Genomic DNA, 72,089 nt, shown 5'->3' with positions numbered 1-72,089 from the left:
CAAAGTAAACTTCCACAAAAGGCAAAGAAAAACGAGTACAGTGTTTACAGAGGTTCAAACTTAACCTAATTTCGTGAAACTCTTCTATTTATACAAGTCTAAAAATCTCGGACAAAAATGCCCCTCGGGAGATTCTGCGGCCGCACAATTCCATGTGTGGTCCGCAGACTTCTTCATCCGGTCGGAGCTGGGATTTTGCGGCCGCACAATTCAGAACTGCGGCTGTGAGGCAATATTTTTGCGATCCGCAGATTTAGAACTGCAGCCGCAAGTCACTCTTCTACGGTACGCAATAGTAGGATTGTAGCCGCACAAATCTTGTGCGGTCCGCAAGTCACTGAAGCTTTGGACTTGGTATCTCTCTTCTCTTGAGCCTTAGCCCATCTTTTGCGGCCGCACAATTCATATGTGGTCCGTAATTTGCACAAATTTCTGCTGAGTTTTCCTTCTTTGTTTGTGGTCGCCGGTGGAATTCTGTGGTTCGCAATTTCTTCTACGGCCACAGAGTTCCTTCTGCGGACCGCACATTGTGTTCTTCTGTGCCCTTTGTTGCCTTGTGCTTGGACTGTTCCTCTTTGAGTTGAATTTTATCTCGGAAGCCCAACTTCTCGCATTCCTGTAATTTTGCACAATTTCATTAGTTTCAGGAACACAATTCAATACTTTTAGGCTAAAACAAAAGCTAAAAGGCGTTAATAAGAAGTCAAAATTCCGACTTATAAGTGCTCGTTCACCATCGATCATCTATTCCGCTTATACAGTTCCCAAACCCTCTGGGTGGGGGGCTGATAAAGCTAGTATGTCGGGCCAACAAACCGTTCTCGAGCACCGACGAGGACCGTAATCAGGGTTGGCAAGGACATTTTTTTCGAATGAGGAACGTCAACTTGGTACATGCCGAGTGGAGGCCGTTCCCCGAAAGGTGGAACGCATCACGTAAGTTTCCCTTTAAGTGTCGATTTTATGACTTATCTTCCCTTTTCTTATTTGTGTTTGTTATGTTGTAGCCCTTGCTCGTGTTCGGAATCCTATCCCTTGACTCAAGGAGTAGGTCGAGGGCATTGTGTCACAGATGCCTACTCTGAGCGTTCATGGCGCAAACTTTCAAAAGGCCGTTCCCATGGTATGGTTCTTTTCCCGAACAAGTCGTAGTGAACTTTTTCTTCTAACATCGCTTCCTTATATCCTTTATTTTCCTTTGCATGTTTGCCAAAGAATGTCGAGCTTAGGCCTTTGGTTGGGGATGAGGACTTGCCTGTTGAGTCTCCTACTCCGGGGCAAGCCGGAGAGAGGAGGAGGAGAAGGGCTCCTAGTTCCTCGAGCTCGGAGAAAAAGAAAAAAAGGAGAAGGCTCGTGCGCAAGAGAAAGGAAAACACCAGCTCCCGAGTTCCAACTTCGGACTTGCTCTATCGGCTTAGGGACGAGCCCGAGGAGGAAGAGCCTATTGTTTTTGTGGCCCGTTAGCCGTCACCCCTTGAAGAGTAGGGGGCCATCGAAACAGAGACCCGTGAGGCCGATCTGCCTCAAGTCAGGGAGGTCGATGAGGAGCCCGGGGTTGAGGCTTCCCGGGATGCGGCCAGTGCCCCGAAGGAGGAACTTGGTGTGATAGACATCACTGAGTCACCCTAGTTTACCGAGTCGATGTACAACGAGGCCCAAAATGTGAAATGACTGACCCAACGAGGGGGCCCACGGAGTAGACGATCCCCTCCGCTACTTTTTTGATGGCAAGGATTCCACCACCATGGAGGACGTCACCAGGTTAGGTGACTTAGAGGTACCGAGGAAAATTCCGTCCTCGGGGGTAGGTGGGTCTAACTCGAGCCCGAGACTCGTCATACCTGTTCAACGAAGCACAACAGGCGCTGAACTGGGTAACTCTTGATAATCCCAAATGATAGGGAGCGCATTACGCTTCTTACTGGGTTTTCTTTTAGGCTGGTATTTTCCAAAATTAAAACCCCCCTCAAGAATACCTCCAGCCTGTAGTGCTATTTGGGTTAAATCTTCTTAATTCATAGGATAAAATTTATATCTAGTTTGGTTGGAGATATAAATTTATTCTGGGATAAATTTATTATACCGCCAATCAAACAAGGTATAAATTTAATTCTAAACTTAATTCGGGATATCCATCATATCCCACATTATCCCACCAAATATGAAATTATTTTATCTCATCTCTCTTGTGATATAAATTTATACCGGAAATATAAATACACGATTATAATATCTGGATAATTTAGTCCGTGTATAAAATGACAAGTCTAGTGATTGGGTCACAAGGCCCAAATATTTTTATGTTTGTTTCAAAGATATTTTTACTTCGTTTTTTCTTTTCCTTTCTTCATTTTCCTTTCATTAGAAATGTCCTTTTATCTGGGGCCATTTCCACTACCATTTGTCCCTCCCTCTTTCTCAGCCTTAATTATGATTCCATCGTCTCACCCATCCCCATCCCCAAATTCAAACTTACGAGAACAGACAAACTTTCTTCTAACATTAACTACAGCTCGATCTAAATCAGTAAATTAAGAGTATCTCCTATCACCCTCTGTCATCATAAGAGCAGATTCAGTGTAAAAATTGTTACAATATTACTGTAATTATCGATTGTAATAAATTACTTATCATACTTTGTATGTTACTATTCCATACTTGTTACACCAAAAGTTATATAAGATTGATATCAGAGACGTATTCAGGATTTCAAGAGTATGAAAGCTATCATGAGCACCAAAAACCCGAGTTTTTGAGAAGGTGGCTAAGAGATGTATTTTTGATTTATAAGTTAAAACTAAGACTAAAGAAAGAAAAGGAAAAAAAGAAAAAGAAAACGTGAAACCACTAAAAAGGGGAAAAAACAAAAGAAGTATGTTTAATTAGAAAAAGAGGCAAGGGCATGGGGATTTAGCCCTATTTATTAATAGAAATATGATTTAAAAGATCAAGAAGATGCACTTCCTTATCAGTGTACTAAATTGCTCACTTAAGCTTGGATTCACCCATGTTAATTTAAGTATTTGAGTTGAATTTTACTGATATTATACATGATCTAGGAAGAGGAGAATGGGTTCAAGTAAACCCACCCCTCCCATGTGCATACGCCTCTGATTAAAGTGAAAAAGTGATTTGATCGTGTACATGTTTTTACTCCATGATTGTATAAAAGTTAAAGTGTACATAGAAAACTGGAGTTAAAAATGTATATACTTCACATGTTATACACAATATATATATATACTAGTATCTATGAACGTACGTTAATAATGGCACGTAATGATTTAAACATTTATTTATATGAAGGAACACTAAAATTTAATTAATGAGAGAAATTTTATGAATAATATACAACAATCATCTAAATGTCGAAAAATATTATTACATCAGCGTAATACATGAATTTTAAATAAAAGGACATCAAAACTTACACAAATGATCAATTTTGTCATATTAGTTAGATAATTACGTATTATGGTTTAAAAGTATTTAATGTGATGGTATCTTAACGAACACTTCTTTGTAGACAATATTTTTTTGTGTTTGTTTCCTCCTAATGCTTTGGTTGCTCTGCCTTAACCAAAACTCTTGTTGTCGATCTTGATATCCCTCTTGAAAGTGCAACATGCAGTTGTTCGTGTAAGAAAATATATTTCGGTAAATATAGTCCAATATTTAGGATATTTGTCCTTGTACTTTATTTGTTATATCTGCAAAACATAAACATACTAAAAATTATTTTCACACAAATTTAAAAGGATATACCTTAGTTTCGGAAGACGAAAATTGAATTCAGGGATAAGATTATACTTAGAAGCACATTGACCAGTATCATAATTTTTGCATATATGACGTTATTGTCAAAACTTCTATATACCATTTGTGTGCTATTACATAAGCTATTCGGCGTATCTAAGTTTTTCAGTAGCATGAGACGTATATATATTTTTTTCAAAATTAACCTATATACAATGGAAGATCAATTTTAACTTAGTCTATTATTTATACGGTGACACTAACATACGTAAGAAATAATAAACTTGACAACAAATATGTATGATAGAAGGCCATTTGGTAGTAAAGTATTTAAGTATTCTTCTTGGTAGTAATCATTGGTATCATTTTCTGCTGAGTCAAAAACTGAAAAATATTTTATTTTTACTATAAAATTTTGCAATCAACCTTTTATTTAGTTGATCAATATATTCATTTTTGTTAGCTAAGATATCTTTTTAATTCTATCATGCAATTTGCATAAATTGCGTTTTAATCTAATGATAGAAATATTTCTCTTATTAAATGCATTACTATTACTATTGGGATTGATAACCAAGTGTTCAGGAAAAAATAAATCATCTTTTATTAGATGCTCTTATTCGTTTCCGACACGAAGCAAGAAGATACTGAATACTGGATTCGTTCTACTTTATATTTCTTGTCAGTTTAATCCTTTTCATTTGAGGCTAGAAGTATAACTTTGGCAAGCTAGCTTTTAGAGTCTCTATTTTTGTCGACTTTGGAACTACTGGTAGTACTTGACAGAAATCACCTCCCATGTCACGACCCAAAATCACACCACAGGCGTCGTGATGACACCTAGTCTCTAAGACTAGGTAAGCTGATTTCTTTTATATTTTGAAGCCATTTTTTTTAAAATTAAAATCTAACAGCAGAAATAATTACAATACACAACCTCCCAAGACTGGTAGTATTGAGTCACGAACTCTAACTGAATACATGGAATGATCACGAGGACCGAATATATAATACTATTTGATTACAAATTAACAGTACAATAAAATAAAAAGACTCCAAGGGACTGCGACGGCCAAGCAGCTCTACATTGAATCCTTATGATTGCGCTTTAACTCTGCTCAAGTCCGATATCTTCAATACCTAGCTCTGCACAAAAATGTGCAGAAGTGTAGTATGAGTACGCCACGATCGGTACCCAGTAAGTATCAAGACTAACCTCAATGGAGTAGAGACGAGGTACAGTCAAGACACTCACTAGTCTAATAACCCGTGCAATATAATATACAAAATAATATGAAACAAATAATAATAGGACAATATGGAAAAACCAGTGATATGCATAGCAGACAACAAGAATACCATTAATATCACTCAACAATTAATAAACACAAGTACACCCAATTAAATCAAGTCATTCAAATAAATGTCTTTCACATATAATTCTTCCAGATAACTCTCTTTCAAATATAATTTTCTCAAATAATTATTTTTCAAATATAATTCTTTCAATAAATCTTTTCAAATATAATTTCCTCAAATAAATATCTTTCAAATAAAATTCTTTCATATAATACTTTCTAAGTAAAAATCCTTCCAAATAAATATTTTGAATATAATTCTTTCAATTAAAAAGTCACCATGTGACACCTCATTTCATAATCATAAAAATACGGGTCTCAGGCCATTTTCATAATTTTCGTAAACACGGGTCTCAACCCATTTTTATATTTCCACGGCACCTCGTGCCCATAATTAAATCATCATATTTTTCCGGCACCTCGTGCCCTCATTTCATATCACAACTGCACGGACAATTCACGTGCCAATTATCATTATCATTTCATCACAGTACCTCGTGCCCACATTTCATATCACAACTGCACGGATAATTCACGTGCCAAATATTCTCATTATTTACTCACGGTACCTCGTGCCCACATTTCATTTTTTTATAATCCACCTGGCAATAGCCACATGCTCTCAATTTCAACATAAATCAGATTGTTATCAATTTACCAACAACAAGACAAGTTGCACAAGGTATAGAAATAAACACAAGAAAATCACAACATCACATGAAAATTATCAACACCACAACCCCACATCATCACATATCATCCCTGACAATAGCCACCCTTATCGCTCTTATTGCCACCCTTATCACTCCTATAGCCACCCTTATCGCTCTACCCAGACAATATCAATAGCCACCCTTATCGCTCCTATTGCCACCTTTATCGCTCCTATAGCCACCTTTATCGCTCCTATAACCAGACAATATTCCAACAAACACAACAACAGTGAAATACCACCCTTATACCCACATAATATCAACGGTGAAATGTCACCCTTATCTCCCCAAAATAGTAACTCACACAACACAACAATTTACACGGAAAATTAACACGACAATATAGTAAAATCAATTCATATCATAATTTTTCCAATGGCCACAACCAAATTTTAAAGATATAACAAAATCAATTAATTTCACAACAAATAGCTCAAGGCTCCACACAATGTATATAACACCCAAAAACAATCAATTGAGATAGAAATTACTCAGCATAAAGCAAAACCTTCATTAATGCAAATTTAGATAATTATATTAACACTTATTCTTAAGCTCGCTTAAATTAATTATTTGCATAAGAAGATTCATATTGGAATTAATTTCCAAGAAATATTAAACCAACAATACTCACGAAATTTCATAAATATTTCAAGTAACAATCACATCAAATTATCATATAAAAACAAATTCAACAATAAGGATTTAGGCATGGCAAACAGATGATTTAATAATTTTCCACAATTTCTCAATTTACTACGCAATAATGCCTAAGACTTTATTTCAATGAATTTTGCACGTATAAGCCCGAGTACGTACTTGTCACTTCGCGTACATGGCTTTTCACAATTCACAAATGGAACATAAGACTCAATGCCTAAGGGGTAATTCCCCCACTAGGTTAAGCAAGACACTTACCTTTTTGAAGTTAGGCCGATATTCCAAAATAGCCTTCTTGCTTGAATTGGCCTCCGGACAGCTCAAATCTATCCAAATTAATTGTATAACTTCATTAAAATCCATCGGAAACAATTCCGGATAATAATACGTGGACTTAAAACTTTATTCCAAAAAGTCAACAAAAGTCAACACGGGGCCCGCCCCTCGGAACCCGAAATAATTTTCATGAAATCCGAACACCCATTCCGATACGAGTTCAACCATACCAATTTTATTGAATTCCAATAACAACTCGACCTCTAAATCTTAAATTTTTATTTTTGGAAGATTTTGTATAAATCTTGATTTCTTCCATTTAAATCCGAATTAAATGATGAATATAATCATAGATTCATGAAATATAATCACTTTAGGATATAGAACACTTACCCAGTCGAAATCGTGAAGAAATCCTCAAAATCACCCAAAAACCGAGCTTCAAAAATCCCAATATAAAATGAAGAAATGACAGATTTTCAATCTTTAAGTTTCTGCCTAGATTCGTATTTGCGGACAAAAACTTCACATTTGCGAATGAACAGTACCTCACATGAACAGTGTTTTCGCAATTTCCATAAATGGTTCTCAATTGCGAATGAAAAGTGTTTTCGCAATTGCGAATGAACAGTGTTTCACCAGAAACCAGCAAACTCAAACTTCTCCAAAATGATCTGAAACCACCCTGAAACTCATCCGGAACCTTCCGGACACAAACCATATATAAATTTCAATCATAAAACATGCTACAGACTTTCTTGCACACTCAAAACACTAAAAGGAGGTCGTCTTGACCCGATATTGACCATGGTCAAACTCCCAAATTTCTTAACTATACTAGTCTTTCAACCAATGATCCAAAAATACACCTAAGCCCCTCGGGACCTGTCAAATCATACCAACAAGTCCTAAAATATCATACGAACTTAGTCGAAACTTCAAATTACATCGAACAATGCTAGAACCACGAATCATACCCCAATTCAAGCTTAATGAAACTAAGAAATTTCACCTTCTACATTTAATGCCGAAACCTATCAAATCACGTCCGATTGACCTCAAATTTTGCACACAAGTCATAAATGACATAACAGACCTATACAAATTTTCAGAACTGGATTCCGACCCCGATATTAAAAAGTCAACTCCCCGGTCATACTTCCCAAAAAATCTATTTTTACCATTTCAAGCCAAATTCCACTACGGACTTCCAAATAATTTTCTGGACATGTTCCTATGTCAAAAGTCATCATACAGAGCTATTGGAACCATGAAAATTTGAATCCGAGATCGTTTACTCAAAATTCAACTCTCCGGTCAACTCTTTTCATTTATACTTCTAAATAAGGATTGTTCTTTTAATTTAATTCTGAATCTTCAGTAAATCAAACTTGACCACACCCGTGGGTCATAATACATATTGCGAAGCTGCACGAGACCTTAAGTCACTGAACGAGGCGTTAATTCTTAAAACGACAAGTCAGGTCGTTACATCCTAAACCATTAATTTTTCACCAAACGGTTCATTAATATCCAATATATCTCTAGAACTCCGTTTGACACTTAGCCATAAAGTGCTTCATTTCATATTATCAATTTTTTTCCTTATAAATTTAGCATCATTTCTCTGCTTTGATATATTTGTGATGGTTATTTAAGTTGTTTGAAGAGGTATATCAAATTTAAAGTGAGTGGCCTCACAATAAAATTATTGTTGGTACACCACTTACTATTATTGCTAATGGTGGCATGCCTCTTGATATGATATTTGCAAGTAATGCATGACATAAAAATATTATTTCGATTCCATCGGAGGCATCTACAAAGAATAATTCCGTTATAGCAGAGTCAACTCTTTATAATATAGTCTTGAAAGTTTATTCTTGTTTTGGATATAGTCTTAATAATATATTAACCTTTTTACCTTTATTCTAACGCTCTTTAATGGAATATGTTTATGTACCCTAAGGTTTTTTTTAACTTGAATAAGAATTTTACTCATATAATTAATTTTAAAAATAATTTAATTGGATTCTCTTGCCAAATAATTAATTAAAAGATTTAATTATTTGAATTTAACATAAAAATAATTTACTCTATGTTGATTCACATCTTAATATTAGTTCATCTCTTATTTTGAATATTTAATCTTAAAATTAATTTTATCCACCATAAATTTTATTTTCAAAGAGTAAAAGATTGATATGACATTTTATTTTTTTGATCCTTATGTTTGTAGAATTATTAGTGGTATTGACTCTTACCAGCAATTTTTTCTCTTTCTCACACATTTATATTCTTAAATATCTTTTAGTTGTTGTTTAATAATTGGGTATTTTTTTAATATTACATGAAAAATTGATAAAAAAATATTATTTGAGTAGGAAAATAGTTCAAATATAATATAAAAATATATTATCATGGGGGTATTTCTTTCTCAATTTTAACTCTTTATGCAGTTCATTTAATATTACTTTTAATCTTTTTGGTATTGGACATTCTGGAGTGATAATGTATTGCCAATATAGAGGATTCTGATAAAATTGATTTTATTAATTTTTTTTATATATTTTTAATAAGAATTTAATAGATAAATTTTATTAATTTTAAAATATTAAATATTAAAAATTAGCATAGATGGTATTGTAGTCCAAAAAATAAGTTATTGCAGTTATGCTCTTTACCTATGAGTTCTTCTGTTTAATATTTTAGGGCTATTTTGATATATTAATATTATATCTATGCTTTTATAATAATATAGGCTCTCATTTTTCTAAATGAATTTTGACAATATAATACATTCTCAAATTAAATTAGTAAGATGACATTATAATACGTTTTCGAATTAAATTAGTAATAAAATTTTTTAAGAATTATATTCTAAAAGTAATAGGATTACATGACTAAAGATATTTATTTGTACAATTTTATATGAATTAGATAGCGCGAAAGTAATTATACTAATAGAATTTCTAAAGATAATCATGTAGGATTCTTAATAACCTCTGTAATTTTATGTAGGTTTCGATACAATGTTTTAGTTCTATACAAAGTTTGAATCAGTATAATCAATTCCATTCTGAAAACAAATTAACACGAAGATATACTAAGAAGTAAGAGATCAGACAAAAATATATAAAGATGATACAGGACAAAGCAAAAGTTCTATTGGCAGAAAAATGGGATTGGATTTGGAGGAACTTTCTGCTTTCTCTTCAATCAATAACAAAAGTAGAGAATCATATTCGAAAGAAGACCACACACACAAAAAAAAAAGTCAAATACACCAAAGAGTCGCTGATACAAAAACATACCAAATTAAATGAGGCACGCAATTTCGTGGAGTCTCTCTCAAAAAGATCAGATGAAGATATACTTCACACAGACACACACACTCTCCCATTTACTCTTTTAAAATAGAAACAAGTGACAGTTTAGTTAAGTTTAAACATATTATAAATTATGGGGTGACATATAGTAGGACCTTTTGTTCAGCTTGATTTATTTATTTATCTTTTTAACAAGAGAACTGATTTATGCATGATATTAACTCTAAAATTTGATCAAATTTACCCTTGACATGCAAAAAACGAAAAGAGAAAGTAGAAAAAGGAGAATTATTTTGGATAATACATTTTTACACTACCCGTTGTAAGTGAAATGTTTATATAAATACTTTTAAAATTGTCAAATACATGTAACTTAAATTCTTGTTCATGATTGTGTCCGGTAAAAAGGAGTGAATTTCATGGGTATAGATGAAATTTCATGGGTATAGATGAAACATCAAAACAATCTTGTGAAACTTGTGTGTTTTTTCTATTAGTTTTATATGATGTACATGTGAGTAAACTTGCTTATCTCACCACTCATGAGCTATTCAACAGCCACAACTTTTTTATCTCTACGTGGCATGATGAAACTGAAGGGCCTTTTTTGTTTTTTCCCCTTTTTTCTCTCCATCTGTTAAGTATCATGAACTCTCTCTTTCTAATATTACTCACAAAAAGCCTTTGAATGGAATCCTTGAAAATGTAGTTTTCACTTCTTTTTTTCTTTCGGCTTCTTTTTAATATTAAGATTTTACATTAGAAATAACAAAGCTACTAATCTATAACATAACAGAGCTTAATCTAAATAGGGCGTGTTATTATTTTAAATCCTAAAAGACTAATATCTATATTTGGTGTTAATAGTTGGAATCACTTTTTGTGGTATTACCTGTTGCCAAAGCTTATATATCCAATTAATAGATTGTATTATTACTAATAAAACATGGTATTTTAAAAACAATTAAGCAATGTTTTAGACCAAGAAAATCATGATATTTTTTTAAAAAGAGAAGAATTATACTCTAATGCTTAAAAAATCACGTCAGCAGTTGTAAATAGCGTTTAAAATGTATATATTACTATGTTAAGAAAAACAATATTTAAAGTCATAAAAGTTAAAAAAATATTTAAAGTCATAAAAGTTAACTGTGTGTAGTTAGCTTGTCAATAACTACTATCGAATAGTTTCAAATATTAAAAATAAAGTTGCCGCATTTGACTCTTGAAACAAATCTCTCATATCTAATTGGCTTTTTTAGGAAATTTATATAACTCTACAATTTTACTGTAAAACAGCATATCGCAATGACATTTATTTGAGCTCCCTAATGGTCGTAAACTAACATTTGATTAAATTTGTTAATCATACCTAAACCTTGTTGAGGTTTTTATTTTAAGATGAATATTCTTAAAATGAGGGTGAATGGGAAATGGAGGGAAAATGAAATTTTGAGTAAAATTTTAAGTTTTCCCTCTTAACAATGAGACATTGTCCCATATTGGAAGTGGAAGACATTTTTGGTGGGTATATATATAATTGCTCTTCTTGTAGCTCTTAAAGAGTTAAGAAGAAAGCAAGCCTCGCGCCGTCGTCGTCGTCGCTCGGCTCGGCTTCGGCTACGGTTTCGGCTTCGGCTTCGGCTTCGGCTTCGGCTTCGGCCAAAGCATATCACAATTGGATTATGCTCGTGTATTGGGATGCTTAATGTATATCATGAATTGTACACGACCAGATATAGCTTGTGCTATAAGTAAACTGAGTCGATATACGAGCAATCCAAGCCAATCTCATTGGATGGCAATGAAACGAGTTTTGGGATATTTAGAACATACCCAAAACTTTGAATTGCACTACAGTAATTTCCCTGCGGTGATTGAGGGATACTGTGATGCAAATTGGATCACCGGTTCAACTGATTCTAAGTCCACTAGTGGATATGTATTCACTATTGGTGGAGGAGCGGTATCTTGGAAGTCGTCCAAACAAACATGTATTGCCCGCTCTACAATGGAGGCTGAATTCATAGCCTTAGATAAAGCCGGTGAAGAAGCTGAATGGCTCCGGAATTTCTTGGAAGACATTCCATTTTGGCCCAAACCGTTGGCACCAATATGCATACATTGTGATAGTCAAGCGGCAATTGGAAGGGCTGGGAGCGTTATGTATAACGGTAAATCTCGTCATATACGACGAAGACATAAAACCGTTAGGCAATTACTCTCTAGAGGAATTATCACGATTGACTATGTAAAGTCAAGTGATAATGTGTCGGATCCACTTACAAAAGGCCTAACTAGAGAGGTAGTTGAGAAATCATCAAAGGGAATGGGGCTATGGCCGAGAACAAGTCATTGTGGCGGTAACTCTACCTAGAAGACTGGAGATCCCAAGATCTAGGTTCAAGGAGATCAAACAAAGTCATTAATGACGGTTCAACATTGTCAAATAAAATTTTAGTCCATTCTCGTGATGAGACAATGTTCAGTATCAAGGATAAAGCATTAAGGCTTTTTAATGATTTCTAAATTTGATACGGGGTATATCAAATAGTGTATCTACAGGATGACACGTTTAGGAATCACCTATGTAAGTGTGAAGTGTTAGCCGCTTCAAGGAGAACTTTGTAAGGCCAGTTCTCTACGCACTTATGAAACCAGGCGGTGTTCATGGCTGAAACGAACACAACAATGAGAACCAAAGACGGTTAAGGGTTGATTGTGTGACTTATGGTTGTCTAGGTATACACCAAAGATCGACGGTTCAAAGATATCAAATCTACCGATTGACCGAGTATATCCGACATAAGTTTACTACGGAAAGTTCAAAGGGAAACCTACTTATCCAGATGCGATTAATCCTTGCTTGTAAATCACACAGTTTTTCCATGCATACTTTCCGTGATATAGCCATTCCCCATTCATGTGGGGGATTGTTGAGGTTTTTATTTTAAGATGAATATTCTTAAAATGAGGGTGAATGGGAAATGGAGGGAAAATGAAATTTTGAGTAAAATTTTAAGTTTCCCCCTCTTAACAATGAGACATTGTCCCATATTGGAAGTGGAAGACATTTTTGGTGGGTATATATATAATTGCTCTTCTTGTAGCTCTTAAAGAGTTAAGAAGAAAGCAAGCCTCGCGCCGTCGTCGTCGCTCGCTCGCTCGGCTCGGCTTCGGCTTCGGCTACGGCTACGGCTTCGGCTCGCTCGGCTACGGCTTCGGCTTCGGCTTCGGCTTCGGATTCGGATTTGGATTTGGTCAAATGATTGATTGATTAATTTTTTGGACCAAATTTATTTGTTAATAGTAAATATTAACGTAAGATTATCCGTATTTATAACGGATATTTTCCAATCCGTGTATTTGATCATTGGCAGCCGGATAATGGTCTTCCCACCATGAAGTGCTTGCTCCACCATGAAGTGCTTGCTCCACCATGAAGTTAATGCTTGCTCCAACAAGAAGGGTGGACGTTTTGGTCTTGCACTCCCTCTTGGCTGCTATAAATATGAGCAGCAAGTGTTGAAGAAATTGCTCAGAACTCAACATACAATTCGCTCAACAAATTGGCTATACATTGCACTCCTTCCTCTCAGAACTTCCATACGTTTTTCTGAGTATATACTCCTTCGTTCTGCATTGTTTTTAACTTCAAACAAAGCAACTGTAAGTGTGATTTGCTACCGAACTTTGTGTTCGCTGAAACACTGGGGTTTGAAGTACCGCTACACCAGTGTGTAATTCGTTCTATCCTGGGAGGAAATAATCCATTACCTTGGGTACTAGGAGGGGATTAAATTCCTTAAGGAAACACTGTGAATTCAGTGGGCTCGAATTTATTATTATTGTTTCATTACGTTAATTTATATTTTGCAGAATTAGAATTATTATTTACAAATACAGCATTATTAACGGGGAATAACAAACCTTTAATGAACTTGATTTATATTAATTTTTTCATATGAGCTTGGGCCCGTGCTGTTTTTTTTACTTATCTTTTTATTATTTAAGTCATTATAAATTGGCTCTTCAAGAAAAAATTGCATAGGTCAGAGATTTTTGAATTGCCAATCTTCACTTATAATTGAGGTAAAAATAAAGTATTTAATAAACGTATAATCTTAATTGATATACTGAACTGAGAGATTATTGATATACAAAAGTATTTAAAATATAGTCATAACTTGAAAATGAGTACAGATGTAACCACTTCCTGGTTTGGCAAAGACCCACTTGATCTGCATTTTTTCCTGGAGGTGTTAAACCTCCAAAGAAAGCTCATAGGTTGATATGGTCACTTCCTTCAGGTCGACTGAAGCTTAACACGGATTGGAGTAGTACTGTTATGGACATAGTAGCTGTATTGAGGTATTATTAGGGATAGCAGTGGAAAGCTTGTCATGACATATGCCAAAACTTTTCATTTTTGCACTAACAACATAGCTGAAACATAAACTACACTTTTTGAAATGGAGTGAATTGCCTTCAATTGGATTCATAATGTATTTCTAGAAATGAACTCTTTATTATCTAACTAAATTTTGAACACTGATATCGAAGAATTCACAATTTAGAGTTTCATGTACGAGACAAAATGCAAAAGATCTAATATATTTGTACAGTACAATTTCATTTTTTAATAAAATGTAAGGGAATAGGACCTAGAAATTTGGAAACCGTATAAACTCAGATTTAAGTACTTTCCAGTTTTTCCGCTATGGTTTAGCTTATGGCTCTAGTAATAGCCAATGTGGCGTAAAGTTTAAGATGTAACATCAAAGTTAAATTTAAGATTTGAAAAAATTGAAAGCTTTCATTCGTAAAGTTGTGTATAGAGAATGATCATCAATTAATGAAAATTCCATATATGCACATTTGAAAATATGAATAAATATTATTTGAAATTTGAGTCAATTATCCGCTCGGATCTGAATTAGTTCAATCTCTTTAATGCAACTCCAGAAATCAAATCTGACGTTCTTCTATCTTTTAGATGCAACTTCAGAAATTCGAATCTTAAGTAGTTCAATCTATTGAATGCAACTTAATATTTCGAATTTTAAATTCTAAAACATAAACTTGTTTTTCGATTCCAACAATCCAATACACGATTCAATGCCCAAATCTATTTTAAATGAGCTCAAATTTGAAATATAACTTTCAAATATCATAAATAATAAATTTCGATCATCAAATTATCGAAACAACAATAAATTTAACAAACCCATTTTGCAACTAAAAAGAAGAAGAAGAAGAAGCTAAGTACAAAGAAGAAGAAAACAACATTAAAGAAGAAGAGAAAAATGTATATATTTGAAGTTATCTAACAACTGGGTATTAGTTAATTTTTTTTTAAAAAGTGAGTATAAATTTAACGATGACGCAAAATTGAGCGCCACACAAATTTTTTGCCTACTAATGTTGTTGGGTCTGGGGCACAACCCAGGCTAATAGTAACTAGTCAAAGAGAGAAGGGAATAAAAACAGAGTTGTGCCACGAAAAAGAAGTACTAACCATATTCCATACTCTCTTTGTGTTATTCGATATTCGACAGAGAACAATGTATATTTCGATTTTGTTCGAGGAAACAGCTGGCCTTCTTGGCTTGTATATCAAATTAAATAGTGGCACATTCAAAATTTTGTTTGAAAACTATTTATAATCTTAATATTTTTATTTTACTCTTAGTGATACGATTTGTTTGACACCTTCACCACTTTATATTTAAAAAAAAGATACCGGTGAAACTTTCACCACCACTAATTTAACAGGAAACTATTGGTGCTTCACATTTATTTGACTTATATATCTAAAATTATGCTTAATGTTGTAAGTGGTGGTGGCAAAATGATTTTAAAAAAACAGTTAACCTCTTATATTATTTACTAATTAAAAAATAGGTTGGACAATGAATTTTTTAAAAACGAGTCAAATATGAAAAGAATCATATTATTCATTTAGAAAATGGATAATCAATTGATAACTAATGAGTTTAATTTTTATATTTGTAAAGCCTCAAATTTGGGGATCCTCAAGTTTGGGAGACTAGGAATTCTCCCAAAAGTGATCTTATTCAAGAAGTCATGGATAATATGGCCGCCGGCTAACTCATTTTTTATCCGTATTAAATATGGATCGAATTGAATAATTTATACTATTTTTCATTACCCGTTTTTGACCCGTTCCATATCCGATGTGACTTGCAAATATTTTCCCATAGGAACAAATAGAGCATCAAGTAACAGCGAGAAGGTCAGCACTCAGCAGTAGCAGCAGCTTTATAAACCATTGGGCTTTATCAGTGATTAACTGAAGCTTGCAACTTGCAAGGCTCTTTTTATTTTTTATTTTTTTTTGTGTTGCTTTAGATATATTTGCTTGAGCACTAACAAAAATTGAAAATGCTAAAAATAGTTGATAAGCGTGGCTGCAATTATAAATGCAGATATTGACGTGGGGAAATTTCCGAAATAGGATACTACAAGATGGTGGGATCCTAACCTGTCTGCATTTTCTGAATTCCCAAGTTTATGATTAAATGTTCTGAAGATTGAAGTGAATAGGTTTATTGATTGTACTCACGTGTGTCACACATATTATATAAAAGAAAAAGAAACTATACTCACAAATATTATTTGTTTTGTCATGTTTTATTATGGATTTATGGTGATTCAAAAAGGCATATATGTTCCAAGAAAATGGGACCTGTAGCCCAGGATCGATGACCCACTCCATCCAAGAATCATGTGAATGTCCTTACTCTTTCTTCTGTAACCTAGTATCAGGTAAAACAATTATCCTGTGGCTCCTTGTCGGTTAAAGAGTAAAGACAGATTCAAGATTTGAATTTTCTGCATTTGAGTTCAAAAACATTTCTGCAGCTCATTTAATTTACTGGTTTTAAAATCAATTATTATCTGTACTTATTTAATGAATTTTTCTAACAGATATGCAGGATTCGATCCAAAGGTATTAGATTCGAATGAACCTATACCTTACTCTCTATATTCAATGGGATTTGTTTAGCTGATTAAGTTGCCCTACTTCTGGTTTTGCTTTTGTTGATGAATTAATTTTCCTTGGCAGGAGTTAGTCTACGAATAGGTGAAAGGTAAAAAAGAAGAAACTCTCCGTCATCTTGCCATTAGAATATTTCTTTTTCCTGAAATATTAAGATTTAAAGCAAAACAATATTACAACTAAGTTTGAGTTCAGTAGGTGGAATTTTAGTGCAAAAACCTCTACAATGCTACTTGACTAGTTCCTTCATATATCCCAAAAGATGCTTAATTACGGTTAATCCGATAGTTGGATCAGCAACTTAAAAGTTTACCTGAAAATAGGCATGTCAAGAAATGTCAGTACTATATTCACTAGTAGAAGTTTTAATTAAATCATTGGTTCTGCTAATAAATAATAATCTTTATTAAATTACCACCTTTACTAATTAAACTTTGCTTATATATTACGACTTACCCAGAGAGAAAAAAAAATTATATATCAGAAATGAGGGCACAGCAGAGCAGATAAGCATAGCATGTGAAGCCTCTGCAAGAAGAAAGAAGTTTAGTGCAGAAAGCCAGAAGTGAGGGAACAAAAGCATTAAATTGATTGAGTCCAAATAAAACCATTAATGTATGATTTAAAGAAAAAGGAAGAAGTCGACGATGTGTCCTTCCACCTTAAAGATCATTAAAAAGAAATATAGTGAGCCAACTGCGACAACTACGTACGTACACTGCAGAGACTGTCTCAATTCCCATTACCACTACTTTCTGTTCAAATCGTTATCACTTGCTAGCTAAATTTTGGCTTCATCTGTATCCAACTCCTCTGCTCCTTCGAAGATAAGATCATTCGAAATGTGAGACTCTGCTTATTCTACAGTTTCTGTTCCTAAATCGTTTAGCAAATGGTTCTCGCGTAGGACCACACACACTCTGAATTCTGCTTCATTTACTTGATTTCCTTATTATGTGGCCGGTGAACACCTTTCCTTCACTGTGTTTAAAGGTGTTTAAGTTTTAACAAAGTAAACTTGAGCAAAGTTTAAGGGGTCAGGTATATTACTAGTACATATAATAATCTTATTTTTCATCATATCTCGGTCCTCATAAACTAATTAATAACTAAATTCTAATATAAGTTTTGTTGGTGTGTGCATAATTCTATTTCATAACCCAAATATAACATTAGTTATGAGTGTTTTATATCGAAAATCAAACCTTTTATCGGTCGTAATGCAAAAAGTCTATTAGTAATACATAATTTTGTATTGCAAATTAAACGTTGTGTTAGTTATGCAAAATTTTATATCCGAATTAATTTTGCTTATGCAGTCAACAAAATGACCCCTCAGTGTATAAAATTAAACTTTACTTGATTCAATCTCCAAAGACTAAATGCAATCCCTTGCATCAACCACAGCGTGGACCTCAAGGCGAAGTTTTCCACCTAATTAAGGAGTAACTACTTTTGTTTGAAAGTGTACTAAGTAATAAATATCCATCTTAACCTTCATATTCCAAGTTGCTTATTTTATGCATGCACGTGAGGACATTCGTCGCAAATACCATGGCCCATGGGCTATGGAGTAGTTAATTTAGTTAATTTAATAAGAGTGCAACACCTAATTAAATTTAGATATTAAAATATTTTGCTGAACTAACGGAGATTTAGCTCAACGTCGATAACTGGTAAACAACTTATGAATAAGAGACAACAGTTTACATTAAAAATTGTGTAACAATTAAACTTATATTGTGGTTTTAAGGATATGTGATTTAAACCAGCACCAATTGATAAACAACAAATTAAATAGATAACTTGGACAATAAAATAAATTAAACTGGTCCGCAAACAATACCTCGACCTCGATTCGAGATAGTCTTGAGGTTAGTTAATAAGAACAATGGAGGATGGAAAAAACGGCGATGAACAGTAAGCAAAGCAAAGAAAGTAGTGTATATGTATATTCTTCTCAGTGAATCCTGTCTACAAATGATTGGACCTCCTCTTTATATAGTAGAGAGACCTAATTATGGTATGTCTCTCATTACAGAAGGAAACCGTATAAACAACTAGTTATCCGCTTCTGATTTGGTCCGTTCCGAGATTCATGCCATGATCCTCGATCGATCACGGATATCCGTTCCGAGATTCACACCGTGATCTTCGACCTGTTACTGATATCTCGCCATTCCATTATTATGCTTCCCTCGAAGTCGGTCATACTTGATCTCGATTGTTGCTGGCCTCGATCTCAACGTAAACTCCGATTTATTACGAGGCTACCCCTGATGCAACTCCCTTGTCTCGATCAAACTGCCCGATTTTGACCGTATACACATAGTCCCCTCGTTTCTTGAAGTGTAACGAGAAAAAACGAATTTGAGACTTCGATTTAATGACGTCAACATATTGACGTAAGCGACTGGAGCGTCGCGTCTGCACAGTTCCCAAAGTCATTAATTAACGCCAGTTGATGGTCGTCCACTAGTGCTTTCAAACCGTCAAAATGGCTATTATAAATAGACCACCTTCATAATCTTCTCAAGCTTTAGTTTCAAACTTCTTCTAATCTTCAAAAGCTCTTCTATCTTCTTCAAGTTTATCAATTTTGCCAGTTTCCGTTTATCAATCTCTTATTAAAACACAAATTCCGTCTTCTTCTTCCTTAAACCTCATATAGCAATGGCAAAAATATCAAAGACCGTTCTTCAAAGAGAAAAAGCCTCCTCATCGTGGCTTGCCAGTGACAAAACGCAGGTGGAGCCACGTATCGAAGAGTGCATCCCCGGGCCATGTGAACTTACTTCCGACTTTAAAGTCGAAAAACCCTCTTCGGTTCCCGGCCGATGCGAGCCCATGTCTAGATACATCCGTTCGATATCCGAAGGCGATCTCGAGCAGGTGAAAAAGGACTGCCACTGGGAGAATAAATAGGTGGCGATTCCTACCCCTGAAGAGGACATCACCACTCATATGATCTTAAGTGTGTATACTTACCCTTTCATACTGGGCTCCGTCGATCCTGTCATAATCGTCTTCTGCCGCCAATACCGGGTAACCCTAGGCCAGTCTACCCCTCTTTTTTGTGCAATGTCATTTTGCTCAGATTCTTCTCTAGCAAGATCGAGGGGATGTCTTTTAAACTCGATCATCTCATTAGGCTATACAGCCTTCGTCTTTATCGAGGTCGACTGATAAGGCTTCAGTGCCGAGCCACGAAGGTTCTATTCTCGAGCATAGATGAGGACTAGGACCGAGGATGGATGTGACGGTTTGTCCGAGTCAGGACCTCCAATATAATCCCCACCGAGAAGATGCCATTCCTCGAAGAATGGAACATGAAGCGTAAGTAAAACTTCACCGATAACGTTTGATTACTTGTTATCTTTCCTTTACCTCTTCTTATCTATATTCTTCTTTATGGTGCAGTCCCGAACCTTGCAGGTTGGGTTTGACAACTGGTTTCAACTTCTTCGTATGTTGAACGCTCGTGGCGTGATTTGACCGAGGGTCGATGGGAGGCCAAAAATCATGATAAGTTCCCCCATCCGTGTTTGATGCTTTTCTGTGAAATACTTTCTTCTAACTTGATGTCTTCTCATACAGGTCTTGGAGATAGTGTCGTTATGAGGTCGCCTCTCCTCGGGGAAGAGGAGGTCCCGAAGCCGACCAAAGACATGAAAAGGAAAAGGTCTTCGCCACCAGATACCCCAAGGCCCAAGAAAACAGGGCTCGAAAGTCGAAGACTGATCTCGCCGTTCTGTCTGCCGATATAGTCTAAACGCTATGAGGACGAGGAGGGAAAAGATACCGACTACCTGCCGGTGGCTTGGAAAAGGGAAAACATCGAAGCTTCGAAAATTGCTGAGCCGGTGATGGTCGAGGGGGTTCAGTTGGGGAAAGGTCCGAGCAGAATCCCCGAATCATCGGGTGTTGATGATGCCTCTTGCCGTGATGAGCAACTGGCGGGTGTTCCCTAAGGGTCTAGTTCTGAGGCCCTTCAAAACGAAAAGAATGCCCGAAGTGACTCACTCGGGGCAATTAATATTGATGATTCGCCGCCCGTCCCCACGTTCTCTAAGACCCAGTTTCGGGATGCCCGGTCCATGGAGACCCCCGATGTGGGGAAGGCCCCAGAAGGGGATGATATATTTCGTGGTTGCTTCGTGGGGGTCGATGATTTTTCCGACCTTGACGCATCACTCATTTTTTATGAGGCTCAGCAGCTTCTGAACCAAGTGAGTTTTAACCCATGCTACCATGCTTGCATTTGTTCTTATTTCTTTAAGTATGATTCCCTTTCTTTCTGTACAGGATACAACGCTCTATCGAGAAGCATCTTCCAAGTACCGAGCTGAGCTGGACCGATGTGAAGTTGATCTCAAAAGCTTACAGAGGAGAGAAACACCCTCAAACTCCTCTATGTGCGAAAAGAAGAAGAGATCATGAGTATTCAAGCCGAGCCGACAAGAGCTCATCAAGATCAGACCGAGCTCATTGAAAATGTAATGTCAATTTTTGAGAGCTTGTTATGCATTAACTTGATATTGGCGACTAACACTTTGATTCTGCAGGTTTATCAGAAGGCCGAATTGGTTGAACAGCTTCGTGAGGAAGCCAATATGAAAGAGGCAGAGACTTTGGGGTGGAAGCAGAGCATGGACCGTCTCGCCTCGGAGAAAGAAGTGGTTCGGGCCCAACTTTCTTCGGTTGAGCGTCAACTCCAAAGTGTGAAGGTGGAGAACTTGGCTCGAGCCCAGAATATTAAAGAGCTCGAGACTCGGTTGGTCGTTGAGCTTGCAAGGGCCACATTCGAGGCAGGGGTGCTCGTGGCCTCCTACCGAGACGATGTTGAAGCTGCTAACACTCGGGCAAAGGAAATTTCTGATGCTTTAGATTGTCTCGTGTTGCCGATACTGCTAGGTGCCAGTCCCGAAAAGAGACTCTTGAGGAGGTACATGCTCGTGGCTTCGACCTCACGGATGATATCGAGAGTGCAAACGTTTTGGAGGACGAGGTCGGATCTTTGCTTTCTGATGATGAAGACTCTACGAGTGGATCTGAGAGCGGAGGAGATGAAGATGAAGCTCCTGAAGATGCAACTCCCGAGGCGGACTGGGCACTTAAGATTTTTTCTCCTTTTGTTTTTTTGTGTAAGACCCTGTGTGGTCTTTGTAAAAACTTTGCGTATATGAAAGATTCCTTTTCTTTCCATTTCGTCTCCGATTTCTTATTTATGATGAATTCTATTTTGCCTTTATCTTGTGAGAACTTTGTTGTAATCTGGTCGTTGTAGCCTCTATAATCGAGTGAGCAACAACTTGAACTCAGAGTAGAACAAACCCTTAGGTTTTTTAGTTAAGCGAAGGCGAGTCTCTGAGCTCAGCAATATGTTCGGGATTTTGATTTTGGATGGCTTGATCGAAGCTGTAATTGTATTGTTTTTGTAGCCGAGTTCGAGCAAGTTTCGAACTCACATTAACAGAGCCCTTAAGGTTTTATATCAAATAATGATGAATCTTTAAGCTATATTCAAGTCAATTTTATTTGAGCTCGGAATAGTGGAACCCTTAGATCCGAATTGAGTGAAAACAAAATCTCAAACTCTAAGTGTATTGACCCTTAGGCTCTTTAGATTGGGCCGATATGGCTTCTAAAAGATGGCTACTTTTTCCCTTTTTCGGCTTAGCAGATTTAGTAAAAATTTCTTTATGCCTTAACATATATTCTTTACCCATTAGATTTTTTTAGGGTTCGATGTTTATTGAAACCCCTTTGCTTTTTGTGCCTTAGCACGTTTGTGTTAAGATAATTTGATACCTCTAAAGGTTTTTCGAAGGCTGATTTCATCGAATCCCTTTTGCCAAGGGTAGCCTTTTTTAACCGGTTTTTCAAAGAATTCGAAGGCCTATTTTTATTACGGTATTCGGACATCTCTGAGCCGCCTTAGTTTGGTCGTAGCCTTTGAGTATGCCTCTTGGGCTTATTTTTCAATAACACTTCGAACTTGTTCGAAATGTTAGTTCCCAAGAGCGATGCCCTCGGCCTATAGATCGAGGGGTGCCTCTTTGAGGTCTAGTTTAGATTACTCGAATATGTCGATTATCGATGGAAGTCCCCGAGTGTATGAGGTATATTTGTACTTGGCCTTTGAGCCATTTTTCACAAAATCATAAGTATGGAGCTTGTATAGTAGAAACTTTTCTTTGAGACACAAGATGTTTGATATAGAAAGAATGCTTCTTTGTATAATCTATACATATGTACATGTTTTACCATCAGGGCTCGACTAATCTATACATGCACGGTTCAGTCGACCGTTTGGCCCATTACAAAGTTTCTCTATCGAGACCCTGGTGATGCCCCCCAGTATTCGAGGTTAATTGTAAAGAAGCCTTGGATACTGTTGAATTGTCCCCATGTAGCACATAATTGTTGCCTTATTAAAAACCTCGCCAGAAAAACCCACTTGGGACAAAAACCGATCTAAGGAAAAAAGAGTTCAACGCGTGCTTTAAAACCTGAGGTCTCGATATCTTCAATCGATCATCTGTAGTGAGTTAGTGTCGAATATATAAATGAAAAAGGGAATAAAGTCATACCTTAGAAATAATACCGTTTGAGAAGCGATATGTTCTAATTATTTGGCAGTTGTTCGTCGTCCACCGTGCCGAGTTTATAAGATCCCTTTTCGACGGTGTCGAGGACTTGGTAGGGTCCTTCCCAATTTGGGCCAAGCTTCCCTTCATTAGGATCTCGAGTGTTGATGGTGACTTTCCTCAGGACTAAGTCTCCAACTCTGAAGTGGCGAAGGTTGGTTCTCCTATTGTAATATCTTTCGATTTGTTGCTTTTGTGCAATCATTCGAACGAGTGCGGCTTCTCATTTTTCATCTAATAATTCGAGTCTAGTAATCATAGCCTCGTGATTGGACTCTTCTATTGCATGTCGAAACCTGGCACTGGGTTCCCCGACTTCGAATGGAATCAAGGCTTCAGAGCCATATACTAAGGAGAACGGGGTCGCCCATGTACTGGACTTTGACGTTGTTCGATATGCCCAGAGAACTTCAGATATAATTTCTCTCCATTTTCCCTTAGCGTCGTTCAACCTTTTCTTTAGGTTTTGAATGATAGTCTTGTTCGTTGATTCGGCATGTCCGTTCCAACTAGGGTGATATGGTGTTGATAACATCCTTTTTATTTTGTGGTCTTCGAGGAATTTTGTCACTTTGCTGGCGATAAATTGTTTTCCATTGTCACACACTATTTCGACGGGTATCCCAAATCGACATATGATATGATCCTAGATGAAGTCTATGACCTCTTTCTCTCTTACTTTCTCAAACGCCTGTGTTTTAACCCATTTAGATAAATAGTCAGACATAAATAAAATAAACTTAGCTTTACCCGAGACCGATGGCAGAGGGCCGACGATATCCATTCCCCATTTCATGAACGGCCGTGGGGATAGGACTGAATGAAGTTGTTCTCCGGGCTGATGGATCATCGGTGCAAAACTTTGACATTTATCACATTTTCGAACAAACTCCTTAGTATCTTTTTCCATGCTATCCCACAAGTATCCCGCTCTTATGATTTTGTGAATCAGTGATTGGGTGCCGGAGTGGTTCCCACAAGTGACTTCATGGACTTCTCGTAGAACATAATCGGTGTTCCCTGGTCCTAAGCACACTGCCAATGGTCCATCGAATGTCCTTCTGTACAATATTCCATCTTCAACCAATGTGAATCGAGCAACTTTGGTTCGTAGAGCCCTCGACTCTTTAAGGTCCGATGGGAGCTTTCCGTTCTTCAAGGATTCAATATATTTGTTCCTCCAATCCCAGGTTAAGCTTGTAGAGTTTATCTCGGCATGACCTTCTTTGATCACAGATCTCGAGAGTTGAACGACAGTCCCCGAGCTGATCTCATCTTCCTCGACCGATGACCCTAGATTTGCAAGTGCATCGGCCTCACTGTTTTTTTCTCGAGGTACATGCTGTAAAGTCCATTCCTTGAAACGGTGCAAGGTTACTTGCAACTTGTCCAAATACCTTTGCATTCTATCCTCTCGAACTTCGAAGGTTTTGTTTACTTGGTTCACTAGCAGTAAAAAGTCACACTTGGCTTCAATGACTCCTGCTCCCAAGCTTTTAGCTAGCTCGAGACCTGCAATCATGGCCTCGTACTCGGCCTCATTGCTAGTCAACTTAAAATTTTTAATAGATTTCCTAATAGTGCTACCCGTGGGTGGCTTCAAAACGATGCCTAACCCGAACCCCTTCACATTCGAAGAACCATCTGTGAAAAGGGTCCATACCCCCGATGATGTACCCGATTTTAACAAGAGTTCCTTTTCGACTTCGGGTACGAGGGTTGGCGTGAAGTCGGACACGAAGTCCGCTAAAATTTGAGACTTGATGGTCGTACGGGGTTGATATTTGATATCGTACCCACTGAGTTCGACGACCCATTTGGCCAATCGGCCCGGTAGTTCGGGCTTGTGCAAAAATATTACGATGTGGGTAAGTGGTTAATACGCATATGGGGTGACATTGAAAGTATGGTCTTAACTTTCTAGAGGCGCTTATCAGTGCAAGTGTCAATTTCTTCAAATATGGATATCTAGTTTCTGCTTCTCCTAAGGTTCGACTTACATAATAAACGGGAAATTGCGTACCTTCCCCTTCTCGAACTAGGACACCACTTACCACAATTTTCGATACTGCCAAGTACAAGTAAAGTTTCTCATCTGCTTTTGGAGTGTGAAGTAGTGGTAGGATCGATAGGTATCACTTCAATTCTTCTAATGCCTGTTGGCATTCCGGGGTCCAGGCGAAATTGTTCTTCTTTTTGAGCAGAGAAAAAAATCTATGACTTCGATCCGACGGCCTCGAAATGAATCGGCCTAAGGCGGCTATCCGTCCAGTTAGCTTCTGCACGGCTTTTACACTGTCCCTGACGGTGATGTCTTCGATGGCCTTGATTTTATCGGGGTTGATCTCAATTCCCCGATTTGATACCATGAAGCCAAGGAACTTGCCCGAACCGACCTCGAAAGCACATTTCTCGGGGTTGAGCTTCATGTGTATTTCCTTAAAATATCGAACGTTTCCTGTAAATGAGTCAAATGGTCCTCTGCGCGCAGGAACTTAACTAGTATGTCATCAATATAAACTTCCATTGATTTACCTATTTGTTCTTCAAACATTTTGTTTACTAGGTGTTGGTAAGTAGCTCCTGTATTTTTTAGCCCGAAGGGCATTATATTATAATAATATGTTCCATACTTGGTGATAAATGAAGTCTTTTCTTGGTCCTTCGGGTTCATTTGGATTTGATTGTACCCGAAATAGGCATCGAGAAAAGTAAGGATCTCATGGCCGACCGTGACATCGATCATTCGATCGATGTTAGGCAGTGGAAAAGAATCTTTGGGGCACGTCTTGGTTAAATCCTTATAATCTACACACATTCTAAGTTTGTTTCCTATTTTTAGGGACTACAACTACATTGGCTAACCATTCAGGATATTTCACCTCCCGAATGGACCCTATTTTGAGAAGTTTAGTTACCCCGTCCTTTATGAATGCGTGTATTACCTCGGATTGAGGTCTTTTTTTTTTGCTTCACTGGTTTGAACCTAGGGTCCACGCTTAGACGATGTGTTATTTTCTCCGGTGGGATCCCTGTCATGTCTAAATGGGACCAAACGAAACAATCTATGTTATCAATAAGAAATTGAATAAGCTTTTTCCTGAGTTCGGGGGTTAATCCTGTTCCCAGGTATACCTTTCGCTCGGGTAGACACTCAATCAATATAACCTGTTCTAGCTCTTCGACTGTTGATTTGGTGGCGTCAGAATCTTCGGGAACAATAAAAGTTCGAGGGATCAGAAAATCCTCCTCTTCTTCTTCTATCTCCTACTTCCCTGATTCGGTCCAGGCTGGTGGCTGTGATTGCTATTTGACTTCCTGTTTACTTTTGATGCTCGACCTTTTCGAGGTTGATAGTGTCTATATCGGCGTTACCTCATCGACCGAAAACAATTCCTTTGCAACATGCTACTCCCCGTATACTATTTTTATGCCGATCGTCGTCGAGAATTTCATCATTTGGTGGAGAGTCGAAGGGACTGCCCTCATATTATGGATCCAAGGCCTTCTGAGTAAGGCATTGTACCTCATGTCGCCCTTGATTATGTGGAACTTGGTATCTTGAATGGTTCCAACCACGTTAACCGGTAAAATAACCTCTCATTTAGTTGTGTCACTGGCCATATTTAAGCCGTTTAAGACCCGAGCCGCGGGCATGATTTGATTTTGTAGGCCGAGCTGCTCCACGACCCTCGATCGGATGATATTCACTGAGCTACGTGGATCCATTAAAACACACTTAACTTGAACTTTATTTAATAAGATAGAAATTACCAGAGCGTCGTTGTGGGGCTGAGAGAGGCCTTTTGCTTCTTCGTCATTGAATGATAAAGTGCCTTCGGGCACATAATCTCGGGTTCGTTTTTCCCTAGTGATTGATACCTTAGTGCGTTTGAATATGGGTCCATGTGGAATGTCGAGCCCACCGACAATCATATGAATGACATGTTGGGGTTCCTCCTATTCATTTTTCCTGTTGGCGTCCCTTTCTCTGAAATGATTCTTGGCTCCATTGCCGAGGAACTCTCGAAGGTGGCCTTCATTGAATAGAAAGGCAACCTCCTCCCTTAATTGTCTGCAATCCTTGGTCTTGTGACCGTGCGTGCCATGATACTTGCACATCAAATTTGGGTTTCTTTCTGAATGATCAGTTTGTATCGGTCCAGGCCACCTAGTATTTTTTATCCTTCCGATTGCTGATGCATCGATGCTAAAGTTATATTATGACAACCGGGGTGCTTCTGTGGGATCGGCATACTTGTCAAAACCACTTTTGCTCATAAGTCCCCGAGAATTCTGTCCTCAATCACTTCTCCGATCACTCGGCGGAATTGCGTCTTAAACCATTGTTCCTTCGATCTGCGGTATATGGTTGATATCGGTATCTGTTTGATCTTGGCTCCCCGTCGACGTCCCTCTAGTTTTTAACTGCCGACCTGTTTGGATGTACTGAACTGGAAGGGGCTCCTAATTGGTCGTCCTCAACCCTGATCTTCGATTGATATCGATTGTGCACATCTTCCCAAGTTACAGCTGGATACTGGATCAGATTTTGTTTCATCTGACGTGATGCTATCAACTCCGCTCGTTTAACCCTTGGGTGAAAGCTTGAACAGCCCAATCATCTGTGACCGGTGGCAACTCCATGCGTTCCATTTGAAATCGGGACACGAACTCCCTCAACATTTCATTATCCCTTTGTCTTACCTTGAAGAGGTCTGATTTTCTTGTTGCGACCTTTATGGCCCTGGCGTGTGCCTTTACGAAAGAATCTGCTAACATGGCAAATGAGTCGATGGAATTTGGTAGCAAGTTGTGATACCAAATCATTGCTCCCTTCGAAAGAGTCTCTCCGAATTGTTTCAATAGCACTGATTCGATTTCATCATCTTCTAAATCGTTACCCTTGATGGCACATGTATATGAAGTAACATGCTCGTTCGGATCAGTGGTCCCATTATATTTGGGTATTTCTGGCATACGAAACTTCTTTGGAATAGGCTTCGGAGCCGCACTTGGAGGAAACGACTTTTGTACAAACTTCTTCGAATCCATTCCTTTCAAGATTGGCAGTGCCTCCGGTATATGATCAACTCGAGAGTTGTATGTCTCAACTTTTTTATCGTTGGCTTCGATTCTCTTTTCCCTCGATTCAATTCTTTTGGCAAGCTCCTCGAGCATTTTCATTACTGTAGGGTCCGTCCCCGATTCGTTACTATTCAAACTTTCCGGTACTGGCTCGGTACGGCGAGTTGTTTCCGGCTCAACCCTATTCGAAGCTCTATGTTGATTTTGTAACTGAGCAATAGCGGCTTGCTGATCCTGAAGTATCTCGAATATCACTTGGAGATTGAATCCTTCGTCTCCTCTGCCATGTTTTCCTTGGCCACTAGATCGGCCTTCTTTGCGTACACTCCCATCGAGATTTGCGCCTAGGTCTGCATTTAGAGCAACGTGCGAACTGACATCGACTGGGTTGGCAACCGGTGCTCCCCCGAGATTAGCCTGTGGCACCTCGACTCCTGGAGCAATCACATTTTCGTTTTCACCGTGGAATCCGAGGCCATTGTCACCGTGAGTGGATGCGTTTTGTGAGTTTGACATGTTTTAACGTGAAAGCAAAGATACTTGACAAGAACAAGCGTAAAATAGTGTGTTTTACCAGAATCAGTACTGAATAATCACTATTATCCTTAGCCCCACGGTGGACGCCAAACTATTTACCTTAAAAATTGAGTAACAATTAAACTTATATTGTGATTTTAAGGATCTGTAATTTAAACCAACACCAATTGATAAACAACAAATTAAATAGATAACTTGGACAATAAAATAAATCAAACCGTCTGCAAACAATACCTCGACCTTGATTCGAGATAGTCTTGAGGTTAGTTAATAAGAACAATGGAGGATGGAACAAACGACGATGAACAGTAAGCAAAGCAAAGAAAGCATATATATATATATATATATATATATATATATATATATATATTCTTCTCAGTGAATCCTGTCTACAAATGATTGGACCTCCTCTTTATATAGTAGAAGAGACCTAATTATGGTATGTCTCTCATTACAGAAGGAAACCGTAGAAACAACTAGTTATCCGTTTCTGATTTGGTCCGTTCCGAGATTCACGCCATGATCCTCGACCGATCACGGATATCCGTTCTGAGATTCACGCCGTGATCTTCGACCTGTTACTGATATCTCGCCATTCCGTTATTATGCTCCCCTCGAAGTCGGTCATACTTGATCTCGATTGTTGCTGGCCTCGGTCTCAATGTAAAGTTCGATCTCTAGGCTTGATGTCTCATCTTCGAGCCCTGGTCCGATTTATTACGAGGCTACCCCCGATGCAACTCTCTTGTCTCGATCAAACAACAAAATCGGGTAGGCCCAATTTTGACCGTATAACAACAATGTAAGAAGAAAACATTACCACTATCATGTATCATACCACTTAAAAATAATTAAAGGTAACAAAAAAATATACGCCTTAATTTATAAAATGTTGGAGTATTAATAACTTGCTATAGTTTTTTTGTTTTTCATTTGGACATAAATGTTTATAATACATTTACTGATCCAAATACGCCTGAACACATAAAGTATTATGAACCGATTACATAGTTTATTAGTACTGTAAAGTGAATAAATGGGAAAAACTATTTATCATAATTGGAAAGAAAAACTTCATTCCTTTCTAAATAGGTGATGAATCCAGAAATATTTAAATATATATTCTATAATTCAAAGAGAAGTACCGATTAACTGATCGAAGGTCTAATGGACTGTCATAATTTTAACGAATTTGAACACGTGGTAATGCATGTATTTCGAATTATGAACTAACTTAAGTAAATATCGTGTTAGATATGCGTAAACTTGGGGAATTACCGACATCTTTAGCAGATGTAAATTACTCTGGCTCTTAGTCAAAAGAGAACTTCCTCTAACAACCAAGGCACCACTTCATATAAGAAGTTCTAAATCTAGATTTAAACAAAGACTTACTCTACAATCCTGATGCTTCTTTTGTCAGTACGACTAATTATGTATTCGATCATCATTTTCTCCCTCCAAATGTTTTCCACAGAAGACCTTTAATTTGAAAATATAAGTTTATTCCTATATCATACATACAACTACAATGTAACATTCTTTATACTAAATTCTTACGATCTTAAGTTTAAATAACCTCATTATCTCAATCTAATTCCTCCCATAAGCGAAACAGACTCCATCAAAAAATTCTGATATATGCAATTAAACTTCGCTAATCTTATTCATTGATTCTTACGCTTGTTAGGAACCAATTTGTGAAGTCAAAACTAGTCCATATATTCTAACAGATTACAAAGTGAAAAAAAGCAATGGGATAAGAAGACGTTTAGTTTGTCTTCAGTAGTATTGACAATGTATTAGACCGAGCGGGCATGGAACTTTTGTTGATGGTGCCATTTCATTCGCCAGAATTGATTGAATAGCTACTAAGAACCTTCCTAGTTGATGGACAAATACTAACGCTCTTAGAGATGGACATGTTTTTGCTACGAAGAAAAGAGGAAAACTAGAGTGTCTTACCACGTTCTCTTCTTATAATTAGTCTTTCAAAAAGAATATGTACCTTTTAAACTTAAAAAATAATTTAACTTAAATTTTACATTTACTCTTAATAACAACTAACAAGTATTTTTAGACACATAGATATAATATCACGTTTAAGATTACATATTTTAAAAATCTTAAAGCCACACTAATATTATAACATAATTGTGATAAATATTTTCAAAAAAATTCTTTGTTTCTTTTGTGTACGGTCAAACTACACAATATATTTATAAAAATGGAGGGAGTAATAAAGTTCAATTGTGGAAGTGAAAATATAAAAAGAAAAGAATTTTGTATCTCAAGCAATTTTTTTTAGTCAAAACAACACTCTTATACTATGTGCAGTAACAGTCGTACCTAACTTTTTGCAGAACGGGACAAACGTATACCTTACAGCTTCGCGGGAGTCTATATATATGAAGGTTGGGGATGCGCTCTAACTAACAGTTTTTCTTTTCTCTGTTTTCAAGCATTGTGACTGAACAAAATTCAACCAAGTTCAGTCGCTCTCACTTTCACCTTTCACTTTATCGCCGCTTAATTCATGTTACTAAACTTCAACCGATTAACAAAAGGAAAAATGGAATTCGATCTCGAGAATCCATTGACGGGCTTCGAAGAACATCATTTCGACGCCGTTTCAGCTCTCTTCGCTTCCGAATCCGATCACATGCCGTCCTTTCTCGCCTTCAAATCCACTGATGTTCGCTTTTGCCTTCGCCGCGATTCTCTCTCCCTTATTTCTCAAGTAAACACTCTTCATAATTCCATTTTTTTTCTGCAAAAATTTGTAATGCTTTCATATTAATCTGTTTTGCACGTGTTAAATCGATATGTAAATTCTCACAGATTAAAATTAAATATTCGAAAATTATACTATCAGAAGTTATAATTTGCAGTACTCGTTGTATGAAATTGTTAATTCTCGTCACTTGGTTTAACTCTTAATAGCGATAATAATCGTGAAAATTATGAAGTAGCTACAATAATAGATTGTTTAAGTAGTTAATTTCACGTGTTTTTGGTTGTGCTTTTTGCAGACACAAAGCGCTTACAAATTTGATCGGTATATGGCATACCTCGCTGTCAATTACATCGACCGTTTTCTTTCCGAACAAGTAGTTACGGTAAATGAAATTCATAAGCTTCATATTCAGAGCTATTTACACATTAAATTGAATGAAATAGTTAAGGATCTGATGAGAATTGTGTGAAACTTACTTCTACAGGAGAATAGGCCATGGATTGTACGGATTCTCGTCATTGCTAGCCTTTCACTTGCAGCAAAAATGACGAACTTCAATTTATCACTCTCCGATATTCAGGTAAACTGCGAGTCAATACTGAACAGCGCAATTTCAACTTTGTTTCTCATCATTGCAAAAAAGTTCAATTCAATACGAGTTAATGAGAAAATTGTATAACAGAGAGATGTCGGGGTAATTTTTGACGCTCAATCAATTCCGCGTATGGAATCGCTGATTCTCACTACTCTAGAATGGCGACTAAGATCCATCACGCCTTTCTCGTTTCTGCATTTCTGCATGTCGCTTTTTCAACTCGGCGACTCGTCTCTGACTCAGCCTCTTAAACGGCGAGCTTCAGATATCATTTTCAGTACTCAATACGGTATTGTTAATTCTCTGGTAATTTCATAATTATGTTATTAGTTAGGTAATAAGCAACTACTATCTTAACCTTTGATTAATGCCGCCATATTTACAAATTTTATTGCAGAAACTAAGCTTTTTGAGTATAAACCATCAATAATAGCAGCATCGGCGCTTCTATGTGCAGCTGATGAGTTGATTCCATTGCGATTTTCCTCTTTCTTAGCTGCAATTTCAGAATGTCAATACTTAACTAAAGTAAGTCCTCTTTAAATAGTAATCAATCTGTTTCCTTGTTCCGATTATTGGATTGCAGAGTCAACTTATTCTTTTTTAAACTGGCCTTTGTTTAATATTCTAAATACTATATAGTTTTTGGTGTAGTTTCTAAATAAATAAATGATATTCCAAATAATTAAAGACTAAAAAGTACAATATGTTTTGACTATGTTGTTTTTCTTGTATAATACTGTATGATGTTTTCTCGATTTTTATTAGTAGTACTCCACTTTTTTCTTTATTTACATGTTTCTAACTGCGGAATCATACTCTTTGTTAGGAGGAACTTATGAATGCTTTGGCTGTAATACGGGAAATGCTGATAGAAGGGCGTGAGTCCACTGTCGATAAGTTGACGCCAAAAAGTGTTCTTGAGTGTGAATGTACAACTTCTGAATGCGAGAAACCCACGAATCTAGATGGGGACAGCATGAAAAGGCGTAAATTGAATGACTTTAGGGATGAGACGTTCCGGATTTCTCATATTCAGCGCTGCTAAACTTGTTTTTTATTTTCTTTAATTTTGTTGTGATTGTAAGGAGTTAGGATGGTCTCGCATGTAACAATTTTGTTCGAACGGGAACAGACAGTGAATAGTGAGAAGTGGAAGGACCTTTGAATAAATTGAACTATTAATTGCAGCTGCAGGGGAGAATCGTAACCACACTGCTGTAGACTGCAATATCCCCATAGATTCCTCTTTGTGCTTCGAAATGGCAATTGTATGTTGCTGCAAAAAAGTAAAAAGCAATTTATGTTCTATTCAGTTAAAACGCAATAAAGCTGTTCAGAAAAAAAATTCATACGAGTGCATGTCGAAACAAGCTAGAAAACAAAAGCTTCATTTTGTTCTTTAATGGGTTTATCTCCCATCCCTGATTCTTTTCTTCATCGCGATTCACTAACATAAAAGGATAGATTATTTTTATCGTGTTGCTTTGAAAATCTTCCCATCATACTTTTATGTTAGAAAATTGCGGAAGAATCTTTGTTTCCTTGGATAGTTGGATGGTGGCGTGGGAGAGGGTTGGAGGTTGAAGAAACAAATGGGATTATGGAGCTGAATATATACATAGATTTCTAGTTTTATGTGCAGTCAATGCCGGGAGAGTAGCGAATCCAAAAAGAGAGAAATGATTTAAAAAGATAGGAAAAAAAGCAAGAAGGGGAGAAGTGGCGCGAAGAAAAAACAAATACTCCTACTCTGTATATCGCTTTATCAGTTCCCAGCGAAAATAACTAGTAAAATAAAAAGTTCCTAGTGGGGCAAAGAGAGATGAAAACAAGGATTGAGTGGGGCTAAGACAGATGAAACGTTGAAGGAACGTTATCACTTGAATTTTAGCAAGGTGTTTGGATCTTGGTCGAAGAGACATGTCTCTTACATGTCATTAACATCTTTGAAAGCAACAGTTATACAAACTCATCGTACATTTTTTTATTTTCTTGGAGGATGGACTAAATTGGTTTTCCAAAGCCTTTTACCTTTTCCTCCGCATGAGAGAAATTTGTTTACTTATCAACTCAAATGTTATCACTTCATTGTACTTAATTAACGCACATTCTCACTCTAATATATTATTTAATCAAGAAAAGGGGTTGGCGTAAATAGGTGTGGGTAAATTTTGTGTAGAGGGAGATGTAACAACCAATTTTTTTTATATAGTTGAGCACTATAGGCATTTCTCCCTGGGCTGAACAAGTCCACGTAAGAGCAAAATGTGGTGCACTGGCCGATGTATCGCCAACAACAGTCATTTCTTCAACGTTAATTGGTTTGACTTTGATGTTTTTGAAGTTCTAAGGCAAAGGAAATTGCAGAGGGTAGCGTTTCTGTTAAAGAGAAACAAATAAAGTTCTTTTTCACGTTGCATCTGTAACTATTGAAGAATCATACTAGACTAGTAGTTCTTTTTGTACCGTCACTAAGATCCTAGAGAACGTAAGTAAAATTCTAGACATACTTCTTCAGAAGCATATTTTCCGTCACGTGCCCGAAATTTGTGTAGATTCTAGAAGATCTTATTGAATTTATTATGCATAATTAGTCAGTACATTGTATACGGTTAAAATCGAGCTCATGGTATATCCCTATCTCCGACAAAATAAGCCAAGCTCGAGACAAGATGACAGGGGACCGAAATCGGGGCAAGAGTCTCATCGAGTCATGGTTCGAAATCGGTCCTAGCCTTGAACGACTTCGAAGAACATTGTCGGGCAATCAAGCACGACCAACGGAGGGCCGTTATATCCTGGACCAGCCGGATATACCTCTCGTGCTAAGGCCCGAACAGATCGCTTACCACTGGAGCCATCGAGACCACGACCCCGGATTCGGTTCGAACTCCAAGACCTCGGAAAAGCCTTACCAAATGGTTGCACACGACTAACGAAGGGCCATGATATCCGCGCCCGACCGGATATCACGCCACGGATCTCGGCCCGTAACGGCAGCAGATCAGTGATTAACGAAAAAGAAGATTTTTACTTTTTTTAGAATTGTATTAGGGATGAAACTCTCCTACTATATAAAGGAGATGATTTTTATTCAAAGAGCACACTGTAACACGTATTCCAAAGCAATATATTATTATTTTTTCTGTTATTAGCTCTCTTTCTTGTTCATCAGTGCTGGCCATAGTGAGCTCAGATCGAGGGTGAATATTTCACTAAGGCTGGAACTATCTTCCTCGTGTGGTTTGAATCTATTCTATCTTTGTTTGTTCAATTTGACTTAGTTTATCGCTTTGTATCAAATTAATCCGCGTATCCTTAAAACCATTTACAAATTCAATTGTTATTCGATTTTGAGGGTAAACAGTTTGGCGTCCACCGTGGGGCTAAGGATAATAGCGGCAATTTGATACAAATTCCCATAACACACCCTATTTTACACTTATTCTTTGGAGTATCTTTGATTCCAAGTTAAAAGTTGAAATGTTGAACTCCTAGTCTGCCCCTCTAAACATGGATGTCGAATCCGACCACTATGGCGAGAATAACAATGTAGCACCTAGTAACGAGGTGCCCCCCATCGATCTCGGTAGAGTTCCAGCCGCGGACTCAATCGACGCTAGATCGCATGTGGCCATCAATGCAAATTTGCATATCGATCCTGAGAACAGCATCCGTAGGGAAGTCCGATTGATTGCCCAAAGTACGCACAACGATGAAGGTGATGGGATCAATTTGCGGGTGATTTTCGAAATGTTACAGGCTTAACAGGCACCGATAGCCCAGTTGCACAACCAAAGCCGTGCGCCAAACAGAATTGAGCCCGAGCCATCTCGGGAAGTCACCCGCAGAAATGAATCGGTCATGGAGAGGCCGAATGGAAATGAATCGGGGACCAACCCCGAGATCATAAAGATTCTCGAGGAACTGACAAAACGGGTAGAATCGGGAGAGAAGAAAATCGAAGCCAATGACAAAAGGGTGGAAACCTATAATTCCAGGGTCGACCAAATCCCAGGAGCACCGCCGATATTAAAGGCCTGGATTCCAAGAAGTTTGTTCAAAAACCTTTTTCTTCGAGTGCAGCTCTGAAGCCGATCCCTAAGAAGTTTTGCATGCCCGAGATTCCTAAGTATAACAGAACATCGACCCAAATGACCATGTCACCTCCTACACGTGCGCCATCAAAGGGAGCGACTTGTAGCATGATGAGATCGAGTTGGTCCTGCTGAAAAAGTTCGGAGAAACTCTGTCAAAGGGAGCTATGATATGGTATCACAACCTACCTCCTAATTCTATTGACTCATTTGCTATGCTTGCAGATTCCTTCGTAAAAGCACACGTCGGGGCTATCAAGGTTGAGACCAGGAAGTTAGACCTTTTCAAAGTAAAACAGAGGGACAATGAGATGCTCAAGAGAATTCGTGTCCCGGTTTCAAATAGAATGGATAGACCTGCCTCTGGTCGCGGACGATTGGGCCGTTCAGGCCTTCACCCAAAGACTCAATGTTCGAAGCTCTTTGGCTTCACAGCAGTTGAAACAAAATCTGGTGAAATATCCAGTTGTTACATGGGTCGACATGCATAACCGGTATCAATCAAAAATCAAGGTCGAAAATGATTAGCTTAGGCCCCGTTCCGAGTCCGTTTATCCTGTCAGAGCCGTCGACGGAGTCAAGAAAGACGTTGATTGTGAACCAAGATCAAACAGGGATAGGTATCAGTCGTACAATGGAGACCGGAGAAGTAGTGGGTCTGGGCAAAACCCTGTGAGAAGTGAAAAGAGGAGTGATCGAGGTCAAAACAACCGGGGACTCATGGGCAAAAATAGTTTTGACAGGCCCCTCAGGCCTAAGAAAGCGCCAAGGTTATCAGAGTATAACTTTAACATCGACGTCGTCGCGATCGTATCCGCCATCGGATGCATCAAAGACACCAAATGGCCTCCACCTCTACAGTTCGATCCATCCCAAATGGATCCTAACCTAATGTGCAAATATCATGGCACTCACAGCCACAGAATAGAGGATTGCCGACAACTAAGAGAGGAAGTAGCCTGGCTATTCAACAGCGGACATCTCCGAGAGTTCCTGAGCGATCGAGCCAAGAATCATTTCAGGAATAGAGATTCTAATAAACAGATCGAGCAGGAGGAACCTCAGCACGTCATAACATGATCATCGGTGGGGTCGACGTTCCCTAGGGGACGATGCTGAAACGCACCAAAGTATCCATCACAAGGGGAAAATGAACTCAGGATTATGTGTTGGAGGGAACCCTGTATGTAAACGATGAGGACGTTGAAAGGATCGTTCAGCCCTACAACAGTTGACACCGGCCCCGTCCTAATCGGAGAAGAAGGAGACGGGTGAGGACGATGACTACGGGGTTCCCAGGTTTTTCATATCCCCCGACGATTCTGACGCTACCAAATCGACAATCGAAGAATTGGAGCAAGTCGTACTGATCGAGCACTTGGGCGATCGGAAGGTATACCTGGGCACAGGGTTGAGTCCCGAGCTCAGGAAAAAACTCATTCAATTCCTTATAGCTAATATAGATTGTTTTGCTTGGTCCTACCTTGATATGACAGGGATCCCTTCAGAAATAACCACTCACAAGCTAAGCCCAGACCCGAAGTTCCACCCGATCAAACAGAAGAGGAGACCCTAATTGTGTTAATCAAGGACGAGGTATCTAAACTCCTTAAAATAGGGTCCATCCAGGAGGTTAAGTACTCGGATTGGTTAGCAAACGTAGTAGTAGTCCCTAAAAAGTTAAACATGTTAAGAATGTGTGTAGACTATAAAGACTTGAATAAAGCGTGTCCCAAGGAATCTTTCCCTTTGCCTAACATCGATCGCATGATCGATGCAACGGCCGGCCACCAGATCCTTAGTTTTCTTGACGCTTATTCTGGGTACAATCAAATTCAGATAGACCCGGGCGATCAGGAAAAAACTTCTTTCATCACTAAGTACGACACCTACTACTATAACGTGATGCCATTCAGACTAAAAAGTATCGGTGCCACTTACCAATGCCTAGTAAATCGGATGTTCGAAGAACAAATAGGAAAATCAATGGTGGTTTACATTGACGATATGTTGGTTAAGTCCCTGCGAGCAGAGGACTTTTTGAAACATTTGCAGGAAATATTCAGCATATTGAAGAAGTATAATATGAAGCTGAACCCGAAGAAATATTTATTCGGAGTCGGGTCCGGGAAATTCCTTGGGTTCATGGTATCCAACCGGGGAATCGAGATTAATCCCGATAAGATCAAGGCAATCGAAGATATCACTGTTGTGGACAACATCAAGGCCGTTCAAGGGTTAACCGAACACATAGCCGCCCTGTGGCGATTCATCTTGAGGTCCTCCGACAAGAGCCACCGGTTCTTCTCACTGTTTAAGAAGAAGAAGAATAACTTCTCATCGACCCTGGAGTGCCAACGAGCCTTGGAGGAACTCAAGCAATATCTCTCGAGCCCACCTCTGCTTCATACTCCGAAGACACACGAGCAGTTATACCTGTACTTAGCAGTATCCGAGATAGAGGTAAGTGGAGTCCTGGTCCGAGAAAAGGAAGTTATGCAATTTCCAATCTATTATGTTAGCAAGACTCTAGGCGAGGCCGAAACTAAATACCCTCACCTAGAAAAATTGGCGCTCGCTTTGATAAGCGCCTATAGGAAGCTGAAATGGTACTTTCAATGTCATACCATATGTGTTGTAACTACTTACCCATTAAAGAATGTAATGCATAAACCCGAGCTCTCAGGACGATTGGCCAAATGGGTTGTAGAGATCAGCGGGTACGATATCAAATATCGTCCCCGGACCGCCATTAAATCTCAAATTTTGACAGACTTTATGGTCGACTTTATGCCTTCCCTAATACCCGAGGTCTAAAGAGAGATGTTGCTTAACTCGGGGACTTCTTCAGTAATCTGGACCCTCTTTACGGACGATGCCTCGAATGCAAAAGGGTCCGGACTTGGCATCGTATTGAAGCCACCAATAGGCAATGTAGTTACACAATCTATTAAGACTGTAAAATTGACTAATAACGAGGCTGAATATGAGGTCATGATTGCAGGTCTCGAACTGGCCAAAAGCTTGGGGGCAGAGGTGACCGAAGCTAAGTGCGACTCCCTCCTTGTGGTGAACCAAGTTAATGGGACATTCGAGATCAGAGAAGAACGAATGCAAAGATACCTGGATAAGTTCCAGGTAACGTTACATTGGTTCAAGGAGTAGACTCTACAACATGTACCCCGGGATTAAAACAGTGAGGCCGATGCCCTTGATAATTTGGGTTCGTCGGTCGATGATGATGAGTTCAACTTGGGGGAGGTCGTGTAACTCATGAGATAGGTAGTGGAAGAAGGTCACGCAGAGATAAATTCAACAAGCCTAACTTGGGACTGGAGAAAAAAATATATAAAGTATCTGAAGACCGAAAAACTGCCCTCAGATCTTAAAGAATCGAGTGCTCTGCATACGACAGTGGCCCGGTTCAGCTTGTTCGAAGACGGTACCCTATTCAAAAGAATATTCGATGGCCCACTCACAATATGTGAAGGACCGGGAATATCGAGTATGTTCTGCAGGATGTCCACGAAGGCACTTGCGGAAATCATTCGGGTGCCGAATCATTAATTCGGAAATAATGAGTGCCGGTTACTACTGGATCGACATGGAAAAGGACGCGAAGGAGTTCATACGAAAATGTGACGAATGTCAAAGGTATGATCTAATGATTCATCAGCCCAGGGAGCTGCTGCATTCGGTCTTGTCACCCTGGCCGTTCATGAAATAAGGGATGGACATCGTCGGTCCCCTTCCAAGGCACCCGGTAAAGCTCAATTTATATTATTTATGACTGACTATTTTTCTAAGTGGGTGGAAGCCCAGGCGTATGAGAATGTCAGTGAGAAGGAAGTCATCAATTTCATTTGGGACCACATAATATGCCGGTTCGGAATGCCAGCTGAGATCATGTGCGATAATGGGAAACAGTTCATCGGCACCAAAGTAAGCAAGTTTCTCAAAGACTATAAGATCAAAAGGATCCTATAAACACCCTACCACCCTAGTGGAAATTGAGCAAGCAGAGTCCACCAACAAAACCATACTCCAAAACCTCAAAAGAGATTAACGGAGGCCAAAGGAAAATGGAAAGAAATTTGGCGCGAAGTCCTATGGGCATACCGCTCGACCTCAAAGTCTAGTACTGGGGCCATGATGGTAGGCTATAATCCCGTGTTTTAGTCGTTTATTGTACTCTAATTTACTACACTTTACTTATGTTGAGCTTTAATTAGGCGTCTTTTGCACTTATTGTGTGCTTTATGCCCTGTATGAGTGATTCCGAGCTATGTAGATGTTGTGGCATGAATTCATGTTATTTTGGAGATTTGAAGTCTGAGTTAAAGCCCAAGGATTAAGTTGGGATCATGTTCAGGGATCAACGGATGATAGTGCACTTTAAGAACGAAACGAAGAATCGAGCAGGCATACTACGCATTGGAAAATAAAATGCACATAACGTTTCACTCAGAAATCCATTTGGGATTCACAATATATCATTGGAAAGATATTTAAAAGGGATAAAACTTTCATGTTTTAGGTTTTTCCAAATTCACAACTGATACCACCCAGGTGTGCAATCATGCACTGATCGCGCACTTTGGGTAGAACAATGTGCAAAATGTGCGACCAAGTGCGCGAGCAGGTCCCCAGGTGTGCGACCGCGCATGTCCTGTCCAAAAAGAGTCCTATCTCGCTAAGAAAAGGATAGTTTCATTCGGGATTTATTTTGGGGGCGGCTTAAATACACCAAAATACTATTTTAGATGGACTTTTGACATACCTTAGACCTAAGGAAGGTAAGGAGAAGAGGGAGAAGCAAGAGTACAAGTATTTCATCCTTCCTTCCTCACTCAAGATCCGGGTTTGGATTGTATTTATGTTTTCCTATACTTTTGTTTCATTTGTGAAGAACTTCTCTATGTCTATGGAGTAGAACCTTTTGGGTTTTGATGGATTTGGTGTATTGATGGTTGTTTGTGGATTATAACTCTATTTTTATGTATTTGAATCGTTTTTGGAAGCTTTAATTATTGCATCTATGTTCACTTGTTCTTGTAATCGAGAGAAGCATAACTTGTGATATATTTGCACTATATTGTTGGTTGAGTTCATAGATTCTTCTATGTAATCGAAAGAGGCTAGTTGAATCCCTGATTAAACCTAGTCAGGAGGATAATCGAAAGAGGTTCTCCTAAAGACCAATCCATTACAAATTCTTGCATATCTTCACCGAGCATAAATTGGTTCATATTGTGAGGTTGAGACTTAATCGAGAGAGGAGTTTCTACTAAACAATTGTACTGGTAATTAAGTGAGTGCGTGAACTATCTAGAGTTAAACCCCGAACAATTATCTTGCACCTATCCTATCAACCCATATGTTCTCCCATTGATAACTTCCTTACTTACCTTTGTTGCGATTGTCATTAGTCAATAGCTTTAGGTTCTTAGTTAATTGTAGTTAGAAATCATAAAAATCTCCATGATTGATCCTCCTGGATAGCAATCAAATTAGAAACTATGAGAACACTATTTAAATCCAATCCATGTGGACACGATATTATACTATACTATCTTTGACTAGCGAGCACAATTTAAGTGTGTGTTTTGCGCTAGTCAAAGTTTGGCGCCGTTGCCGGGGATTGGCAATCAATAGTGTTTGAAATAGTTTGTAGTGCTAATTCAGGATTTTTGTTTTCTCTTTTTACCTTTGGTGTTCCTTGATTTTGCGTAGGGAACAGGTTAAGTCTGTGGTGTATGACACGATCTTCTTGTAAAGAAGTAATACCTTACAAACCGTAATTGGTTAAATACCTGCGGCAACTAAGGAAGGAGAAAGAGTTCATCGTAAGGTTCTTGGGGCAACCTTCAACCCAAGAACACATGGCTAATAACAATGACAATGAGATAGAGGTAGCTGCAAGGATTGCTATTGAGGCAGCCCATAGAGCTGCTGAGGAAACTATCGAAGACAATAGGGGTTGAAGATTCAATCTAAATCGATCCTTGATTGAAGACCAGTTCGAGAATGCGATACCAAGGCTTGGTAGAGCATTGGGTGACTATGTAGGACCAGTCTACAATCAAGGATTGTCAAGTGTTAGACCACCTCCAATTGCAGCCAATAATTTCGAGTTGAAGCAAGGTTTGCTTCAAACCATTCAAAACAACTGCGTTTTCAGAGGGATGATAAACGAATATCGAAACACGCATCTGATAGACTTCGAGGAGATTATGAACACATTTCAATACAATAGGGTGTCGCAAGATGCAGTATATTTAAGGGCATTCCCCTTTTCACTTAAAGATGATGCGAAATAGTGGCTTCGAAGCTTGCCAAATGGATCAATTAGAACATGGGAGGAAATGACCAAAATATTTCTTGATAAATATTTCTCCTCAGCTAAGACGGACAAGTTCAGAAGAGAAATCCATAACTTCTGCCAGAAAGAGAATGAAACTGTTTTTAAAGCATGAGAGAGGTTTACGGAGATAGTTAGGAGGTGTCAACATAGTGGAATTGAACTCTGGATGCAACTCCAAAATTTTTGGGATAGATTGACACCGACCTCGCATAGAACATTGAGCAATGCAGTTGGAGGCCCCTTTATGAAGAAGACTCCAGAAGAGATAGTTACCATTCTTGATGAGTTATCCGAAGATGTTAATTAGTGGCTATCTGATAGTGTGGAAAAAATAAAATCAACTGGTGTTCACCAAGTTGATGCTGCTACATCTGCGCAAGTACAACTTGATGCTATGGCTAAGGAAATACGAAACCTAACTGTAGCTTCGATGCAAAATGTGCACCACGCAGCTTGTGATATATGTGGAAGAGGACACCCTACTCATGAGTGTCAAGCCTCAACTGAGGAAGTGAATGATGTAGGAAACTATAATTTTAATGCAACGGGTTAGAGGCACCCCAGTTTTTCTTAGAGTTCACCTGGGGTTATTGCAAATGCATGGCAACAAAACAACCTTAGATTTTAGGAACAAGGAGCTTCAGGTTTATAAAATCAGCAGTGGTAGCAGTATCAATATCCATAGTCGAATTAACCAAGCATGGAGGATCTTATGAAGACCATTATCAAGACGGATGAGAGGCTTGATGCCCATGATGCATCTATCAAAGAATTGAGTACATCTTTTCAAATCCTGGAAAGACAGGTTGGGTACTTAGCTACTCTAATATCTGAGAGAGACTCAGGAACACTTCCGACTGATATAGAAAGAAATCCCAAAGAAACAGTGAATGTTGTCACTTTGAGAAGTGGGCAAGTGTTGAAAGATCTCACCCCAATCCACAAAGATCTGAGAGATACAAAAAAAAGCGGGGAGCAGCTGAAAAGGGGTGTCGAAAAGAAGAAGGAAGAAAACTCAAGGAGGGAGGAACCTGAGGCGAGCAAGCATATGCCTACGCTGCCTTTTCCCCAAAAGCTAAGTAGAGAAAAGCTGGACAAGCAGTTCGAGAGATTTCTAGACGTGCTGAAACAAGTTCATGTAAACCTACCATTCACAGAAGTGCTCTCACAAATGCCGGCTTATGCCAAGTTCTTAAAGGAGATCCTAACAAAGAAGAGGAAAATAGAAGAGACCTCAGTGGTCAAGCTCACAGAGCATTGCAGTGTAATATTGCAAAATAAACTCCCAAAAAAGTGTGGAGATCCTGGGAGTTTTACCATACCTTGATCTTTAGGCACTACCAATTTTAATAAATCTTTATGTGATTTTGGTGCCTCAATTAATTTAATGCCTCTATCTGGAGAAGGAGATTGGAGAGATAAGGTCTGCACCAATATCTTTGCAGCTGGCAGACCAAACGACTCTAATACCTGAGGGAATAGTTAAAGATGTCTTAGTTCGGGTAGATAAGTTTGTATTTCCTATGGATTTCATAGTGGCTAATATGGAAGAGAACAAGGAGGCCCCCCTCATCCTAGGAAGACCATTTCTAGCAACGGGTAGAGAAATATTCGATATACATGAGAGAAAATTCATGCTTGGAGTGGGCGAGGAGACTGTGACTTTTGAGATGGATATAGAAATGGGGGTAAAAATGGAGAAGCTAGCTGCTAGTGTTGTGTGGAAAGTGAAGGGTGTGAAAGAGAAGGCTGCAGTGAGTGAAAAAGATAAGTGTGAGGTGTACCCTAAGAAGTCTGAGAAGAAGCTATCTGCATGGATGAGTGCACTAGTTCGGGCGCGAGGGATGGAGCCCAACTTCGACTCAAACACCGAGTAGATGTTCAGGGAAGTTCTCCTTACCTCTTGCTTTTTATTTGTGTGTCATAGGTACATGTGACAATTTGAAGTGTGGGGTGGGGATGTATATATGTATAGAATGTATAAATGGCTTTATTTTTTGTAATGTTTATATGTGTTTTTGTAATTCATTTTGTTGAAAATTTTAAATTTTTTTATTTTTCCTGACGATGGATGTCATTCGACAGGTTTCTTGAGGGATTAAGTCGAAAGAAAAAGACAAAAGATGTTTTTTTGGTAGCGTCTGAATTCCTTCTTGGTTTTTCTTTGTGCCGCTATTCTTTTTCAAGGGTTTTGTTTGAACCAGGTGTAGTTAGTTTTGTTTTCTTTTAGGAGTAGGAGATCTTGTGATGTGATTTTAAAATAAAGCAATATCTCTTGACTTCATTATGCCTTGAGAATAATATGTGCGTTAGTTGTGATGCTTAGGCTCATTATTTGTTACTCTTGTATAAGCACCTTAAATTGTATGATCTTAACTTTGCTTAACTGCTTTGACTAGAGTGTCTTGATAGTCCAATCTTGAGTGAGTTATGTGCCATATGTGTGTGAGGTTTTGTATTATTTTGTGCATTGCATTTGATGTCTAGAACTTGCCCCGTGTGTTTGCAAAAATTAATAGTAGTTTAGTTCAGTCTTGGAAGTGATATATGCATTTCTTTGTTGAGCCAACTATATGCTTTTACCCACCAAATTGTTATGTATCTTAGTTAACCCCCTTTGAGACTATAATCTTATTTCTTTGGCATCCACATTACAAGCCTTACCCTTTTATTTAAATTGACCATCTATTTGAATCATTTACCTCTCGTGAGCCTTGGATTGGGTATGAACTTTGTAAAAGTTAAAGTGTGGGGTAGTTGGTTTGGCTTTTGAGTGGAACTATTGAAATAATGAGAAAGGTACACTGTTATGAAAAAGTATGATCCACTTGAATCGAAAAAGAAAATGAAGAAAAAAATAGTTTATATTCATTGATAGTGGTAACTCTTGATGTATTTGTGCTTAGAGAAATTGGGAGTTGACGTATATTGATGTAAAGGTGGAGTTATGATTTGACATAAGTGTGGGGTTTTGAACGGTAAATTGTATGTATTAAAGTACTTGGGGAGGTATAGGTATCTTACCCGTCCCGCAACCTACATTACAACCTAATAAAGTCTTACTTGATTCTTGACTGAATAAGCTCAATTAGTAAAGTAGTACTCTATGGGCTAGCTTATGATACATCTTTTGTTGCACATGAATGCTGTTATGAGAGTGAGCAAATTCTTCCTATCTTGAGTTCCTAATTGTTTTAAACTTTATTGTTTGTGGAACTACTCTCTATTCTTATGTGAGGGCACTTGATTCATGAAGGAATGATAATGTCATTGACCTCTGTGTTAGAGTAAGTGAGAAGGTTGTGAAAAATGAATGGTGATGTTGAGTCAACTCTTGAGGCGAGGATGTTACGGTCGTGTGCTTAATCTATAAGTGTAATTTGATTGCTCGAGGATGAGCAATGGTTTAAGTGTGGGGTGTTGATGGTAGGCTATAATCCCGTGTTTTAGTCGCTTATTGTACTCCAATTCACTGCACTTTACTTATGTTGAGCTTTAATTATGTGTGTTTTGCACTTATTGTGTGTTTTATGCCCTGTAGGAGTGATTCTGAGCTATGTAGATGTTGTGGTATGAATTCATGCTATTTTGGAGCTTTGAAGTCTGAGTAAAAGCCCAAGGATTAAGTTGGGATCGTGTTCGAGGATCAACGGATGATAGTTCACTTTAAGAACGAAACGAAGAATCGAGCAGGCATATTGCGCATTGGCCGGTAAAATGCACATAACTTTTCGCTCAGAAATCTGTTTGGGCTTTAATATCGTTGGAAAGCTATTTAAAAGGGCTACAACTTTCATATTATACGTTTTCCCATATTCCCAATTGATACCACCCAGGTGCGCGATCACGCAATGGGCGCGCACTTGGGGTAGAACAATGTGCAAAATGCGCGACCAAGTGCGCGAGCAGGTCCCCATGTGCGCGACCATGCATGTCGTGTCTGGGAAGAGTCCTACATCGCTAAGAAAAGGGTAGTTTTGTCTGGGATTTATTTTGGGGGTGGCTTAAATACACCAAAATACTATTTTAGATGGACTTTTGACATACCTTAGACCTAAGGAAGCTAAAGAGATTTTTAAGTGGAACTATTGAAATAATGAGAAAGGTGCATTGTTGTGAAAAAGTATGAGACACTTGAATCGAAAATTAAAATGAAGAAAAAAATAGTTTGTATTGATTGATAGTGGTAACTCTTGATGTATTTGTGCTTAGAGAAGTTGGGAGTTGACGTATATTGATGTAAAGGTGGAGTTATGGTTTGACATAAGTGTAGGGGTTTGAACGGTCAATTGTATGTATTAAAGTGCTTAGGGAGGTGTAGGTATCTTACCTGTCCCGCACCCTACATTACAACCTAATAAAGTCCTACTTGATCCTTGACTGAATAAGCTTAATTAGTAGAGTAGTACACTACGGGCAAACTTATGGTACATCTTTTGTTGCACATGAATGATGTTATGAGAGTGAGTGAATTCTTCCTATCCTGAGTTCTTAATTGTTCTTAAACTTTATTGTTAGTGGAACTACTCTTTATTTATGTTTGAGGGTACTTGATTCATGAAGGAATGGTAATGTCATTGACCTCTGTGTTAGAGTAAGTGAGCAGGTTGTGAAAAATACGTGGTGCTTTTGAGTCAACTCTTGAATCGAGGATGTTACGGTCTTGTGCTTAATCTGTTCTATTATTCTTGGTGTGATGAGTTAGGAGAGTTATTTTAAAAGGTCATGTCTATGTGAAGTGTAGTTTGTTGCTCGAGGACGAGCAATGGTTTAAGTGTGGGGTGTTGATGGTAGGCTATAATCCCATGTTTTAGTCACTTATTGCACTCTAATTCACTGCACTTTACTTATGTTGAGCTTTAATTAGGCGTGTTTTGCACTTATTGTGTGTTATGTGCCCTGTAGGAGTGATTCCGAGCTATGTTGAAGTTGTGGCATGAATTCATGCTATTTTGGAGCTTTGAAGTCTGAGTAAAATCCCAAGGATTAAGTTGGGATCAGGTTCGGGGATCAACGTATGATAGTGCACTTTAAGAACGAAACGAAGAATCGAGCAGGCATATTATGCATTGGCCAGTAAAATGCACATAACCTTTCGCATAGAAATCCGTTTGGGCTCCAATATCGTTGGAAAACTAATTAAAAGGGCTACAACTTTCATATTTTATGTTTTCCCAAATTCCCAACTAATACCACCCAGGTGCGCGATCATGCACTGGGCGCGCACTTGGGGGAGAACAATATGCAAAATGCGTGACCAAATGCGCGAGCATGCCCTTAGGTGCGCGACCGTGCATGTCCTATCTGAGAAGAGTCATATCTCGATAAGAAAAGGGTAGTTTTTTCCAGGATTTGTTTTGGCAGCGGCTTAAATACACCAAAACACCATTTTAGATGAACTTTTGACATACCTTAGACCTAAGGAAGCTAAGGAGACTTTGGAGTGGAACTATTGAAATAAGGAGAAAGGTGCACTATTGTGAAAAAGTATGAGCCACTTGAATCGAAAAAGAAAATGAAGAAAAAAATAATTTATATTCATTGATAGTGGTAACTCTTGATGTATTTATGCTTAGAGAAGTTGGGAGTTGGCGTATATTGATGTAAAGGTGGAGTTATGATTTAACTTAAGTCTGGGATTTTGAATGGTCAATTGTATGTATTAAAGTGCTTAGGGAGGTGTAGGTATCTTACCCGTCCCGCAGCCTACATTACAACCAAATAAAGACTTACTTGATCCTTGGCTGAATAAACTCAATTAGTAGAGTAGTACACTACGGGCAATCTTTTGGCACATCTTTTGTTGCACATGAATGTTGTTATGAGAGTGAGTGAATTCTTCCTATCTTGAGTTTTTAATTGTTCTTAAACTTTATTGTATGTGGAACTACTCTCTAATCTTGTGTGAGGGCACTTTATTCATGAAGGAATGGTAATGTCATTGACCTCTGTGTTGAGTAAGTGAGCAGGTTGTGAAAAATGTGTGGTGTTGTTGAATCAACTCTTGAGGCAAGTATGTTACGGTCTTGTGCTTAATCTGTTCTATTATTCTTGGTGTGATGAGTTAGGAGAGTTGTTTTAAAAGGTTATGTCTATGTGTAGTGTAGTTTGATTGCTCGAGGACGAGCAATGGTTTAAGTGTGGGGTGTTGATGGTAGGCTATAATCCCGTATTTTAGTCTCTTATTTCACTCTATTTCACTACACTTTACTTATGTTGAGCTTTAATTAGGCGTGTTTTGTACTTATTGTATGTTTTATGCCCTGTAGAAGTGATTCCGAGCTATGTAGATGTTGTGGCATGAATTCATGCTATTTTGGAGCTTTGAAGTTTGAGTAAAAGCCCAAGGATTAAGTTGGAATCGTGTTCGGGGATCAACGGATGATAGTGCACTTTAAGAACGAAACAAAGAATTGAGCAGGCATGTTGCGCATTGGCCAGTAAAATGCACATAACCTTTCACTCAGAAATCCGTTTGGGCTCCACAATATATTGGTGAAAATCCATTTAAATGGGATACAACTTTCATGTTTTGCGTTTTCCCAAATTCCCAACTGATACCACCCAGGTGCACGATCGTGCACTAGGCGCGCAATTGGGGCAGAACAATGTGCAAAATGCGCGACCAAGTGCGCGAGCAGGTCCCCAGGTGTGCGACCGCGCATGTCCAGTCAGGAAAAAGTCCTATCTCGCTAAGAAAAGGATAGTTTCATTCGGGATTTATTTTGGGGACGGCTTAAATACACCAAAATACCATTTTAGATGGACTTTTGACATACCTTAGGCCTAAGGAAGGTAAGGAGAAGTGGGAGAAGTAAGAGCACAAGTATTTCATCCTTCCTTCCTCACTCAAGATCCGGGTTTGGAATGTATTTATGTTTTCCTATACTTTTGTTTCATTTGTGAAGAACTTCTCCATGTCTATGGAGTAGAACCTTTTGGCTTTTGATGGATTTGGTGTTTTGATTGTTGTTTGTGGATTATAACTCTATTTTTATGTATTTGAATCGTTTTTGGAAGATTTAATTGTTGCATCTATGTTCACTTGTTCTTATAATAGAGAGAAGCATAACTTGTGATATATTTTTACTATATTGTTAGTTGAGTTCATAGATTCTTCTAAGTAATCGAAAGAGGCTAGTTGAATCCTTGATTAAACCTAGTTAGGAGGATAATCGAAAGAGGTTCTCCTAAAGACCAATCTATTACAAATTCTTGCATATCTTCATCGAGCATAAATTGGTTCATATTGTGAGGTTGAGACTTAATCGAGAGAGGAGTTTCTACTAAACAATTGTACTGATAATTAAGTGAATTCGAGAGACTCACTTGAACATTAGTCGTGAACTATCTAGAGTTAAACCCTGAATAATTATCTTGCACCTATCATATCAACCCATATGTTCTCCCATTGATAACTTCCTTACTTACCTTTGTTGTGATTGTCATTAGTCAATAGCTTTAGGTTCTTAGTTAATTGTAGTTAGAAATCATAAAAATCTCCATTGTTGATCCTCCTGGATAGCAATAAAGCTAGAAACTATGAGAACACTGTTTAAATCCAATCCCTGTGGACACAATATATACTATACTATCTTTGACTAGCGAGCACAATTTAAGTGTGTGTTTTGCGCTCATCAGGCCACCTCGTTCTCGTTGGTTTACGGTGCAAAAGCTCTGATACCGGTCGAAGTAGGGGAATCGAGTCTTAGGTTCCGATATGCCACCGAAGAGTCAAAAGATGAGGCCATGAATACGAGCCTGGAACTGCTAGATGAAAGGTGCGAGGCTGCCCTCGTCCGGATGGCCGCCCAAAAGCAACGAATTGAAAAGTATTACCATCGAAGAGCCAACCTTCGACACTTCGGTATCAAGGACTTGGTGTTAAGTAAGGTGATGTTGAGCACCTGGAACCCGAACGAGGGGAAGTTGGGGACGAATTGGGAAGGTTCATAAAGAATTATCGAGATCACCGACAAAGGATCATAGAAACTCGAAGCAATGAACGGTGAACGACTACCGAACAACTGGAACGTGGTCCACTTAAAATGATACTACTGTTGAGGTACGATGCGATTCATTTATTTTCTTTACATATTAGACCAACACTTGGAGGTAACAATCAAGGGACGATACGACTAGTAGGCCTAAAAGCACGCGTTGCACTCTTTTTTCCTTAAATCGATTTTGTCCCAAATGGGTTTTTCGGCAAGATTTTTAATGAGGCAACAGTGGATCATGCTAACTTAGAATCGAAGACTGGAGTCAAGGACCACATCAGTAGTATGCGAGGCCTCTCTATGATCGGCCTTCGATATTGGGGGCCATCACCCTCGGATAATAATTTTGGCAAGGAAAGAGACTTTATGCTCAAACTACCTAGGCTTGGTGGATAGGATTTATTGTTTGGGCCAAACGGTCAAATAAACCGTGCCCATATAGACCACCCAATATCTGACACGAAGTATATACACATTTGTAACTTTGTATAGAAATGAAAGAAAGTTTCTCCTTGCGGATGAATATTTTGTCCCTTAAAAATTTCTACATTCGGTCCCTAAAGATATCGAGCCCAAGGGCAATATCTGTCCAGATCCAAGAAGTCACCCTCACTCGGGGACTATCGTCCAAGGCAGGCTCGGGTGACCCGGGGTATCAAGCCCCGGAGGCACAAAGCTTATTAGGTAGTGCCCGAACTCTAAAGGCCATGAACATCCCCATTCGAAACTATCGTCTTGGGCAAGCTCGGATAACTCGGGGTAACGAACCCATTGGGCAATACCCGAACTTAAATGGCTACGGTTATCCTAGAATGGTTTGAAGATGTCCGAGATCCATAACCAAAACATAAGGCCTTCAAAATTTCTAAACCAGTTCGAAGGCTACCCTCGGCAAATTATAAAAAATCTTAAGTGAACATTTCGGGGAAAGCTTTCGGTCATACCAATCCCCCCACCACCCTTAAGCAAAATAGTATAAAAACGAACAATGTTCGAACCTCCAAATAAGACCTAATTATTACATGCTAAGGCATTCGAAATCTTTGCAATCATAAAGAAAAAGCAAAAAAAATGAAGCTTGAAAATTGCCGAAGGGAAAAATATATATATATATATATATATATATATATATATATATATACGCAATTTTTTACAAAGGCCAAACGGACTCAACAAAATACAAAGGTACAAAAGCAAAATATTTCAAGGCACATAAGAATCCTAATACTCATAAGAGCCCGCCTCATCACCTGGGCCGTCGGAATTCTCCCCGTCCTCGGACCCGTCCGAACCCATGGAATCTTTCTCATCCTCGGGGTACGCCGACTTCTTGTCCTCGGCCTAGAGCCTCTTAACATTTTCAAGCTCGGCCGATTAATCGAATCCCCGGGCAATAACCTCTTCGAGAGCCTCCCTTGGGGACTACCACTTCGCATGATTGACTATGGCCCTTAGGCGTACCTGAGCAGCCTCAGAATCGACTTTGTACTGGTCCACCATCTCATCGGCATCAGCCTTGGCTATTTCAGCCACTGACTTGGTTGCTTTAAGCTCCTTGGCGAGGGTTTCCCGATCGGCAACAGCCGAGCATAGTTGAGACTGGAGCTCCTCAATTTTTTGGGATCATGCCACTGCCTTCTCCTTCATCGATCAAAGTTGGGCGTCTACCGAGGCTAATTTCTCACGGGTTGTTTCCTTTTCAGAAGCCAACCGGTCCATCTTGCCCTTCCACTCCTCGGCCATGGCCTTTACTTCGTCCATCACATCCCGGAGCTGGTCAACCCGATCTATCTTCTACTCAACCTGTAGATTCTGACCGTTAGACACCGTGTCTAGCTCATCATCACTAACTTCAAAAAATTTTACATGTTCCAACAGGTCGGCATGTTCCTTATGAGACGTATACAACTGGGCTCGGAGGCTCTTGATTTCACCCTCGCATTGTGCACAGAGAAGTTTATACATGTTTCTTTTCTCAACAAGCTCTTTGGCTTCGGTCTCGAGTTGGCTCAACTCATCTCGGTACCAGAGGAAGGTCTCGTGGTGGAGCACCGAGTCCTGCAAATACGAGGAAAGATATTAGAATTATCAAAAAAGTAGTTCATATATCAGAAGAAAAATTGGCAAATCTAATCAGGTTAGTGGCTTTGTTTGAAAAACATATGAATGATTTTGCTTTATACATCTGAATTTTTGGACCCTTCCAAGCTTTTATGCTTTGATTTCTTTTTTTATTTCGCTACAAGTCTTATATGCCTTGTTCAAAATGCAGAAATAGCCCCACCCGATACGACCAACAAAAATAAATAAATTATAAAGTTGTTATGAAAATATTATATTGTGAATGTCCATTTATTACTCCGCTATAGATAATCTATCTGAAGAAGATTATCCATTTCGTATTCTGTTGAAGTTTATCTACAAACAACTGATGAAGGAAGGTTGCAAGCAACTCAATGAAATGATTTGCAACAGCTTCTTATTAAACAGGCAGATTGCAAGCAGCTCATGCAGACAACTTACAAGCAGCTAAAGAAAAGTCTTGCAGCTGCTTTCTGAAAAGCCTCGCAGGTGCTTCCTTTCTTCTATAAATAGAGGAGTTTTCAGTTCATTATGTACAACAGTTTGAAGTTGAATAAAAATATCAATCTCCCTCTATACTTGTCTTCGATTTATTTACTTTACACTCTTTATTTTATAACACATTATCAGCACGAGACTCTGCCATTTTGAGCACTTACTTCGAATTTAATTTCTATTTTAGTGTTCATCTTCGATGTAAGGAGACGCTCTTTTGTCCATGGTTAGATCTTGTTCATTATGAGCATCATAAGGCATATTATATCCTTAAAGTGGTGAGTTTTTCTTCTTGGCAATAGTGATGTAGATATCACTTACATATGGGGTGGCCAAAATTGCATAAATTAATTTGAGCCTTTTGCTTATATTTTAATATTTTTATCATCGCTTGCTTGGTTATATGTTACATATATAGTACCTATTTTGGTATTTATTTTCATCCTAATTATCTTAATAAAGGATTACAAAGTGGATAACATTATTAGATCCACTTAAATTCCAGCAGAGTTTGCAAGAAATATACAACCATCAGAAGTGGTTATGTTTCGTATATCTCATTGTAACTAAATTCTGTTAACCACCAAAAGTGGTATATGCCTATGACCACCAGAAGTGATAATTTAGGCTTTCTATGGTTACAATTAAAGATAAACTAGAGAAATATTCTCTATATTACATGCACGCTTCGATTTGCTTCCGAAGTAGTAAATATTTTAAAAGAGGTTGAAGCATCACAATTTGATGTGATTAATGCGCGTTCAGATAATTATGTTCGATTTTCTGAAAGATGAGAATTTCTTATAAATATTAATCCATTCCCTGAAGTGAATGTGATAATATTAATAAAACTGTAAATATGAATGCGCTCTTGATGTAAATATATTACAATTCACCTCTAGAAGAGTTAATATGATTGAGAGAATATATATTCAATATTTCATATTTTAAATTTGCTCATGAACAAGTAACACAATTGAATTTTCCTCCTGAAGTAGGAAAATATTTTGAAGTAGTATCTTTCTGTGCTTAAACAAAATAATGAGCTATTCAAAGTTATTTTTGAAGCACATTTTCATTCCCTGGGGTGAATGGAGAAATACCACAACTTACCTCCTGAAGAGGTAGAATAATAGAGGATATAAATATTATTTTTGTAGCATAAAGATCATTCCCACGCGTACTTGTTATACGTAACACATCTTGGGTAATTTTATTAAGTATTATTCTAAGGCAAAAGCATTCTTGTAAAATGCTTTCTACTACAACCACATTGATATATTATGGTTAGTTATTATTAAATACCTCGAAGAAAATAACAACTCATGTATATTTTCTTGAAGGATGTAATGACTATGTGGTTGCCGCTTCGATACAAAATATTCAGATGTTAATGGCGTTTCTCTCTGAAGGAGATATTTGTCACAAAGTTAGTGGTAAAAATATTAAAATTCTTGATTTCTGACATTTATAAATTTAGAATTGTCTTTATATTATTTATTTGATTATGATTTTCTCTCATGATACCAGAAGTGTCTGAGCAATATTTGATAGTCAAATATATCAACAACTCCTGAAGAGGTAACTGTTTGTCTAAAAGACTCATGACACCAGTAGTGTTTGATAAATATTAGATTGTTGATAATAAATAAAGGCTCTCGAAGAGCTTATATACAAATATGTCATTCATATTATATGATTATGGTCAAAATATATGCTGTAATAAACATGAAGTTTACTAATACAAATGACTATCATATTGAGACTACAAATGACTGGAAGATTGAAAATCTTCATGTTTTCACAATCATAGGGGGTAAAATAATATGTATGTGAGAAGTGACCCGCCTTATTCTTCAATTTGTACTATATCATGTATCACAGTAAATCAGAAGTTTACTAATGCAAAAACAGTCACAGTAAATCAAAAGTTTTACTGAGGCAAAAGTAGCTACTGTAAACTAGAAATTTACTATACAAAAGTAGTCACAGTAAATCAGAAGTTTATTGATACAAAAGTTTATGCCATAGTAAACCAGAAGTTTACTTAGAGATAATACATACCATGATAAACTTGAAATTTTCATTTTCCATTTTTAAATAAGCTATTTGAGAATTCAGATAAGCATATACTGATGAATTAGAAGATTCTTCAAGAATTCTCTCGTATTGCTTGTTCTCATAATAAATTGATTATACAAGCTAAAGTTTGGACTAAAACCCCTGAATTCTGGAATATATAAAAGTTGAATATGGGCCCATTCACCTATCATATGAACCACTTATAGATGCATATATGAGATGGTTACATGCGTGTTTATTGTCAACCTGCAGTTTGGCATTTGAAATTGCCTTTCTCAATTAAGAGAATAATTTTCAGATTATGAAATCAAGATAGTTCATCTTGATGATGCTGGTTTATATCCAAGTTAGTTTTTCATTGAATACCTCCTATTAATGGCTAAATTATTGCTTATGAGAACAAAGTCTCATGTGTTGGTCTAAGATTTTCTAAATTGCATACAGCAGCACTTGTATGCATCAGACCAACAAAATATGATAAGTCCTCCTCTCAGAATTGGTTTAGGATCAGAAACTAAATATTTTACTATCGAATAACTTTTGATAGTAAGGTATATGATTAATTTCTCTACCACAATGCACAAAGATAGGTTTCCCAAATAAGATTGGGGATATGAGTTAGTTTTTTTTTAACATTTGGGGGATGGAATAAACAACTGAAAAATATGCTATATGAATCGAATTATCATTAGTATGATCCTCATTTAGAAAATAATTCAAGTCAAATGCCAGAAGCATTTGCTGATCCAAAATAAAATATCATATTTCAGCTGCAAATGCTTCTATTAATATTAAAGTCCATGAAGGATAGAGTTTACTGTACGCATGAAGTGTGGTAGACCAATCGGTTCCAAAGGTAACAATCCTTGAAAATTATAGGAGCAAATGATCATAATAAGGAGGAAATAAGCTCTAGAAGAGCCCACGACATAACATTTCATGAAACTCCAAAAGAAGTTCAGGTACCTGAAAATAAAGAAAGCGATGAGATCTCAACAAGTTATGCCGCTTTCGAACCAATACGAAATGATCGTCGGCGATATATTTGATACAATATAGTGCACAATATTGTAAAAGATTGTGAGGATCGGACCTGCAGTCTAGACACCTGAAGATGTCATGACATTTAAATGCAAGTCATAACCTATATGACTCATTTGATTAAATCTCTATAAAGATCTCTGAAGGATTTAAAATGCCTGAAGCATATAGTTCAAAGTCTCGAGAAATGTACCCGATTAGGTTACAAAGGTCTTTGTACGGTTTAAAGAGATCTGAGCACATGTGGTATAATCGCCTTAGTGAATATTTGCTAAAAGAAGGTTACGTAAGTGATGTTATTTGTCCATGTATTTTTATAATGAAAATGGCATCAGAATTTGTTATACTTATTGTTTATGTTGATGACATAAATCATGTTGGAACTCCAGAAGAGCTCCAAAAGGCAAATTGAACATTTAGTAGACGGGATCTTTATCCATCAATCTGCCTATACAGAAAGGGTCTTAAAATAATTTTACATGGACAAAGCGCACCCATTGAGTACACCAATAGTTGTTCGATCACTTGAAGTGAATAAGGATTTGTTCCGACCACCAGAAGAGGATGAGGAACTCCTTGGTCCCGAAGTACCCTATCTCAGTGCAATTTGTGCACTAATATATCTTGCTAATACTACAAGGCCTGACATAGAATTTTTCTGTTAATTTACTAGAAAGATATAGTTCTTCTCCTACACGAAGACATTGGAATGGGATTAAGAATATATTGTGATATTTAAAAGGAACTCTTGATATGTGTTTGTTTTATGCTAACGAAGATAGTGCAGATCTTGATAGTTATGCAGATGCAGGTTATTTATCTGATCTCCATAAAGCTAGATCTTAAACCGGGTACGTGTTTACATATAGAGGTAATGTCAAATCATGGAACCCCACAAAGAAATCTATTGTTGCTACTTCTTCAAATCATGCTGAGATAGTAGTTATTCATGAAGCAAGTAGGGAATATGTATGGTTGAGATCAATAATTCATTTTATTCGAGAAACATGTGGTTTGGAATGTGAGAAAAGACCCACAATTTTATATGAAGACAATGCTGCATGCATAGCCCAATTGAAGGGAGGATTTATAAAAGGAGATAGAACGAAGTACATTTCACCAAAATTATTCTACACACATGATCTTTAGAAAAATGGTGACATCGATGTGCAACAAATCCGTTCAAGTGACAATCCAGCAGATTTGTTCATTAAATCTTTGCCAACTTCAACTTTTGAGAAGATGGTATACAAGATTGGAATGCGGAGACTCAAATATTTGAAATAAAGTTTTCATTAGGGGGAGTGAAATGCGCTCTGTACTCCTTTTTCCTTACTAAGCTTTTTCCCATTGGGTTATTCTTATAAGGTTTTTTAATGAGGCAGCTAGAAATGCATATTACTAAATATGTGTACTCTAGTAAGGTTTTCACTCGGTATTTCCTAGTAAGGTTTTAACGAGACACATTATCTTTTAATGAACATCCAAGGGAGAGTGTTATGAAAATATTATATGAATCATTAAGAGTATGAATGTATGAGATCGAGACCGAAGTTGGGAACTCTTTGGATCGAGGCTGGAATGGGGTACTCGCCATCGGGCCCGACAAGACCACTCCTCGAACCCAAAACAAGGTCTAAGACCTTGGAAAGCACTACAAACGGTTGCACATGACTAATAGAGGCTCGTGATATCCACACCCAACCAGATATCACGACGCAGATCTCGCCCGATGTTAGTAGTGTATCAGTAATTGACGAGAAAAGAGAATTTTTACCTTTTTTAGAATTGTACTAGGGATGAAACTCTCCTACTATATAAATGGGAAGCTTTTTATTCAATAGACACATTGTAACACGCATATCAAGGCAATACAAACTTATTTCTCTACTTTTTAGCTATTGAAAAGTTCTTATTCTAATCGTAGTTTTTCATATACATTTGGCTCCGAATCGAGGGTTCTGTCGAGGACAAAACTATATTGTTCAACTCAAGTCTGAGCCCGGTCTTAATGTCACAACTTCTTTGGTTATTTATTTTATATTTAATTTGTCTATCTAACATTCTTGATTACTTGTATTGAATCAATCCATATATCCTTAAAACCGCGTACAAATTTAATTGTTATCCGTTTTAAAGGTAAACAGTTTGGCGTCCATCGTGGGGCTAAAGATAATAGTTGTGGTGTGATACAAATCTCCATAACACACTCTATTTTACACTTGTTCTTTAAGGTCACAATTTTAGGTGAGCCTAAAAATGTCAAATTCTCACTTTGCTCACTTGAACGTTGAGGCTGAGTCTGGCCATCATGGTGAAAACAACAATCTGGCGCCTAGCAACGAGGTTCCTACTGCTGATCCCACAGGAGTACCAACTGCAGACCTAGTCGATGCTAACTCGTAGGTGGCCATCGACGCCAACCTGCATACCGATCCTGAGAACAGTGTTCGCGGAAGAGCCCGGCCAACGGCTCGAGGAGTCCGAAGGCGAAGGCAACTGGGTCAGCTTATGGTTAATCTTCGAAATGTTGCAGGCTTAACATGCGGCGATAGCACAACTGCAAAATCAAAGTCATGCCCCCAACAGAGTTTAGCCCGAACCATCCCGGGAAAACACCTGAAGAAATGAGCAGATCACCGAAAGACCGGGTAAAGCTGAGTCCGGTGTCAGTCCCGAAGTGATGAAAATGCTTGAAGCATTAACGAAACGGGTGGAATCAGGTGAAAACAAAATTGAGGCAAACAGCAAGAAGGTGGAGACATATAATTCTAGGGTCGATCAAATCCAGGAGCAACCCCGATATTGAAAGGCCCGGATTCCAAGAAATTTATCCAAAAGCCTTCCCTCCGAGCGCGGCACCAAAGTCAATCCCTAATAGGTTTCGTATGCCCGATATTCCAAAATATAATGGAACCATGAATTCGAATGAGCATGTGACCTCCTACACATGCACCATCAAAAGCAACGACTTGGAAGATGATGAAATCGAATCAATGTTATTAAAGAGGTTCGTGGAAACTTTGTCAAAATGAGCAATAATATGGTACTATAACTTACCCCCAGATTCCATTAACTCTTTCTCTATGCTTGCAGATGCTTTTGTAAAGGCTCATACCGGGGCCATCAAGTTCTAGACCAGAAAATCGGATCTTTTCAAGGTTAAGCAAATAGACAACGAGATGCTCAGGGAGTTCGTATCAAGGTTTCAAATGGAACATGTGGACTTGCCTCCGGTTGCGGATGATTTGTCTGTTCAGGCATTTACTCAAGGACTTAACCCACGAAACTCCTTGGCTTCACAACAGTTAAAACATAATTTGGTAGAGTACCCGGCGGTAACTTGGGCCGACGTCCACAACAGGTTCCAGTGAAAAATCAGAGTTGAGGATGACCAACTCGGGGTCCCTTCTGGGTTCTTTTAACCTATCAGAACCGACGACAGTCCTAAGATAGTCGTCGATCATGAATCAAGGCCGATCCGAGATCGGTACCAATCATACATCACATATCGAAGGGGAAATGGGCCCGAACGCAACTCTACAAGGAATGAAAAGAGAAGCGATCAAGGACCCAATAGCCGAGGTCTGATGAGCCGAGGCCGCTCGGGGGAAGAGAAGCATCAAGATTATTGATAAGTAGGGATTTTGACTATTTATTAGTGTCTTTTAACTTTTGTATTAGTCCAAAAGCGTTTAATTGTCTTTCCAAAAACTGATGAAATGTGCTTAACTGCAGGAATATTGGAAGATGAACTCCCGAGATGAAATCCAACTCAAGAAGGAGTAATCTGAACTCAAGGACAAAAAGGCACAAAAGCTCAATTACGCGGACCGTAGAATATCATCTGCGGTCGCAGGTTATGAAGGAATTTCCATTAGAGACTGGTGCAAAGTGCGGTCCTCACATGAATTGTGTGGCCGCAAAAGCTGAGCGAGAAGAAAAGTTCATAGAAGATGCATTCCAAGTCTTCCAGAAGTGCGGACCGCACAACAATTGTGCGGCCGCAGAAGAAGAACTATGTGGCCACCAATACAATTATGCAAACCACATAAGAGCAAGGCGCGGCCACAATTACAATTCTGCGGACCGCAGACTTCCAATCCTCTTAAGCTGAAGAAAAGTGCGGACCGCACATGGAATTGTGCGGCCGCAGAACCTCCGAAAGGGAATTTTTGTCCAAAATTTCTAGCCCTGTATAAATAGACAAGTTTCACATTTTAGGTCAACTTTTGACATTAGCTGCTACAGTAGTCGTTTCCTTTTACTCTTTTTAGTAGTTTTTCATATTTTGAGCTATTTGAACATAGATTTTATCATTTTAATTAGCAATATGAGTTTAATTATCACTTATTCTTCTTCTTCTTCTTTTTCAGTAGCTAGATTTTCACTAGGGTTGTGACCCAACCCTAGTGTGTAAACTTAATGGGTGTTTAATTTAATTATTGTTTATGGTTGGGTATTTATTATTTAACCTTGTTCTTGCTTTTATTTGTGGAATTAATGGCTGCAAATACTAGTTCATGCCTTTTTGACTTGGTCTCTACTTGAGAAAGAGAGACTTAGTCTAGGAAGACTTGGCAAACAAAAAATTGGGTTAATCGAGAGATTGACAATTCCAATTAAAGGGTTGAACATAGAGATAGTAACAACCCGACTTGAGCTTTTCATCAACAGTTTTGTTCAATACCCATTTGGATTTGAGAAAGCCAAATTGGGAAAAATTACTCTCTGACCGAGAGGTATTGAGTGTGTAATTGAGTGTTGATAGCTATAATATAGCCCCGACCAATAAATAAGCTTTAAAGTTTATATCCCATTAGGCAAACACCTAGGTGAAGGTCATAGCCCTAGGCTTTTTATAACATTTGAAAAACAACAAAAACAATCTCCTAGTTTTATTTTTCAATTTGCAATCATAGTTTAAATTAGACTTCAAAACAACCAAATTTTGCGAAAGAGTAAATTTAGATATTCAAATTCACACGCTACGATATATACTACTAACTCCCATATATAGTTCCCTGCGGAAGTCGACTCTGATTCTTGTTGGTATTATTATTGCATCGATCGTTTTCATAACCTTGAATTGAGGTGCGAAATTGGATGAGATCAATTTTTGGCGCAGTTTTCAGGGAGCTAAAAAATGGTGTTAGCTATATATTTAGGTGTGTTTTTGGGATATCTTCTTTTCCTTCCTTGTTACTAACGTGTTGAGAAATTTTAGGTGCAATCATGGAAAGCAATGAGCTCGGAAACTTACCTTTGGGAGATGTGGACGTTGAGGATGATCAAATGGATGAGGTCCCTCTTGAATCTCAAGCCAATAGACGAGGCCGACCGCCTCATGACAATGTGCCTATTCCACCCCCACCTCCACCATGAGCGGCTCCACACCGGGTGTTGCCGAATGAAAGGTATGCAAGTGCTATAGTTCCTCCCCGTATTAGGGTGGGAAACTTCCAAATAACCAACGTGATGCTCACTTTGCTCGAGCAACAAGGGTTCTTCACCAGTACACCAGGTCAAAATGCATATAAATACTTAAAGGGATTCGTAGATACGTGTTGGGGGAGTAAACAAACTAATGTCTCCGAGGATGCTTTGAGGCTAAGGCTTTTTCCCTTATCTCTATGGGGGAAAGCTTTAGATTGGTTGGAACGTTTGCCAAATCATTCCATTCATACTTGGGGTGAACTAGTGGAGAAATTTATTTCTAGGTACTTCTGTCCTGGGCACATGGCTATTCTTCGGGATGAAATTCTAGCATTCAAGCAAGAGCCCAATGAACCACTACACGAGATATGGGAAAGGTATAGAACAATGGTGAAAGAGTTCCCTAACAACGATATGACAAAGAACATGATTCAACAAACTTTCTATCGGGGGATCAATACCACCAACAAATGTGTAGTGAATCAACTTACCGGTGGGAAATTTATCACTACGCCTTATGCAGAGGCATGTGATATCTTGGATGAGCTGGCGGATACTTCTTCGGCGTGGAGATCTCGGGCTAATGTTCCACAAAGTGACCCCAATATGATTCACCTTCACAAAGAGTCGCATAATCATTGACAAGCCATAGCCGAGTTGACTACCACCATGAACCAATTGGCAAAGGCTCAACTTCAACAAGTGCAAAACCCGAGGCAAGTCAATGCAATGGAGGGAGTAGGTATGATGGTGAACAAGCGAAGAACAATAAGTCCACAAGTGCAACAAAGAGTGGACAATTTTGTACAAGATGATAGTGGATTTGATCAAGATGAATCTTACAATGACCAAGAAAAGGAGGTCCGATATGTGAACAACTTTCAAGGGAAAATAAACAAATACCAAGGCCCTAGCCAACAACAATGGAAACCTCAAAATAATCAAGGCAATTGGAATTCTCACAACCAAGGTAATTGGAGTAGTGGAAATAATCAAAACAATTGGAATAACAACAACAATCAAGGCAATTGGAGTGGAAACAATAATTAAGGGAATTGGCATAACAAAAATAACCAAGGCAATGTGGGAGGCAACAATCAAGGCGGGTGGAATAACAATCAAGGAAATCGGGGGTCAAGTTTTCAAAGGCCCCCGATGTATTAACAACCGAGCAATCCACCCCTTATCCTTAAGGTGGTCCTAGTTCTTCCAACCATGAAATGAGCTGTATTGAGAACATGTTCAAGCAAATGATGGAGAAGAATGCTGATTCCGATGCCCAACATGCTTCACACAACACATCGATCCGCAATTTAGAGGTGTAAATAGGTCAAATCTCTCAAGCTTTAAATTCTCGTCCTAAAGAGGTACTACCAAGTGACACGGTAGTGAACCCAAAGGGTGGGAACAATACGGGGCATGCCATGGCCATTACTACAAGAAGTGGAAGAGGTGGGAATGCACCCACCTCAAGTCAAAGGCAACTTGTGGAAGATGAGTAAGTGGTAGAAGAAGATGAGATCCCATATAATATAGCAAAAGAAATGATGAAGTGCGGATTGATATTGATGACACGGTGGAAGAAAATCAAGATGAAGTGAACCTGTATAGAGAGAATGTAATTGATATACCGAAAGCGGTAGTGCAAAAGGCTAAGGCACCATTGCCTAAGCCACCTCCTCCATATCCTCAAAGGCACGCCAAGAAAAATGGAGAGAATTAATTCAAAAGGTTCATTGATATGATGAAGAGTCTCCCGATAAATGTGCCATTAGTTGAAGAATTAGAACAAATGCCCAGTTATGCAAAGTTTATGAAAGACTTGGTGAGAAATAAGCGGACGATGAATTTTGAAACTATCAAAGTCACTCACCAAGTGAGAGCAATTGTGCATTCGATGGCTTCTAAGTTGGAAGATCCTGGTGCTTTCACAATCCCATGCACCATTAGAAGTGCCGAGTTTGCCAAAGCTCTTTGTGATCTTGGGGAGGATATCAATTTGACACCCTATTCGGTTTTCAAGACCTTGAGAATTGGGCAACCAAGACCCACATCTATGAAGTTACAAGTGGCCGATCGTACAATGAAGAGATCGTTGGGGATGATTGAAGATGTATTGGTTCGTGTTGATAAGTTCATTCTCCCGGTGAATTTCATTATTCTTGATTGTGAAGTGGATGATAAGGTGCTGATTATTCTTGGTAGACCTTTCCTTGCTACGGAGAAGGCTCTTGTTGAAGTAGAAGCCGGGGAACTCACTTTTCTGGGTGGGTGATGAAAAGGTGGTGTTTCACGGGTGCAAATCTATGCAGAAACCGAATAGAAATGAAGTGTGTTCATTCGTGGACTTGGTGACCGACATTATTATTGATGATACAAGTGCCACGATTAATGCGGGTGATATGTTGGAGCCCGTCTTGCTTAATTTTGATGATGACGAGATGGATGGCTTCATGGAATGTGTTAATTCTTTGCAAGGAATGGGGTCGTATAACTATGCACCCCGGAAACTTTCCTTGGATCTTGAGAATAGGAAAACTCCTCCTACAAAGGCTTTAATTGAACAACCTCCTATCTTGGAGTTGAAGCCATTGCCTCCACATCTCAGGTATGAATTCTATGGCCCTTGTTCTACTTTACCGGTTATTCTTTCCTCTTGTTTGACTAACGTGCATTTGACTCTATATTGGCGGTGCTCTACAAGAGAAAGAAAGCTATTGGGTGGACTTTGGCGGATATTCGAGGAATAAGCCCCGCATTTTACATTATCACAACCCAAACATACCTCCGAGACATGTCGTGACAACACCTAGTCTCTATGACTAGGTAAGCCTAACAAATTGCGGAAATATCAATAATGTAAGCAAAACTAAACAACTAACTACATTAGATACTGAATAACCAATAATAACGACGCTCGGCATATACAATTACCAAAACACTAGACGTACACAGTTTCCCAAAACCCAGAACATCGTGAATCACAACCTATAGAAGGAAAACCTAGTATCTCTATACATCAGAGTCTAACAAAAGAAATACAGAAGATAATGGACATGGGGAAGAGTAGAAAGGGACTCCGAGGTGTGCGAACGCGGCAGATGTACCTTGAAGTCTTCAAATCTGTCTCGACTCACTGATAATGTGGCTGGTAAGAAGTACCTGGATCTGCACATGAAAAACATGTGCAGAAGAGTAGCATGAGTATACCACAATGGTACCTAGTAAGTGCCAAGACTAACCTCGATCGAGTAGTGACGAGGTCAGGTCAGGCCCACTGGTAAATAATAAATAAGGTAGGAGAATATACAGTATAATAAGAGACTAAAATTTAACAAAAGGAAAACACAACAAGGCAACAATACAACACACAGGGGTAAACACCAGGGGAACTCCCAAGATACCATCTCATAGTCCCAAAATAGATATGTAGGGAGAATTCCCGAGGTACCGCCTCGTAGTCTCAAAAATAAATATACGGGGAGAACTCCGAGGAACCGCCCCGTAGTCTCAAAAGTAAATGTGCAGGGAGAACTCCCGAGGAACCGCCTCGTAGTCTCTAAAGTAAATGTACAGGGATAACTCCCGAGGAACTGCCTCGTAGTATCAAAATTAAATGTGCAGGGAGAACTCCCGAGGAATCGCCTCGTAGTCTCAAAAGTAAATACACAGCTCAAACCGATAAATACAACCGTTAACAACAAGATTTCTACATTTATAGTGATAAAGAACAAGGAAAAATAGGGAATCAACTAGGCATGCTTCACAGAGTTAAAATAAGCAGTTAAGGCACGTAGAAATGCGATATTAGACTAAACAGGATAACTACACATATTGCGATAGCTCAAATAAGAATGAAAACAGACTAATACTCATTTAAACGGTATAACTCAAATTAAAGGTAAACCAGGTTGCTACTCAGTGCAATAAATCAGGTTTTACAACAAATAGCTCATGTACATACTCGTAACCTTACGTACAAAACGCTCATATATCACAACAGTACCAAATCCTAAGGGGATTTCCCCCACACAAGTTTAGGCAAGCCACTTACCTCGAACCAAGCTCAATCAATCATCAACAATGCCTTTTCCATGAATATCTGACTCCGAATTGCCCAAATATAGCCAAAATCAATTACATACCATAAATACAACTATAAGAAATTAATCTAATTAATGAAATCAAGACTTTAACAAAATTTCCGAAATCCAACCTAACAATTCGACCCAATCCCACGTCTCGGAATCGGGTAAAAGTCACAAAATACGAACACCCACTCGACAACGAGTTCACCCATACCAAAATTACCAAAATCTGACACCAAATCGCCACTCAATTCCTCAAATCAACTCACCAAATCCCTAACCTTCAACTCCCAATTTCCACATTAAGTACAGCCTAACTAGGTGGGAAAATAAATGGGAAAGCAAGATTATTGATAAAAAATAAGCACAAGGGACTTACCTCAAGAAATCTCTCAAAATTTCTCTAAAATATCGCCCTAAACCGAGTTTGCAAAGTCCAAAATGACAAAAATCACGAAGCCCTTTGGTTTTAAACACTGCCCAGGCATTTTCGCACCTGAGGAGCCTGAGCTCACACCTGTGCATGCGCTTATGCTGAAAATGAGCTCTTCTGTGCAAACCACTTAGTCTCCTCTGCCTCCGCACCTGCGAGTGAGCACCCGCGGAATCATGTCCGCTTCTGCGGTCTCTCTTCGCTCCTGCGGGTTGTTGAGCGCTTCTGCGGGCATCGCAGATGTGGCACCTCCTTCGCACTTGTGACCCCAGGCAGCTCCTCTCCGCTTCTGCGCTTGCCTCTCCACAATTGCGAACCTGCACATGCGGTCTCCCCACCGCAGGTGCGAAAATACCTGAACTCAGATAGCTTTAGCAATTGCATAAGTTCAAAACTCAATCTGTTAAGCATCCGAAACACACCCGAGGCCCTCGGGACCTCAACCAAACATGCCAAATAGTTCTAAATCACCATACGGACTTAATCGAGCTCTCAAATCACATAAAACAACGCTAAAAATACGAATCACCCTCCAATTCAAACTTAATGAACTTGAAACTTTAAATTTCTATAACCGATGCCGAAACCTATCAAACCACGTTCGATTGACCCCAAATTTTTCACACAAGTCATATTGAACATTACGGACCTACTCCAACTTCTTGAATCGGATTCTGACCCCGATATCAAAAAGTCCACTACCGGTCAAAATCTCCAAAATTTTGACTTTCGCCATTTCAAGCCTAAATGAGCTACAGACCTCAAAAACACAATCCGGATATGCCCCTAAGTCCAAAATCACCCAACAGAGCTAACGAAACTGACAGAACTCCATTCTAGATTCGTCTTCATATAGTTTTGACCACAGTTAAAATCCTAAGGCTTAAGCTTCCGTTTAGGGTCTAAGTGTCCCAATTCACTCCGAAATCACAACAACAATCTCCCGACAATTCACATAAGCAGAAAAAGATACGGGGAAAGTAGTAAACAGGGGATCGGGGCTATAACTCTTAAAACGATCGGCCGGGTCGTTACATACATGCACAAGATTAACTTGGAAGAAGATGCCAAACCCACTATTGAACATCAAAGGAGACTCAATGAAGCCATGCAAGACGTGGTCAAAAAGGAGATTATCAAATGGTTGGATGCCGGGGTGGTCTACCCTATTTCTGATAGTTTGTGGACTTCTCCGGTGCAATGTGTCCCGAAAAAGGGGGGCATAATAGTGATCAACAATGACAAGAACGAGTTGATTCCCACAAAAATGGTGACCGAGTGGAGAGTGTGTATAGACTATCGGAAGCTAAACAAAGTCACAAGGAAAGACCATTTTCCACTCCACGTCCTTGACCAAATGCTTGATAGGTTGGCCGGTCGTGCTTTCTATTGCTTTCTAGATGGATATTCGGGCTACAACCAAATCCTTATAGACCCAGAATATCAATAGAAAACAAATTTCACTTGTCCCTATGGCACTTTCGCTTTCAAGCGGATGCCATTTGGCTTATGCAATGCACCGACGACTTTTCAACAGTGTATAATGGTGATATTTACAGATATGGTAGAAGACTACCTTGAAGTCTTCACGGATGATTTCTTGATAGTCGGGGATTCCTTTGATGATTGTTTGGCAAATTTGGATAAAGTATTGGCAAGGTGTGAAGAAATGAACTTGGTGCTAAATTGGGAGAAATGACATTTCATGATCGAGGAAGGCATTGCCCTTGGACACAAAATTTTGAAGAATGGTATAGAGGTCGACAAGGCGAAAATAGAGGTGGTTCGTAAACTTCTATCTTCAACTTCAGTGAAAGGCGTGAGAAGTTTCTTGGGTCACGCAGGGTCCTACCAACGCTTCATAAAGGATTTTTCTAAAGTGGTGAACCCATTGTGCAAGCTCTTAGATAAAGATGCTAAGTTTCACTTCAGCGATGATTGCATGAGAGCTTTTGAATTGCTAAATTTCAAGTTGACAAAAACTCCCATTATCACCGCTCCTAATTGGAGTATTCCTTTTGAGCTCAAGTGCGATGCTAGTGATGTAGCTGTTGGGACAGTTTTGGGGCAATGTATCAAAGAGATTTTTCATCCGGTCTACTATGCTATTAAGACCATGAATGATGCTTAGTTAACTATGCCATTAATGAAAAAGAGCTCATTGCCATTGTGTTTGCAATTGAGAAATTCCACCCATACTTGATGGGTGCAAAGGGTATTGTTCATATCGATCATGCGGCACTTCGCTATCTTATGAGCAAGAAATATTCAAAAGCTAGGTTGATGAAATGGGTGTTATTGTTGCAAGAGTTTGATATTTACATCCAAGATCGAAAAGGGAGTGAAAATCAAGTGGCAGACCACTTGCCTCGTTTGGAGGAGGAGGGGAGGCCGCATGATGGCCTTGAAATCAATGACTCTTTCCCCGACGAGCACCTCTTGGCTATTTCAATGAAGGAAGTGCCATGGTTCGCGGATCTAGCAAACATCCTTCTGTGTGGAATCATCCTGGATGAGCTCTCTTCAAATCAAAGGAAGAAGCTCAAACGGGATTATCAAGATTATTATTGGGATGAGCCATACCTTTACCGGATTTGCACGGATGGGGTAATTAGAAGATGTGTACCAGACGAAGAGGAAAATTTATTCTTGAGGCTTGCCATTCTTCGTCTTATGGTGGTCACCATGGCGGAGTAATAACGGTGGCTAAAGTGCTAAGTTGTGATTTCTATTGGCCCACTCTCTACAAGGATGAAAGTGACATGGTGAAAAGATGTGATGAATGCCAACGGGCCGGTGTAATCTCTAAGAAAAATGAAATACTTCCCACTACTATTTTGGAGATTGATATCTTTGATGTGTGGGGTATTGACTTCATGGATCCTTTTGTGAGTTCTTGTGGAAACACCTACATATTGGTCGCGGTTGATTATGTATCTAAATGGGTTGAGGCCTTTGCTCTACCCAACAATGAAGCGAGAACTCTGGTGGCGTTCTTGAAAAAGAATATTTTTACAAGATTTGGTACTCCGCGGGCTATCATAAGCGACGGGGGGTCGCATTTTTGCAACAAGGCTTTTGAAACTTTGCTGCTTAGCAAGTATGGTGTCACTATTAAAGTTACGAATCCCTATCATCCACAAGCTAACGTTCAAGGTGATGTCTCCAACAGGGAGATAAAGAGTATCTTGTCCAAAGCAGTGAATGCTAACCAGACGGATTGGTCAAAGAAGCTTGATGATGCTCTATGGGCTTATCAGACTACTTACAAAACTCCTATTGGGATGTCTCCAAACCGGTTTGTGTTTGGCAAAGCTTGTCATCTTCCAGTGGAACTTGAGCATAAAGCTATGTGGGCTTTAGAGAAGTTGAATCTTTATTAGGATGCCGCCGCTAATTTGCGAGTTGCACATTTGAATGAATTGGATGAGTTCTGGTACCATGCATATGCAAGTTCGTCCTTGTACAAAGAGAGTATGAAGTACCTTTATGACAAATAAATCCGAAACAAGGAGTTCAAGGTGGGCGATCTTGTTTTGTTGTTCAACTCACGATTGAAGATGTTTCCCAGAAAGCTGAAATCTAAATGGAGTGGTCCCTTTGAAATTGTGGGTGTGACACCTTTTGGTGCATTGGACTTGAAGAATAAAAATGATGAGGTATTCCGAGTCAATGGTCACCGGGTGAAGCATTATTTGGGACAAGTTGATTATGTCTACGTGGTGGCAGTTATTCATTTGAAGTGATGGTAATCTGCGTCGTGCCGCGACGTTAAATCAGGCACTTCGTAGGAGGCAACCTATGTTTCTTTTTTTTGCTTTTCTTCTTTTGTAGATAGGTGTTATTTTGGTGCTAACTAGATTTGAAGGGTGTTGTAGGAATGATTGTTCTTTACAAGAACTGTGCTCAGAAAAAAATTGGCTAAGTGCGGACCGCACAATTGTGGGTGCTACAACAGAAGGGAACTGCGGCCGCACAATTACAGTGCGGACCGCACAAATTGGAAATGGAAAATGCAAACTCTCTGAAGTTTGGTCTGTCAGAGAAATGTCCAAAGTGCGGCCGCACATTAAAATCTGCGGTCCGCAGCGAAAATCTGTGGTTGCATCACATATTCTGCGGACTGCAGATCAGCAAAAACGTTTGAGCCTCCAGGTAACAGAGTGCGGACCGCAGAAGGAATTCTGCGGCCGCACTCATCCTGTTTCCCTGCAATCTGATCGTCAAGTATAAATAGTAACCTTAGGGGCTACTGTACATTTTTTCCCCTCTCAAACACTCAAAATTCTAAAATATTGAAATCGCTTATTCAATCATCTTCCACAGTCAATCCACATTTGTGTTCACTCATTTGCACTACATCATATCTGGTATGCTTCAATTACTCATAGAAGTTTTCAGTTTTTAGTTTAATTTACAATTTTTAGGTAGTTTTAGGCCATTCGTCAATAAATTTCAATTTTACTACCATATGGGTTTTAAACTGTGTTGGGTTAACTGATAATCTCTCTATGGGGAATGGATGAATTGATTTTCATGCTTAATTGAACAACCCTAGAAAGTCTGCTCGTAATTGTTTGAAATCTGTGGCCACACAAGAAATTATGCGGTCCGCTGAAGTTGAGATTAAGGTTCTTTAGTCAAGTTCTGATTCTGCGGTCGCACTTGAAATTGTGTGAACCGCAGAAATCTCATTGCGGCCGCAGAAAACTAAGTGAGGCCGCAAAATAGCCCAATCTCTGTCTTCAGAGAGTTGACATTTTGGTGGGATGTTCGGCCACAATGATAAAAGTGCGGACCGCACTTCAAATCTGCGATCGCACTCAAAATTATGCGGACCGCAGTTCCAGTTCTGCGGCAACAAGTTCAAATTGTGCGGTTCGCACAGCCCAGTCTGCGGCCGCACTTGTAATTGTGCGGACCGCACTTCCCCACCCAGCAAGAATGATCTACACTGTGTGTTTACTGTCTGTTTGCAATTTAACTACAGCTGGTTGTTGTTGTTGATTTTTACAGAAAAAGGATAGATCTCGAGGCCACGATGATACTTCAAAGGGGAGGGGTGAACCTTCCACATGTCGAAGCAAAATCTCTTTAGCCCTCGCCCTCCAAAATATTATCACCAAGAAAGCTATAGCCGGCAGAGGAAGAAATCCAGAGATCTCCGAATCTAGTTCATATGCCCCATTTCGGGAAGCGTCGGAGGGCGACTCAGTGCAAGAGCAGTATGCTGTCCAATCACTGT

At 38.6% G+C, this 72,089-nt stretch overlaps 3 protein-coding genes and 1 non-coding gene across 4 annotated transcripts; 3 read left to right on the top strand and 1 right to left on the bottom strand.

Moving 5' to 3' along the window:
• The first annotated feature begins 31,835 nt into the window (after positions 1–31,835).
• LOC104100104 (putative cyclin-D6-1) lies at positions 31,836–33,964 on the top strand. The gene is made up of 6 exons (XM_009607270.4): positions 31,836–32,131; positions 32,424–32,510; positions 32,613–32,708; positions 32,811–33,012; positions 33,121–33,251; positions 33,553–33,964. Exons 1-6 carry the CDS (start codon positions 31,928–31,930, stop codon positions 33,769–33,771), a joined length of 939 nt encoding a protein of 312 aa, XP_009605565.1. The 5' UTR covers positions 31,836–31,927; the 3' UTR covers positions 33,772–33,964.
• Positions 33,965–43,236: 9,272 nt separating this feature from the next.
• On the bottom strand, positions 43,237–43,343 carry LOC117277705 (small nucleolar RNA R71). The gene has a single exon (XR_004508029.1). It is a non-coding gene; the product is annotated as a small nucleolar RNA R71 (small nucleolar RNA).
• Positions 43,344–43,887: 544 nt separating this feature from the next.
• Positions 43,888–45,064, top strand: LOC138905122 (uncharacterized). Its single transcript, XM_070193625.1, has 2 exons — positions 43,888–44,451; positions 44,594–45,064. The coding sequence occupies exons 1-2, from the start codon at positions 43,888–43,890 to the stop codon at positions 45,062–45,064; spliced, it is 1,035 nt and encodes a 344-aa protein (XP_070049726.1).
• A 22,819-nt stretch (positions 45,065–67,883) lies between these two features.
• LOC138905121 (uncharacterized) lies at positions 67,884–68,543 on the top strand. Its single transcript, XM_070193624.1, has 2 exons — positions 67,884–68,129; positions 68,337–68,543. Exons 1-2 carry the CDS (start codon positions 67,884–67,886, stop codon positions 68,541–68,543), a joined length of 453 nt encoding a protein of 150 aa, XP_070049725.1.
• Positions 68,544–72,089: the final 3,546 nt, after the last annotated feature.

The sequence above is a fragment of the Nicotiana tomentosiformis genome, chromosome 2, assembly GCF_000390325.3.
Source record: "Nicotiana tomentosiformis chromosome 2, ASM39032v3, whole genome shotgun sequence".
Taxonomy (NCBI): Eukaryota; Viridiplantae; Streptophyta; class Magnoliopsida; order Solanales; family Solanaceae; genus Nicotiana; species Nicotiana tomentosiformis.
Note: the sequence above shows the minus strand (reverse complement) of the source record. Positions and strands in the feature narration are given on the sequence as shown.

Coding starts and splice junctions, on each gene's coding strand:
- LOC138905121 (XM_070193624.1), top strand. CDS start 67,884: ATGCACAAGATTAACTTGGAAGAAGATGCCAAACCCACTATTGAACAT. Junction 68,130..68,336: donor AAATGGTGACCGAGTGGAGA/GTGTGTATAGAC, acceptor TTCGCTTTCAAG/CGGATGCCATTTGGCTTATG.
- LOC104100104 (XM_009607270.4), top strand. CDS start 31,928: ATGTTACTAAACTTCAACCGATTAACAAAAGGAAAAATGGAATTCGAT. Junction 32,511..32,612: donor TTTCCGAACAAGTAGTTACG/GTAAATGAAATT, acceptor TTACTTCTACAG/GAGAATAGGCCATGGATTGT. Junction 33,252..33,552: donor AATGTCAATACTTAACTAAA/GTAAGTCCTCTT, acceptor ACTCTTTGTTAG/GAGGAACTTATGAATGCTTT.
- LOC138905122 (XM_070193625.1), top strand. CDS start 43,888: ATGGAGGATCTTATGAAGACCATTATCAAGACGGATGAGAGGCTTGAT. Junction 44,452..44,593: donor AGCTCACAGAGCATTGCAGT/GTAATATTGCAA, acceptor TATCTGGAGAAG/GAGATTGGAGAGATAAGGTC.